The sequence below is a fragment of the Tamandua tetradactyla genome, chromosome 4, assembly GCF_023851605.1.
Source record: "Tamandua tetradactyla isolate mTamTet1 chromosome 4, mTamTet1.pri, whole genome shotgun sequence".
In the NCBI taxonomy this organism is placed as follows: domain Eukaryota; kingdom Metazoa; phylum Chordata; class Mammalia; order Pilosa; family Myrmecophagidae; genus Tamandua; species Tamandua tetradactyla.
Window position 1 is genome coordinate 29,454,181 of NC_135330.1, and position 72,089 is coordinate 29,526,269.

Sequence of the window (72,089 nt, forward strand, 5' to 3'; positions counted from 1 at the left end):
AAATTGAGAGGTCATTCTGAAAGTTGCTCTTATTTAAGTTCAGCCAGATACTGCAAAACTGCAACAGAATGACAAACGCTAACCAACAGTATTCCTGGAAACCCTGAAAGATATCCTGAGTTGTATAAAAATTTTACTTATTATTTTTCAGAGACTTAAAACCTCATGATTGTTCTAATGCCAGATGAGCACTGAAACCCAGAAATGCCAGATTCTCCAAGGACAACCGCCAGTTTCACCCCATATCTGCTTAATGACAGCACCCTTTTCAGCCAGGAAGAAGTTAAAAGAGTTATCACCCAGATAACTCTCAAGATTGAAAGAAAATTATCAAATGAGAGGGAGGAATTATAACTGAGAGTTAGGATTTAAGGGATGATTATGATTACTGAATTATTATGTAGATATCCCTTTATACTTTCTGGTATGTTGAAGTAGACAGAGGGAAATTCCTGAAATCTTTGAAGGGCAATCCAGTTGCCTTGATTGCTGATAATGTTTGCATAGCCTTTATCTTGTGTCCTTGTGATTGTAAAAAGTTTGTGTTTAAACTTCACCTGTACCCATTTATCCAGTTTTTTTTCCATTAGAGTCTTGTGATAAAAAAAAAAGCCGCTAATGTTTATTAATGAAGGGTCTTGGGTCAGTCCTGAATGAATCCCCTTCAAGTCCAGTTATCTTGGTAACTGAAACTGGATCTAACATGTGCGGTAGCTTCGACTTTAACCTATAAATCACCTATACCTTGTTATAATATTAAAATTACACCCATCACTATATTAAGGCCACTATTTTCCTCCACGCATTCTTGTGACTAAGCATGTAATCAGTCTGCACATGCTCAATAATCAAATCAACTTTAATTACATCATCTGGGGCCATTGGGCTCATTATCCTAAAACCTGCCCATTCTTTCATGCTATAAAACTATCAAATTACTGCAGTTCAGGGAGATAGATTTTGGGCCAACAGGTCATCTGATCTTCTGTTCTTGTGCTCAGCAATGAACTCTGAAACCCCAGTGTCTCAGGAATTGGTCATTTGAGTGCACAGGCAAAAGAATTCACTACATCTGTCCAGTAACAATGTAGTGAATGCTGGGATGCTCCGCTCAGACCCCACTTTGGGACAGACACATCCAGCCCCCAGGCTGGAAATACTGTTACCTGTTTCTTTGCTGGGAATTGTCCTGGGCCATAGGGCGCTTCCCCACTCAGATTCTCCCTCCCAAGCTGATTCTCCCTTCCAAGGAGCTGAAGGCCTCGTCTCTTACCTCAATTAGGGAGCTCTCTGAGGGCTATCCCAGTTCCAGAGCTCCCCAAAGGGTCCACTGAAGCCTGAGTTGAAACTGCATTGCAAATCAGTGCCTTCCACGGTTAATCCTGCCTTCCACCCCTCCTTATAGGGCTCCCTCTCAGGAGTTCTGCCCAGTAAATCATCTGCATTCAAATCCCTAGCTCAGAGTCTGTTTCTAGGAAAAACAATCTACAGCAATGAATTATTAGCAAGACAAAAGATGAGGTGAGAGGGTTCCAGACAGACAGACCAGCATGTAAAAAGCCCAGATGAGAGCGAGACCATTGAATTTGAGGACACTGTAGTGGATTAAAATAGTTGGACTACAGAATTTAAGGGTGGGAAAGAGGAAAAGACAAGTGTAGAGGACATGATCAAGTACGTCCTTGTTAAAAATGACCAAAGTTGCAATCAGGAGGGTGGATTGGACCTACTGGAGGAACCAAGGACAATCCTTAATTTTTTTTTTAAGAGTTCCAGCATCATCACCTAGGAGTTAGACCAGTTACAGGGTACTGTCATGGAGTCCTGAAATGTAGCCAGCACATGCTCATCTCACTTCAGCTCCCTGGTGGCCACACGTGAGAATCTGAGAGAACAGGATGCCTGCAGCAGCTGTGAAAAAGCTGACAGAGTCCTTATAAAAAGACCCACCGTATGTCCCGCAGTCCCGTGGCATTACTGAGGGTGACCGGAAGAACAGCGAACCTGGGCAGAGCTGGGGAGTCCATGGAAGAAGGAATGGTGCTCCCTAAGAAGAGCAACTTTGGCCCAGCTCAGAGGGGCTTCCGGAAGGCTGCTTCTCACGAACAATAGACCCTAGGCATGGATTCCCTGTCGCAGGACACGGCGTACATCTCTGCACTCAGTGTGTAAGGAACAGGCAGGCCCGGGCTTTTGTTCAGGAATGGTTTGCAATAGGCTATTCATATGGAAGGAATCAGTACATATTTAGAAAATCATCATATATTATCTATAAATTGGGTAATATATATGAGAGTACTTGGTAAATGGAAAAAGAGCTGTACAGATGAAAAGTATCATGTCTTCTTTTATGGTGTTTATGTAAATGAGCCAGTGGGAATAACTGTGTTCTGGAAACTGTAAGTCTCTGTACAAATGAGAAGCCACATGATTAGGTATTTCACAGAGCACCATAGGCCCAGGGCAGGTGGGTTCTGGCTTCCCTTCTGCAAGGGTTATCTGCTTCCTAGCGAATGAGGACTCTGTGCAGCGTGAGTGGGCTGAAATCTCACCACGCTCCATTCACAGAGCCACAGAATAACAGTATTCAAGCTGAGCCATTTGCAAAGAGTAAATTAAGGCGAATGAAACTCTTGTAACAGATCCTGGGAGGAGGGAAGAGGCCGTGAGGAAGGAGGGGACGGGCAGGAATTGTTTGTTGAGGCCTGTCTTTTGCAGCAATCTGCTGCCTGATGAAAAGTGCACAGGGAATCAAACCAGGCAGAATTGTTTCAGTATTGAAGACCCTTCTGGATGGGATGTTGGATTTATATGCTAACGAGGGGCTTCCAGTCCCAAAACATCTTATCCAAAGACATCCCTGATGGACGTGGTTCTGGACTAGTAGGTGGGGTTTTCAAAGCGGGCTGAGACCCAATAACTAAACATTTACACTTGCTGTGCCCATGATGAGGCTGTTTCTAGGGGAAAGGGTCTTTCAATGGAGTTTCATCTCCTAGGGTGAAAAATCTCCCTTAGGTTGGATGGTTCAATTGACATCTCTAATATTTCACATTATTGTAATTAAAGCTGTCACTTTTTTTTTTTTTTTTCACCTGGGCAGGCTCTGGGAATTGAACCCAGGTCTCTGGCACAGCAGGTCACAATTCTGCCACTGAGCCACCAGTGCACCGCCCCTAGAGCTGTCACTTTGTATTCAACCAGTATTCAATGAGGCCCCGTCTCTTACAGGCCTCATGCTAGGCACTTCATACATTATCTTTTTATAGATTCTGCAAGGTAGGAAGTATTAATATCTCAGTTTTATAAAGGTGGATACTGAGGGTCCAACAAGTTAGCTAAATGTCTACCCAAGCAGAGGAGGCAGGTCAGAAGTAAAAAACAGTTAAGTAGAATCCACCCTTTGTATAGCTGTGGCCACCTTGCATTATAACTGCTGATCTGACTCACTGTGACTCTGGTGCTTACTTTACCCCCTTAAGTTGGAGTTTGAGAACCAGCTCTGCCTGTACAGATGGACTCCTTCATCCTCAGGATCTGCAGTGCACCCCTACACCCTGCCAGGTCCGTCCCCTCCCCAGGGCAACTGAGCTAGCCCCTTCCAAACCAGGCCTGAGGCCCTGCCCCTCCCTAAGGGAAAGATTTAGTCAGGATGTTTTCCCCCAGCCTCAGAGAAGCTGGGTCAGCTCCAACCTGCCCCCTCCAGCCCCTATGGAGCTATCCCACTGCTGCCCCATCGTTCTTCTGAACCGGTTTGCGGCTGCTGCTTGGTATTCATCTGGACCTCTGCTGCTGACAGAAGCAGCTCCCAGCTCCCCTCCAGAACTCTCTCCTGCTGTGTTTATCTCCAGGTTTCCCCAGGTGGGATGAATGACTGTCTGAGAGGCAGCTGAGCGATACCAAATGCAAGCAGGCAGTGGAATAGATCCCGCAAAGTGTGTGTTCTCATCCTCCTGCCCTCCACCTGAGGGTATGACCAGGCCATTTCCAAGTTAGAATGACCAGGTCAGTTCCTCTCCCTTATTATCTCAGTCTAGGAGTCCAGAGATGTCAAAACAGTTGCTGGGTTGAATCTTAGATCCAATAAGGGTGATACCCAAATCTGGACTAGCACCACATCTGTGGGATGTGTGATGTGGTGAACTGACTTTGCCATTAACTGGTTGTGTGACTTCAGGCTAGTTACTTAACTTCTCTGGACCCAGATTTTCCTGTCTGTAAAATTATAATTCCAGCCTAGTGGGATTGTGGAGAAAAGCAAAGAAGAGATACAAAATGACATGCATTCTGTAAATGACAGGTACAATGGTTATCTAAGGGTGAGATAGAGTGAAAGTAGGGAGTGGGAAGAGAATCTTTCTGGTGCTATGCTACCCTGGAAGGGTGAGCTTGCAGGAATACTGAGCTATGGAGCTCTCATTTCTGACTTGCTGATTAAGCCTCATGACTCAAACCACTTTTCAAAAAAGGAGCTGTCTCTACAGTGTCCCTCTGTAATATTGGTCGAGAGAGAGAATGTGCATTCCAAATTTCTCTTTGGAAGTGCTTTGCAAGTCCTTTTGTGGCATTATATTCTAAGCAACCTTCTAAGTACTTCATTTTTTTAGTTTGTTTGGTGTTCACAACAACTCTGTGAGATAGGAAATTTCATTAGCCTCATTTCATTCATTCACACATTTGACATATATTCTAGACAGCTTCTCTGGGCCCAGCTCTGGCCTAGTTGCCAAAGATATGGTAGTGAACTGGACACAGTCCCTGCTCTGGAAAGCTTCAATGGGGGTGCACTTGTCTGAGGTGCAGCAAACAAGCAAACAGGTCATCCCAGTACAGCAGGTGGGTGCTATGCTGGGGAATGTGCAGGTAATGAAGCCAAGTGAAGCTTGGTAAAGGTTCCATTTAAGTTCACTGTTCTGTGCTTGCAAAGACCTTGTCAGTGCTCCATGTATAAGGACAGCCATGAGAGCTGAGCATTGATGCTTTCTTCTCTGCAGTGTGATACTGTACAGGAGCAGGCAAGGCCAGTGTGAGGGAATACAAGTCATGGTGGTTGGAGGTACTATGATGCAAACCATGTGTCTCATGAGCTTCAATGGGTTGCCTTGGAATGCTCATTTCAAGGATTCCAAAAATAAATTCACCTGTGGACCAAATGAATGGTGAGCCTCCCTCTTCTCTGATTTCCTAGATGTGAAATCCTCCACATTGCAGCTGGAGTTATCTTTGAAAAATGGAAGCACAACTAATGATAATTGAGCACTTCTGTGTGCTGGGAATGCTACATGGTTATCTGACACCATCCTTTGATAGAGTCTGCTTGCAGTATCTGAGGCCGTTGACAGCCTTTCCCTCACCTGTCTGTCCAGTTTTATGTTTGGCCCCACCTTTTCCCTTCTGTACCTTGCCATGTGACCCATGCTGCAGTCCTATACAACCTCTACCTCATCCCTGCTTTGTCAGGCCTCCATAATATTCCTCAGTCTCGTATGGTTTCTCCAGGCACCCAGCATGATGATATCTTACCAGTTTTTCAAGACCCAGTTCCTTCTCTCTTTTTCTGCAGCACCTAGTGGATGTCTCCATTAAAATACTTGCCATGATGCCTCACACTTAAATGTATTAAAGGTCTCTGTCCATCATTGGCCCGAATGATAAAGATTCATCTTGTGTCCCCAGCACCTAGCACAGCAATGGTACAAAGTGGGTGCTAAATACATGTGTATGGAATTTATCTATTTATTTCTCTCTTCATTTCATTGGCTAAACAATTGACTATAATCTGATGCTTGTTTTTTTTTAAGAATGTTGTATTTAAGATAAGAACCAAAACCCCATTGTTTTCCCTAGTGCCTTCACCATTGCCTATAGGGTAAGTGGGGCTCTCCATAATCCCCGAGGATTGTCCTCTAGATCATACAGCCCAAACTTCTTATTCTCACCCCCAAACCACGCCTTTTCCTTTTTTCATCTCTTCCCATGCTGCTTTCCCTTGCTTGGAAGGCCCTCCACAGCTACCAGCTCTTACCATCCCTGGAGGACCACGAGCGCCTTAGGACCAAGTGTGGTGCCTAGACCAGCAGCATCAGCATTGCCTGGAGTTTGTTAGAGATACAGACCCTCAAGCCCCATCTCAGACCCACAGAATCAGCATCCATATTTTAGCCAGATCTCCACGTGATTCATACTAACATAAATTTTGAGAAACACTGCCCTAGAGCACAGCTCAGCACCTTTTTCTGTACCAGACCAGATAGTAAATATGTCAAGCTCACAAACCATCCAGTCTCTTTCACAACCAGCTACTCAACTCTGCCTTTGTGGCACAATAGCAGCCCTAGACAATATGAAAACAAAGGGTGTGAGTGTGTCCCAGTAAAACTTTATTTGCAAAAACATGTCCCAAATCTGTGGCCATAGTTTGGCAACCTCTGCGCTAGGGCATACCCTGATAGCCAGCCTCTAAGATGCCCTCCACAAACCCACCCCCTCTAATCCACACCCTTGATTTTGGGCTGGATTTACTGACTCACTTATAATGAAAGGAAGATGGCAGGAAAAATGGGGTGTCACTTCCAAGATGAGGTTATAAAATGACTGTGGCTTCCATTGGGAGCTTCTTCTCTCTTTTGTTCTCTCTCACATTGCTAGCCCTGGCCAGCTGCTATGCTATGGGGCAGCCTATGGCGAGGCCCACATGGTGAGGAGTTGTGGCCTTCCCATGTGAGTGAGTTTGAAGGGGATCCTCCCTCCGTGGAGCCTTGAGATGAGATGACAGCTGAAGGCAACCTCATAAGAGACTGAGCCAACTAGAGTGCCCTAGGCCCTGACTCAAAGAAACTGAGATAATAAATGTTTGTTGTTTGAAGCCACTGCTTTTTCGGTAATTCATTCCTCAGCATTAGATAACTAATATAGTTACATAGTCCAAACTCTCTTGTATCTCTTCCTTCTAACTCCTGCCGTTCTGATGACAATTTTGACAATTATCTTACACTGTTCTCTAATGATGTGAGTTGGCCCAGAAGTACAATACAGAGTTTTTGAAGGGCAGGGACTGTTTCTTATTAAAGTAAGCAGACATTCTTCATAGGGTATTTATTGAATTAACTTAGAAACATTTCTTATTTCCTATTGGAAATCAGGGACTATTACTTTGCTAGGGCAATTATTTCTGTTTTCCACTGCCTTGTTTTCTCTGAACCTGCTTAGGAAGGATAGCCTCTCTCCTTCCACCAGTGAAGTTTTATTTGATAACATAAAAAAAAAGATTTTTTTAAAAAACCGAACACTTGGAAGCTTTTTCAATTACTTGGTAAGGTTGCTTAAGCCGAACTTTGCTATAGAACTCATCCTTTTCTCTCTTTTTTTTTTCGAAATCCTAGATGGGTGAGTAAATGGTCTTTGGATGATAAAGCCTGTTCCCAGGTTATCTTTGAGAAAAATGTAATCCACTGTATTCTTTTGCTTCCAGTTTTTCTCCTGCCTCCTGATTTTGTTGGCTGTTATCTCTTTTTCTTTATTTCACAGTTGCCTGGTCTCCTAAAGAACTTCTCTCCACTCCCCCACCCCACCCCCACCCCCATTTTCAAAAGTTTGTTCATGGCACCACTACCTTCAATGGTTGACTCTGGGAGTGAGAAAATGCTGGACACAGAGGACAGGCTTTTAGAAAGTAGTCTTTCCCAGTCAACTCAATAACTGGACTCGACATTAGACCTAAAGAGCTAAGAAAACACACTTTCTGATGTTGTTTGAAAGCGCTATATTAAACTTTTTCAGACTCATGAAGAAGTGCTTTGTTAAATGTAGAGCTCTCTGGCTCATGGGTGGTCCTTTACTGTATATTGCTATTATCTTCTTTATCTTGTGAATGGAACAGGTATGGTGGAGATAGGCTCTATGCTTTGTCGATTTGTATGTTTGAAAAATTTATGTAGGTTTTCCCTATGACCTCCAGATGGGTCCATGGACCAGATAAGTCCTGAAACCTAGAGGGCCCAGCCTCTCCAGAACATCAGATAGTTCCATCTCCCTACCCCATGTTAGTGACAGACCCTTCCAACGTGAAAAAGTTAGAATGGCCATAGCCCAAATACCCCTAAAGAGAGGGATAGAAAGATCAAAGTAATGGTGGAGTTATACAGAGAAGGTAGGATTTAACAAATGAATATGATTGCTGAATCATTATATTGATATCTCTTTTAGTCTCCAGTATCTTAGAGCAGCTAGAAGTAAAAACCTAAAAATGTGGAATTGTAACCCATGCCAAACTCTGAAATCTGTTCTACAGCTAATTGTGGTGCTATGCTTTGAAATTTACTGCTTTTTTGAATATATGTTGTTTTTCACAGAAAAGAAAAAAAAAGTCAATTGTGATGATAAAAAAATATTTATGCCTTCTAGACTCCTATATTCTGGAGCAGCTAGAAGGAAAAATCAATGAGGATCGTATGGTAGTCCATGACAAACTCTGGGATCAGTCCTGTAACTACTTGTTGAAGAGTGCTTTGAAAACTATTGCTTTTTTATTTCTTTGCTTTGTGTATATGTTATATTATACAATAAAAAGTTTAAAAAAATGTATTTAGGTCTTCCCCTTTAACCTGGTTTCTTAAGTTTCCTGTAAAGTACATTCTCATCTTCTAAACGTGTACTTGATCCTAAGAAGAGTGAAGACTTTTGCATAAAAGTAAAAAATACACATCACTATCCAGATGCGTGAAAGTTTTCCATTACTTTTTTATTGTGACCCATAGCTAGCTCACACCCTCTACCCATGATGGCCATAATTTGTCCGTGGGGACCATCCGCACCATATTTTATTGTTTCAGATCCCTTTCCATGATAGGAGTCATTGCACCAGGCTAGCAGTCATGTAAAGCAAACAATAACTGACTGCATAAACTATCATTGAAACTTAGTTATTTAATCAAATACAAAATTCTGTAACTGTATACTGTCGGAAAACTCTTAATCTTATCTACAAATTACTAATCCAGGAAGCAGTACAAAAGAAGAAATTGGATTACTATCTGAGATTCCACACACAAAACAAAAAAATTTTGTTTATTTCATATCAAATTTATTTTATAAACCCAGATATTGATTTTTTTCTTAAAAGGCCAGATAATAAATTAAATAACATATCTGTGCCTTAGTTTCCCCCTCTGAAATGATAGTGTTAGCACCCTGGAACTGACAGATTGCTTTTCTTTAACGTTTAGTAAGGGATGGTGCTTACCATGCACAATAAAATTATTTCATTTAGAAATTGTACATATATTGAGACAAATTTAAGATTTGTACAGGGTTGAATAGTGCCTTCCCAAACTTAGTATCTACCCAGAACCACAGAAAGTGACCTTATTTGGAAATATTTACATATATAACTAATCGAGTTAAGATGAGATCAGACTGGATTAAGGTGGGCCTTAAATCCAATGATCGGCATCCTTACAAAAAGGCCACCGTGCAGAGACAGACACACCCACAAAGCTGGCCATGTGAAGATGGAGACAGAAAGTGGAGTGATTCAGCCACAAACCAAGGAAGCCAAGGAATGCTGACAACCACAGAAGCTGAAAGAGGCAAGGATCTCTCTTAGAACTTCCAGAGGGAGCATGGCCCTGCTGGCCAGAACTGTGAGAGGATAGCTTTCTGTTGTTTTAAGACACACTTTGTGATAATTTGTTATAGCAGCCCTAAATAATGTAGGGTTACTAAAAGCAAGCGGGTGTCTATTAGACAAAAATACTACCAACACAGAGGTGAATATCTCACTCTTGCCTTGCAAGAACAGATGTAGTATTTTTATTAAAGAGCTCCCTCCCAACTCCAGGTGAGTTTTACTGTGAACATGCTATGGACTGAATAGTGTTCCTTAAGAAGTTATATTCAAGTCCCAAGTCCCGGTCCTACGAATGTGTCCTTATTTGGAAATAGGGTCTTCGAAGATGTTACTAGTTAAGATGAGGTCATGTTGGTGTAGGATGGGCCCTAATCCAGTATGACTCATATTTTTACAAGAAGAGGAAATTGGACACAGACAGAGGAGAGAGCCCCATCTCTGAGGCAGAGAATACCATGGGATGCTGGCAAGCTACAGCCAGCAGCCAGGAGAGAGGGGTGGCACGGACACTTTCCTTCGGACTTCAGAGGCACCGAGACCCTGCCGACACCTTGATTTTGGACGTCTGGCCTCCAGAACTGCGAGACAATAAATGTCTGCTATTTAAGCCACCAGTTTGTGGTGCTTAGCTAGGGCAGCCTTGGGAAACTCAAACATGATGCAACCAGGGCGTCAGCCTGGGGGGTCCTCAGAATTGAGCCTCTCTATCATTCTAGCTTATGTTTCTTTGCCAGCAAGCGTCAGAGCCCCTTGCAATATCACAAAACAGCACTCACTTGCTATCTAAATGGCAAAACATGCACAGCAAATTAATTTAAATAAAGCATGTCAAATATTTGCTTCGGTTTAAATTCATAAAATGCTATTTCATTAAATTGTGGTTTCATTTATATCAGGTGACTGTCGTGCCAAAGCTATTTTTTTTTTATTATTTTAGAAGTTAAACAATGTAGGAAAATACATTTTTAGAATAAAACTGTCATAATAAAGATAATTGAGCCCTGTAATAGTCATTTCATAACAGAATGATGGATTGTGAGGACTAGGGTTTTTTGTTTTATTACAGTTAGAATAAATATTCATAAATGACCTCCATACCCCGGTCCCTATGACATTCCCACAGAAGCTGCCACTTGGCACCTCTGAGAAGGAACATTCCTGGTTCCCACGACAAGCACACCTTATAGTGAGCTCTAGGTAGGGGTCTGAGCAGACTGCCATGAGATGTGATGCCAAGGGGAAGTGGGACGCCTGAGTGAGAACTCGCTTTGTGAAATATGGGGCCACCAGTCATAACTCCTGGGCCTGCTTCTCACACAGCCAAATCTCTGACCATTCCCTTTTCCTTCTCTTTGCCCACCAGTGATGTGACCTGTGACTCTCTTCCCAGAAGGACACTGAGATCCTGATTTTGGGCTTCTCCCCTGGTATTATTTTCTGGTACATGCTGACTTTTCACTAAGCATGATATTATTACATCACTTTTCGAGGCACAATGTTTTTCATTCATTCCTGAAGTCAGTGAACACTTATTGGGTAGTCACTACAATAGATGTTGCAGATATAGGATGAGTGAGATACAATCTTGACCCTGGAAGAACTTGTGGTTTAATAGATAGACACATTCACAAAAATAATTATAATACAAATGGATTTTCAAGTCAGTCTTGGAAAATCTCCTTCTGGAAAAGAACCCTCTTCACACTAGAAAGAAGCACATAGAAGGGCTCTGAACTATCTGGGGAAAGTTTACCTATTTAGAAGCAGAAGAATCCTCTCCAAAAGAGTCAAGATCTCCAAACATGTTGAAAAAGCAGAAAAGGCATAATCTTGAGGATTTTGCTAGAACGAGGATTTTCCTAGAACGAGTATTTCAATGAAATTGATTCTATGCGTGAATTAGAAATAATTTTAAGGTCCAAATCAGATGCCCAAAGTTACAAGGTTTTCTTTTTTATTTTATGGTTATTAGGAAAAAGCGATTTCAAAAATGTAGACATGACATAACAACTCTTAATAGACTCTTTTGGGTGTTGCCAAACTTGCAATGACTTCGATGATTGTCCTCCCACCAACACATCCCCACAAACATGGAAGGATGGGCTCTGTGACCCCAAGACTCTGAACCCAGTAGGAACTTGATTTGGGTCAACAGATCCTTTGTTGTGGGAATTCAGAATTGGGACTAAATGAGGGCTAATCTTTGTGGTGTTGAGACAAAGTACAATTTAGAGTTAATTCAACAGCTGTGTAGAGTCCATCTTCTACTCAGCACATATTTGGAAAAGCAGAGTGAAGATTGCATTGCATAGAGAGAAGATGAAGTGAAAGATAGAGAGAAAGCACTACCGAGTTCCTGAAATGTTTCTAGTTTCCGGGGCCAGTCCCTTCCCAAGACTTGCCCTTTGCCCTTGTGTCCTGGAACACACCCATGGGTCTTTGCAGTACAACCCTTCTTTTAGGCAAGCCGGCTCAAGTTGGTTTCTGTAACTTTCAATACCAGAAGAGTATTGTTTAATACCATATTCCTGGTTTAACCTGCCAGGTGATAATCTGCCTGAGGGATCTAAAGGACCACGACTTAAGCAGTCTTTTCACTTGGCTGCTATCAGAATAGCATGTCTGTTTGCATGTCTGTTTGCTTCTCAAGCCACCTTAGACTTACTGAGTCTAAATCTCCTAAGGCAGGAACCCAGGCATCAACATTTCGTAAGAAGTTCTTGGAATATTATGATGAATTGTCTGGTTTTATAGCTACTGTATTACACAATAGTACTAATAATACTAGATTATACAATTAAACTCCTACTGTGTATCCAGTACTACCACTTATGCTGTATCACTTCCCTTACAACTACACTGTGACATGGATATTATTAATTAGATGGAAAAGTTGATTGTCCCTCTGATGTGCCTTTTCATGTGGGGGTACCTCTATTGACTATAAGTCTGGTCTTGTCTCTATCTCCTTATTCACTTGTGGCCTATTTGGTTGTTGAGCTTGGAAGGTGAAACTCAGCATCTGTAGCCCAACCTCTCTCTCTTTATTCTCCTTGGCTGCTGGCCTGCCTGCAGAAAGCGTGTGTTCTGGATGTACTACTTCTGGCTAAGAATCTTCCTACATAGGCTTGTTTCTGCCACCAGGCAGCTACTGAAGCAACCTCTGGAAGCTGGAAAACTCAAGGTAAAGGATTCTCCACTGGAAACTTCAGAAGGAATGCAACCCTGCAGATCCATTCTAGACTTCTGACCTCTGAATTATAAGATAATTCATTTGTGCTGTTTTAAGCAACTAGATTTACGGTAATTTGTTACAGCAGCAATTGAAACCTAATACACAGGTACTTCCCTTTCAGCAAAATAATCCATAAGACTAGAATATTTCAACCAGAGAATCTACTTGAGAGGTTTATGTATAAAGGATGAGTGGTAAAGACTCAAAATGTTCCTTGATGAAAAATTCTAAAGTTTTAAATGCCAAAATGACCAGATTGAGTGAATAGGACCGACTAATGCCCAAACAGGCTTGATTTTAAGTTAAGTGAGCATGACGAACACACTGTTAAAACTCAAACCTGATTAAATCTCTGATGAAGCACAGCATGATAAATGTCAGGTGACCACAGCTCTGTGAAAACCAAATGTAATATACAAAGTGGGGAAGATTTACTGTGGAGCTGGAAGCCTGATCCCAAGGAAAGGCACGTAAGTCACCACATGGTTTGTCTTAATAGCAGTTTCTGCCACAGGAAAGCATCCTATCCATGCCCCTAAGACCAAGGAGCAGGAGAACGAGGAATTTGTGATGGTATCACCAGCTGTAGGAATCAACTGTTCTGGGCCAAGTGTTCACCAACTGAATTTCAGATTAAAAAAACAAACTTTTCAAAGGCTTCTACCCAGAGTTGGGGAATGAAGTATGACTGCTGAATAGGCATATATTATGCCATTAGGTTCATTCATGTATTCAGTCATGATGTCCTTTATTCCATCACTGAAGGTACGGATTTAATTGTACATCCCAGTTTGAGCATGTCCTTGTTTGCGGTCCACATCCTGGTGGGTGTGGACCCATTCTAAAAAGACCCCTTCAAGATGTTACTTCTGTTAAGGTATGTTCTGAATGAATCAGGTTGGGTTTCAGTCTCGATTATTGGAGTCCTTTATAAGCAGAGTGAAAGTCAGACGGAGAGAGAAGCTACCAAGAATAGCCAGAAACCAAAGTCAAAGGAACCCAGGGAGAAGAAAACCCTGCCATGTGTATTCCCATGTGATGGAGAAGACCAGACCAAGGATCACTGACAGCCAGCCCCAGAATGCCACAGTCTTCTGGGAGAAAGCATTGCCTTGCTGATCCCTCGATTTTGGACCACTCTTAGACTCAAAACTGTGAGCCAGTAATTCCCATTGCTTAAACCAACCCATTGTAAGGTATTTTTATTAGCACATGGGAAACTAAAATAACTGGTTTACTCATTCATCCACGATTTAGTATATGCATCTACCATCATGCTCAGCATTGAAAGAAATACCATGTACTCTTATTCTCAAGGAGTTTTCAGCATAAATGGAGAGAAAAACTTGTGATCCAGCTATTATAGTATTGCGTGCTATGTTTGATAACAGAGTTCTTTTCCCAGGTGCTAAGAAAGCCGGCAGAAGGGCACCTAACCTAGTCTAGGAAAGGAAACAATGAGTTCAGAGAGGGCTCCAGGAAGAGGTGATGTTATAAATGAAAATTAGGTTGGAAAAGGCCCTCAAGTCAGAGAACATAGAACATTGAGAAGTTATGAGCACATAGGTATGGCTGGAATACAGGATACACTCCTGTAGGGAAATAATAAGAGATGAAGTTAGAAAGACAAGCAGGGGCCTATTCATAAAATGTTTTATATGACATGCTAAAGAAAATGAGGACAGTGAACATGATCGAAGAGTTTTAAGCAGGGATATGATGTGGTCACAGCTGGATTTTGGAAGGATCACGTTGATGGCTGTAAAGAAAGTGCCCTGGAGGGGAGAGACGACTGGAGGGGAACAGGAGGCTGGAGACAGGTGGATCAGGAAGGAGGCCAGAGAAGGTGGGAGCCTGAACGGGACTGTGGACAAAGGAGCTCCTTTTAAGGAAAGACCTACCTTGGTGAAAAACTATGATGGAGTCTAAATTGGGACTTCAGAATTTATTCAACTCACCTGAAAAGAGTGTTAAGAAAATATTAGAAAAGTGGCAGATGTGGAAAGCTGTTGTTGGTGGCTGCAATATGTTCTTTTGGCTCCAAAAGAGTCTGTGGACTGAGAATAGATGGGTGTTAGGACTTCGTTTGATATGCAATATTATATTGTTGTCATCTGTTGTGATTATAAGCTTGGTTCCTTGTTTTTTATTCAGAGCCATTTATTCAGAAAATCTCTTATTCAGAATTTTAGTTCATTCCTCATTAATTCAGGAGTGGCTTTCTGCAGCCCAGTGATTGAATTACCTAATAGCACTTGCCTGAAATGATTAACATAAGAGGAAGCCATGGGGTTGTATTTGATATAAATGATTTGTTTCCTGAAGTTGTAATTTTATTAAAGGGGAACCCAGTGAACCACCTTCACAAATGAAGGTGAGGTCCTGGCTTCCATGAGGTACCTGGGAGGTTAATGAACGATTAGCAACTAACAAATGACATAACATGACTCTGGAGAAAAGCAGCATTTCTCAAGTGGTAGATCAGCATCACTGGGAAAGTTAGGGAATAGTTTGAAAGGATTGTGTGGTTCACTTCCTGGCAGGAGCAGAAAAATGCAGGAATGGGGGAGGGAAAGATAAGTGCCTGGCTGAGGGGACCATACTGTGCTGGTGAATTCACTCTTCAAACATGTCCACAATTTGATTATAGAATTATTTCCAAGTGGGTCAAATAAGAATTCTACTTCACTACTCCTCTGTGGGGACTGAGACAGTGCTCTGGATTTCTGTCTCTTTGAAGCAGGTCCAGGCAAGCTGATGCCAGAGGAACTATCTTTCCTTCTGGGCTGACTACTAGAATTTCTCTGCAAGCTGCTGGACTCTTTAAGAGTTCAATTTGGAGGGAGCAAGAAGAATTAGGATGCAGTCTGTCAAGAAATGTTCTATCATTTTGTTGAGCAATTAAAAAATACGCTTTATTGGTAATGCATTGTTCAGTAATTATACCCATTTCCTAGTTAGTTGATTTAAATGTAGATATATGTGCATGCATGCAACTTAGATGTTATTTAAAAATATAAATAGTTTGTACCTCTGAAAACATATATTGTATATTTCCATGATACTGACACTTTTTGATCCCTGAGAATTTTGAAGAACAAAATGGTACATCTGAGGACCAGGAGGGAAAGATCTTCAAACAACAATATGGTGGTACCAAGACTTTATCTCTGTATCCACATCCTATCCTCCCCTTCTCCCAACCATTTCTTCTTCTACCCTCCTTGCATATTGCAATTTCTGTATTGCCTCATTCCTTCTATTCTAGGAGAATTAGGGCCCATTGATCTAGTCTGCCTATTGCCATATTGGCTTCTAGGGGTCCCTTGCTCAGAAGACTGTTTAGATCATTTGTTTGACTTTCCACTGGGGGAAAACTACACTCATATGCCTAGCAGGCAGGTAGAGGATAATTTTCTATTGAGAAGGACAAGCTTTAAGGTACTGCTCATAACCCACTGTTAGGACAGATCTACTCAAAATGTTGGTTTGACCTACATCCATAAAATACACTTTCCCCACCTCTTGCCTAATCTTCTCCTTATGAGGGCAACAAGTTGACACTTAGGAAATGGATCACACACCAGGCTATATGTAAGACTTCCTGAAGGAGTGTTTAAGGTACCATTTCCCAGGCGTTGCCGCTACCCAACAGAATCAGACACTCAATAAGGTAGGACCTGGAATCTGTATTTTAAAATCCTTTCCTGATGGTTTTGATTTAGTTGGTCTAAGAGATGGCATTCAGGTACTAGAGGCAAAGATTACTTGTGTGAGATGCAAGCCTCCACGCACAAATGATGAATCTGCTGGGCAGCCTCTGCTTCCCTCATAGGTTCCGTGTCTTTCCTGTGTCTCCTGTATGCCTGATGTGGGCCTGGGGTCAACTGTCTGCTTGTTTGAAGGTATAAGGGCTACCTTCTGTGCATGTTTCCAGGCTGCTCAGTGCAGAAGCACCAGCTGCAAAGACACCTTGAGGCTGGGGACCTTTGGGCATGCCAGTTCCTAAGGTTCCTTTTCAAAACCCAGCACACCAGACCACCAGAACAAGCTGCCACGTATACTCTTCCCAACCAAACATCTCTGGAGCTGAGCAGAGAGCACTGAAGGATAAAGCTCTGACTTCTCTATTTATAAGGTGTATTAATGGTAGAAGGAAAGAGAGAGAGGAAGAAAGAGAAAGAAAGAACACTTCATACATTCACTTCTACTGGAAACTCATGCATTTCCCAGATGTTTTGCTTTCATATCTGTTCACAAAAGTATGACCTCTGAGCTAGTGCGTTGTCATGTCTAATTTAGGATCAAATTTTAGGCTGTCAGCTGGAATTGTTGCTGTGGCTGTCTGTTCATTCCTGGACATGCTTCATGCATGGCAAATTCCTCCTATAAGCAGCTGCACTATACCAAATAAACCACAGGGTTGTATCCAGCCAGCATTTCAGGCTCCTCAGTGCTGGCACATGGAAATATGCCCATGCTGGTCTTCCCTCAAGCTCATCCCCATTCGTCTGCTGTTACAGTTCTCAATGCCATCATAAGGCTCCTGATTTTCATGCCGGTCATCGCATTTTCCATTAACGTCATTATTTTATTCCATGGTCCTTTAGAATTCTTGCTTTAATGAGAACTTTGGGTGTAGCTATTCATTACTCTCCTGGTCACCAGCTCCAGCTGTCCTGATGAATGCTGTGCATACAACTCTCACGTGTATCCCATAGTCCCTCTCACTTCCATTAAAATGATCATCCTTTTTTCCCTACTCTGTAGTCATCACCTCATTATCACTCTATTACCTTTTAGCATCATCTACATTATAACTCCATTACCTTTCACATCACCACCATTACCTCCCTTATCACCCTGTCTGCATTTCAGTTGCCCTCACCCTCTCCTTTACAGCCACCAGCGTTTCAATTACAGGTCCATTATCTTCATTATTACCTCAGTTACAATCATAATTGTTCCCATAACAATTTCAATGTCTTTATCCACCCCCTCTACAAGGCAAGACCCAGGCCACCTTTGATAAAGCCACAGGAGTCCCTATTACACACTAGATATGCACTCAAGTATCTCCATCAATGTTAGAAGTCCCATCTTTTCCTCCATCAAATCCCCCGTGGTAATGCTAACCACAAAAGATCTGTCGCTTTCCACATCAATTTCGCTGTTTTCATTGGAACTCTTACTTATAACTCACTCTTGCATCCTCATTTTTCTTTCTATAATAGCCAAATAGTAATAATCCCCATCTCATCTGTGCAGCCTGTGCTCAGTTGCCTCTCTGACTCCAAGAATTCCACCTGCCGATTTCTTCTTTGAGGCAGTTCAAGGCCACAATTATATAACTGGTGATGTGCACCTGCATTTTCTGTTATTCCTGTGTGTGTGTGTGTACTTACTGAGCCGTTCACAATTGCCCCCCCCCCCCCGTTTTATCCATTAGATTTCAAAGATACATTGAACTAGCCCTCACTTCCTTTCCAGAGCACTTAACATCAGACAAAATTAGTATTCAGAAAATGTGGTTGATTAAATGACTAAATGCATCACCTCTTGTGCTGGTTTGAAAATATTACGTATTCCAGAAAAGCCATGTTTTAATCCTGATCCAATCTTGTGAGGACACCTATTTCTTTTAATCGTAATCTAATAAAAAGAAACTTTTTATTAGATTATCTCCATTGAGATGTGACATGCCCAATTGTAGGTGTGACCTTTTGATTAGATAGAGATGTGTCTCCACCCAATCCACTCGATTGGGTCTTGATTAGTTTACTGGAGCCCTTTGAAAGAAGAAACATTTTAGAGAGAGAGAAATGGCAGCCAACAGAAACTTCACAGCAGAGCTGATACAGATGCCAGCACATGGAGAACAGAGACACAGATGTTTGGAGATGCTTGGACCCAGCAGATGTCACCATGAGATGTTAAGCAAGCCAGAACCTGGAGAGAGTAAAGGGAAGTCAAGAGATGAAAGCCAGCCCCAGAGACACAAAGTGAGGAACCTCCACAGGATAAGAGGCTGAAAGCAATGGAGCCCAGGAACAAGAGACCAGCAGATGCCAGCCAACTGCCTATACAGCTGACAAGGTGTTCCTGACCCATCTGCCTTTCTTGAGTGAAAGTAACCTCTTGATGGTGCCTTATTTTGGACACTTTCACTTCCTTAGAGCTGTAAACTTGCAACTTATTAAAGTCCCTCTTAAAAAGTCATTCCACTTCTGGAATATTGCATTCCAGAGGCTTCCAAACTAATACACCACTCTTTCTTTAATTTATCCTCATAGTCCATTGCTGTTGCATTGATCACTCTCAAAGCCTCATCCATATACTGTATACAATTTCATTACCTCAAGCTCCTCCTCTTCCTCCTCTTCAAGAAGAGGTACATCTACTTTTCCATTGCTGGACTATTATCTCAATAATTATTGTGGCCTCAATTGCAGTGGTTCCATTACAACTCCGTTCCCTCCCCTGGATGAGGACAGGTAGGTTACTCCACTACTTGCCCTGCTTCCCTTTCAGAACAGCTCTCTGTTCCCAGAGGACTCACAGTGTCTCCTCCATCAAATCTACTGTAACCACTCCCCTAAAAAGCACTCATCACTGCCCAGGTGATAGTTACACGCTAACTTGAATGTTTCAGGTTTCAAGTGACAAAAGGCCGCCAGATTTCCTCGTAAGAGCCTGGTTGTGTGATTTGGGACAAATCATTAAATAGAGTGATTCTGTGGAGTTCTGGACTCAACTGCCTGGGTTCAAATCTAAGTGCTGACTCTTACTACAAAGTTATTCAGCTTTTTCTGCACCTCTGTTTTCTTTGAAAATAACAACAGCACCTACTATTATTAGTTGTTGAAAAGAGTAAATGAGTTAATACATATAAGGTGCTCAAAATAATACTTGGTAGATGGAAACACTCAACAAATAGCAACTCCTCTCAGGGCCCCATTTTCCCCCAACTAGAAGAGAAGGTTGGTCTAGAAAGTTCTCTAAAGTCCTAGAGCATTTGAGGGGCCTGGGATTCTGGTATCAGATTATCAGGGTTCTTATCATTCTAGTTTTTAAATCATTCCCCCGCTTTATTGAACCCTGACTCAGCAGGAAAATGTGCCACTCCCTTGGCTCATGGCCACAACTGTTCTGCAATGGAGGAGATATCAAGGCATTTTCTTTTCTATGCCTAATGAAAAACTCTTTATGGTTTTGCTGCTTTTGACCTTGGACTTAGTGTAATAAACATATATTCAGCCTGCTACCCAGCAAAGCCTCAGAAATGACCCTCCCCAACTAGTCTTATCCTCATCTCTCCTTTTTGCCCTCTGAAACAATGCAGAGGCTCCTTAGGTGACCCCATCTATGTACAATTTTAAAGCTGGAGCTACGCAGTTAGTCAGGACTGCTCTAGGCCAAATTTGATGCCAGCTTGATTCCACCATGGGTTTCTACTTCCCTCTCTTCCTTTCTCTCTTCTGGCTCCAGTTCTTAGCCTTCTTTCTGCTTTTTAGCTCTCCAGACCATCCATCACTGCACTGGGAACCCCTTATCCTGTTTTCCTAGCAAGGCCCCAGGTTCCACAATTATTTTTCCCTCTTCTCCCTATATCAATTCTCCTTTTCTTTATACCTTTCTCCTCCATGTCCTTTCATCAGAAAATGACTTCATAAAAAAATTTTTATTTGGTGTGGATAACCAGGTTTCCCTGGGGGCAACTACCTTTCAGAAAGAAAATGTGGGGGAGGCAACTCCTTTGCAAATGGTACAGTTTGAGGCAAAACAGCAGAAACAGTTTTGTGTGGGGGCCTGTTGTTGTTGTTTTCCTTTTCTTTTCTTTTCCTTTCTCTGAATTTGGGTGGGAGTGAGAATGGAGGTAGGAGAGTAATTTTCTGGGCAGAGAGATTCCACAGTGCCAATCAAAATGATTTTGTTGGCAATATCCTACTCTATAAAAAACTCTTTTGAAATTCATCTAATAAATTATCACACATTTACTATTCTCTCCATTTTACATAGAGACTACAGGAATCTCCCAGCAATGAAGCCATCTCATGTATTGTGAAGCTTCTGTGAGTTCTCTACACCCAAACACTAGTAATATGAGAATTCACTTGTCAAAGATCTGAAGTGTGTGAGGTTTTCAGCGTAAACAGCATTCCTCTAAAGCAAACATAAGAAAAGGTTGCTTCACTTTGTGATTACAAAGCAGCAACAAAAAAATGATTGGCTTCAGTCCAGTTCTACAGGGACTATGGGGACCAGAGAAATATTTTCTTCCTTTAAATTCTTGGTCCTTGGCCAAGACAATCCAGTGGTACAAGCCACAGGTATGCCGTGGAGGCTTAAGGTAGCTGTGATAGCCACTCAACCATCACCCATTTTTGCAACTTTTCCTTTTCCTGTTCTCTTTTCTATCTTCCTTTCCTTTTAGTGTTACTTTTTTCCATAATATGAGATTCCATGCTAACTTTGCCTTCCCAGTTTTGCACCAACTCAATTTCAAGGCTCAGCTCCATGCCCATGACTCTCCTATGAAGTCTTTTTTGGCCACCCCCATGGGTCTGAACCTGTAATGCTTGCTCTGTTTCAGTTTCCAGTAGTTGACTAACAATCAATATCAGGGTTTAGTATTTAGTACTTGATTATATCGTCATGTATCAGGATTTTGTTTGTTTTAAGCATTTGGAGTTCCCCTCTCAGCTAAATCTTAAGCTCCTTTAGGACAGGGACCACGATCTGTACTTCTTTCGTGAAGCTTCTGGCAAATACCTTTTTATCTGACACACAAAAATTAGTAAAGAATTGCTAATTGCCCTTTCTACTTCTTTCTCTTCTTTTTCCTTCATCTGCCTTGCCTTTTATCCAACCCACACCACTTCCTCCTATCTTCTCCCCTGCATATATGCCTCAGGCTAGTGGCACTCAAAACCACTGATTAAACTTGCTGGTTTCTGACTCCTGATTTCCTAGGAGCTATGGATTGTGTTTAAAAGTGAGAGTCCAACGGCTGACTGACAGGCCACTGCGAATCCCTTCTTTTGGTATAAGAGAGAGAGGCCAACCTCAGGGATATAAAAATATGCCACAATAAAAGCTGTTATGGATCCAATCAGATCCACACACAAAGAACTCTGTCACAAAACTATAAACACTGGTTAACTCCTTACAATGGCTCTGTTAACTATACTGTAACTACTTTCATTTGGGGAGAAAACTGGACAACATAAATTTGTTCTGATGGCATACCAAAGGGTAACTTTACATAAGCATTTCCAGTATAAAGATGGGTCCTGCTTATGATCAATTCTCATTTGTATGTTGGAAAGCAATTTCAGTAAGTACTTAGCTTAATCAATTTGCATCTGCACACTGACCTTCGGGACTCTGCACGCCGTCCCATCATGCAGTGTTCTCCACAATTCACTGTCTCTTCAGACAGCATATTTCTCAATATTTGTACACGGCTTTCATAGTCAATCAGTGCAATCATCTGTTCCCTCCTTTCAACAGCTTCCCTTGCCTGGGGAGGTAAGAATGAGAGCAGCCCCTCTGCCATTTGTATGTGTTAAGGAATATTTGTTTACTATTGCCCTGAAATCTGGAGAACTAAGTAGAGAGAAGGGCATTCTGGAATAATAGAAATAATGGGAAAACAATTTTTAAAAAAATTATCAGCATGTTTACACAATTATGTAAATGTTGAGCGCTTATACAGGACTGACTCCTCAATTACTCATAGTTTGAAGCTCTTGAAAATTCAATTCAATGAAATAACCTTTTCTTCAGCTACTATTATTATTATGAGCAAGGTATTACAATTTGAGGAAGAGGAGACAATACAATTTGATGAGGAAAATTAGAGACATACTCAAGTGACTGTAATGCATGTTGAGTAAGTAGAGCAAGGAAAGTACAATATATGCACCAAGGCTTTAGAGCAAAAGAAAAAAAGATAACATCGGCTGGGGTGGATACAAAACAGGATGCAGGACAAGTGTAGGACACAGGACGTTTTGTTAGCATCCCCTCTTCTCCATCCCCAATGTCACTACTTTGGTTCAGACCCTAATGCCTCTTATCTGGTCTATTAGAGTAGCCTCTATTTGATCTCCCCCTTCTAATTTCTTCTTTCCCTGTGAGCTCTCTAAAAGTCAATCTCCTGTCCCTCCCTTGCTTTAAAACCCAGATTGTTTCCTACTGTCTAAAAAAGAAAGTTGAAGTTTCTTAGGACTGAACACTTCGAGACTAAATATCTGTCATCCTTCAACCACAATAGTGCTTGCCTCACTGTCTCAGCGGTGCCATGAATATGTCATGGTGCTCAGGTCTCAGTGGTCTTGACCACACTGTTCCTTCTAACTGGTCTGGTTTCCTTTTTTTCTCCTTTTAGCTTTCCCCTTCCTGGGTTCCCATGTGTCTGGGTCACTCCGATGGCACTTTCCTTGCCAGGACCCTATAAGATAGGGTTGATGAGTCCCATCCTGCATGCTTCTGTCCTTCATCTTTCCATCTTTCCATCACAATACTCATCACTTGTCTTCCCTGTGGTCAGGATCCAGGCAGGCCATGGCCCACACTATGTGCTCAATGCTTGTTTATAGAGCTAAACTGAATTTGTTGAATGGGCAAGCAAGATGAGCCATTTTCCATGGGAATAAGGGGTGAATAAATGGTGAGAAATGAATGTAGAATATTATTCCACAGAGTTCAGGAAAAGAGGAGATAGAGGGTCATGAGTCTCCAAGGAAAAACTATTTTCATGGAGACTCAAGATATTTGTTATGCAGAAGAGAAAGAACTTACAAAAAGTGAGCAGAAATCGAAGTAAGGAAAGGGACAATGGCTGGAGAAGGCCCTGGAGGAGGTGAGAAAGGATGGCACCAAGAATTCAATAGAAGAGTTAATCTTGGCAAGGAGGAACATTTTCTCTACAGATGGACAAGACAAAGGAAGTTAAGGAGGATGACCATGCAGAGGCATTCTGCAAGGAGAAGGGCAAAACGAAGCAAAGCTCTTTTCTTAGTAAAGGAAGATGTGAGCCTGCATGTAAACTGTTAGTTAACATGTTCAATACTGTTACATTTTTCACATGGAAACCACAAGATGTTGAGAGAAAACACAAATACTTGGAAAGTATTTTAAAAGACAATGGCCTCTCAGATAATGTGCTCTATATAAAAGTTTGAGACAATCCAATGGAATGCAGAGATTTCCTAAACTGGGCTAAGTACCAATGCTATGCAGAGCTTCCTCTGATATCTCTTTCCTTTCCTTCCATGCAGGATAGCCATTTGAGCAGAGGTTGAGCTCAACTTTTGTGAAGACTGATCAGAGATTTAGGAGAAAGTCAAACACTATGCTTCTGGAGCTGGACTTTGCTGATCTCCCAACATGCTACTTTTATGAGGCAGCCAAAGCAGCCATTTACATCAAATGAAGTTTCTGCTCTAGTTTATATGGATAGTTATAGATTAAATGGATAAAAAGTATTTCCTTTCTGAAAGTCCCTCAAGGATCCTAAAGGGTGGCATGAATTTGGGGCTCTTAAGAGCCAGAACAAGACAAATGGTTTGACCCCATGGTTACGCCCAGGCCCCAGGTTCTCCCCTCCCTCCCTGGTGCCTTGCGGTCATTAGATACAGTTCAAGAAAAAAAATGGTAGATGGGCCTTTCCCACCCTAATGCAATCACAGGGCTTAAACTCAGGGTTTAGCTTCTTCTGAAAGGCTGTGAGAGTGACTGCATTTGGTGAACGTTCCAAAAGGATGCCCAAATTCAAGGGCACCTCATTAGTGACCACCTGGATCAGAAGGGCAGACCATGTTTTTTAAAGTTTCAAGATTTGATTTTTAGGACACTCAAGTGTCTGGTTTAGTTGAGAAAAGAAGGGAAGAAAAGACAATTTAGTTTTTGTTTGTTTGTTTGTTTTTAGGAATAAACCTACCCTAACCCAAAGTTCACCTTTGGGCCTTCCCCTGCAACCCCCTTTCTCTGTTCTGTTCTTAACTTTCCCTAAAACTTGCAGAAGGAGATTGAGGTGGAAGGCAGACATACCTGTACGGCTTGTAAGTGTGTTTCCCTTTCCAGACACTGAACCCACCTGTAAGAGTTTCAGAGGATGCTGAACGCATTCATCGAGGTGAAACAGTCATATTTCTGACCATTTTGCATTATTCACGGTGAAGTCAGTTATTAACAACCTTAATATTAAACTCAATGATTAATAGTAGTAGTTGCTCAACAAAGCTTTGGTGCCTGGAACTGAAACTTATCAGGGGTTTGTGGGCACTGAGAAGTTTTCTCATAGATTATCATCACTGAAAGACCTAAATGTTCTGGGTCTTCTCTCCCCAACTGACCTATATTTGAAAAATGCATGTTCATGCAGACACATCTATGCACAGAATAATAAACGTTTAGAGACAAAAGAGACCTTACAGGCACCCCAAAACCCAGTTTTGGGCTGCAGAAAAACATGGGAGAATGGAGTGTTTCAAACCTTTTGCAGTCCAGAGCAGCCGAGAAGCTGGAGCTCAGCTCCCCAAATATCGCATTTATCTCAATTTGGCAAGAAGCTGAAAGCCTATCTGGGACCATTTAAATTCTAATGCTATTAAGGATTCATCTAATCAGCTTTAAAAATAAGCTGCATTCAAATGCATAGGGAATGAAAGTAAGGTAGAGGTAGGCAGAATAAAGCAGCTCAGACCAATCTGGCGAAGGCATCTCACTTTGACTTGTCAAAGAGGCAGGGGGTTACCCGATTGCCTTTCTATTTAGTAAATTCTGCAACCCCACCATGCTAGTGGAAAGTGATTTGCAAGTATAGGGAAGAGAGGGCTAATCTGGACAAACACTGTTCTCCTAGGGGGTCACTCATATGCATGTGACAAGGCCTGGCAGGGAGAGATGGATTGGCCTTTGTGCCCTGAGGTGGCTTTGAGATTTAATCACCAGAGCAGCTGGTGCTTCTGGGAACCACCTCTGAACACTGCACTCTAGAGACATCTGAGAAGTTCCATCCTCAGGACTCACAGCCCCTGCCTGGACCCACTTAATGATCGTTAGTTGGCTTTAATTTAGGGTTCACAGATTTGGCTTTAGTGTTACTTTCCCTGGGCTCAGAAACTCTGTCCGTCCTAGACAGCTTGCTTTTCATGAGCGTTCTCTGATTTAGAGTAGAGGGTTCTAGGTCCTGGAGCAAGGCTAGCTCCAGGTGTGACAGTGGTCTTGTCCTCCTTGCTGTTTCTGCTCCCACTGCCTGCCTCCTGCACACTGCTTTCCTGTCCCCCACCAGGGCGACTTATCCAGGCTGGCAGAGTCCTGCGCTCCCTCTTTCATCCTTCTGACCCCTCCATCAAAGGCCTCAGATAGGAGGGCTGGATAAATACAAATGGGTGCCCTTGTCAAGCTGTCATTTCACATTTAAACCAAAATTCTTTCTTTATTCAACATCTATGTAAGGAAGGGTGAGAGCATCCCAGATCTCATAGTCCAATTGAGCCCACCTTTTTCAGAAGTCAATTTAGGGACCAACTATTTTTATTTGAGCCAGACCCTTGTGTAAGATTATCCCCCACTGCAAGTAGTTTTATCAAATATTCTTTCATCTACCTGAGAACTTTGAGCAGAGCTGGTAAGTTAAAATTTCTCCATCTTAAATACCTCTGGTGATGCTTTTCTGATCCTTATGGAGAGGGTCCCCTCACTGTTGCCCAGTTGGTCCACCCTGCCCAGTTTGCTTGGTTTCTGAAAACTTGATCTTACCTGGCTGTGAGCCTGGAAGCACCAAATCAACCAGTTCACTTCTTCTTTTTTTTTTTAATAACCAATGGGTTTTATTTTCCTAGAACTGAAATCTTCTACAATGGCAACCATCTATGGTTCTCAGAGCCAAACTTCCAAAGCTACATAAAGTCAGCAATGTTTCATCAGAGTCCATGGGAGAGAGGTAAAGGTGAAAGGGACAAGAGACTGAAGAGAGGCATAGACAGGCCATGAGGAAGAGGCTGAAAAAATGTGGAATGCTTCACAAATTTGCATGTCATCCTTGCACAACGGCCATGCCAATCGTCTCTGTACCACTCCAATGTTTTAGCATATGTGCTGCTGAAGCGAGCACAACCAATTCACTCTCAAGTGTGAATGATTGATAACCAACTTAATGCAATGATGTTCCTTTTGAGCTAGCATGCTTAAAGTTGTTTAAATGGCCCCAGGTACTTTGTAGCCGCCAACTGTCTTCAGCGAGGCTGATGGTAGTTGAGGGTCTCTTGGGCTGACTGAAATGTGAGGCTTCAGAATGGGCTTGTCTTGTGTCTGTAAAGCACCATGATAGGGTCCTGAAGTACAAATATTTGAGTCTAAGGAAGGAAATGAGGTTTTCCTGAACAAACCTTAGCAATTGTGTAAATATAGAGTGATGTCTGATGGGTATATTACCATTGTTTTGTACAATAAAAAGGGTCACACCTATTTGAAATATCCCCAATTCAGTGTATCAAGTTTGGGCACAATGACAAGTTAGTAAGGGAGTAACATATTCACTGCACCTGTCAATTCTGTGACTCCCAGACGCCTTTCCCTGTGGATCATTTTTTAGAGGTTATTACCTCAACTTGAAAATTCTTTAGAAATATATGTGTGGTATGAAAAAAGAATTAAGAAAGGTTTTAAATTAAAAGGAATAAAATGACAGGTTTTTCCTCCAGTCATATAAATAGTTATGGATAGAGATAAAGAGATGAATATTTTTTCATATTTCTTTATTAGGGGTTTTGAAACTCCAGAAATTTTAGAATCAGGCTGGTGAATAATTCAGCACTGATTCATGCTGGCCCAGCGCAGACGCGGGTGGGCTGGGAATGGCGTCCAGCCATTGGAGGGACGGAGCACAGTAACACATTTTTATTACCCACCACATTGTGAAATGCATTTCAGAAACATTTTATGAGCAGCCAAAGCCTTGGGACCCAGTTCATCCACTTTTTTCAAAGGCTGCATGAAGCTTAGAAGGAACAAATGCTGATGATCACCTCATTTCAGGGAGCCTGTCCCCCAGGCTGTTGTTTCAGTGACAAAGTGTCTCAAATCCCTGGGAATAGGCAGTCACTAGTGAGTGCCTCAAACTGGGCATTGGAATGAAGGATGATAAAAGGGTCACAAGAAATGGTACCTTTAGTGACGGTGTCCTCGCGCTTCTCTCTCTTCCTGCACGTCCTTTAATCCTAAACCTGAGAAACGCCTGCCCTCTGTGCAGCTAGGATAGCCTGGCCACCTGAGATGGGAACAAGAGACGGAAGAAACATGTTTATAGTTTCAAAACGGGCAATCTTGGCTTCCCTTTCCCATCCCAACCGCCGCACCTCTCTAAATGAATTTGGGGGTGCACCATATGGTTTCTAAAGCAAGGAAAAGCTTCGTTCATTACATTTTTTTTTGCCTCTCCAGAGGGTTTTAGTTATTTTATTAATTTCCCTTCCTTCAGTCCCATGGTTGTGAAATAAAGTACCAAATATTTAAGGTAAAAATTTTGCAGAATGACTTTAAAACTGGAAAGGGATTCTATGTAGCAAATTGATTCCAAGATTTTCAACGCTGGCCATGGTAGCATGCTCAGGTAATGCAATTATGACAAATGCTTGATACTGCCTCCAGGAAGCTGCCCATCCGCCAAACCGGAACCCCTCCTAGGTCCGTATTGTCCACAGCACCCTGTAGTCCTTGTTCATAAACCTCGCCACAGGTGAGCCTGTTTACTTGTGCCATTCCCATTCTGGGCTCTCAGTTACTCAAGGGCAGTCTTTACCCAGCTCATGGCTTTAGCACTTGCCCCAAGCACAGTGTCAGCACAGAAAATTCAATAAATATCCATCAAATAAGTGGATGTACAGCAAAGACTAACGTTCTCGGGTTGGAACCACCACCAACAGAAGCAGTGTCACCTATTGCAAGTGGAGGGCTTCTACGTGAGAATTGAACCAATCCTGCACCCCACCCCCCACCCCCATGCACAATTTTGAAGCAGGACAATTACACCTTCAAGGACTTGCTTCCCACAAACTCTTCAGAGCCTTAACCAAAGGGGACATTGAGCCTCAGGGATCTCATTTATGGGTGTCTAAAAAGTATGTATTTGTGCAAATTAGGTGTTGCCTGAGGGAGGAAGGAGCAAGCATTTGGCTAAAGTATAGGTCTGCTAATCTAAACTGTTCCCCAATAAATTACCCTTCCCTGAAGGACCCCTTGGAATCTCGGAATTGCAGATTATTTGGTTGAAACCCCAGATGATTATTCCAGTAGTCTTTGGCAGTGGCTGCCTAGAGAGTGAGGTTGTGAAGGATTCTGAGGTTGCATCATTGGGCAGGAGGGGTTGTCATCGTGGTTTTACAGTGGCAAAGTTGGGAAAGTGTTGGAGGTCATATAAATGCCAGATGCTTCCCACCTCCAATTCTACCCTGGCTTCTCACTCCGTGGAGAAATTATGGGTGGTTTGGACAGTGTAATTTGTCAGTGGCTGTCTAAAATTTGCACCCTCTTTTGCTGGCAGATAACTCTGATATTAGAAACATCTCTCCTTACACAGAATTAACACTTCTTCTTTTTACTGCCACCCACCGACCCTTTCTTTTCTCACTTTCTGTGAGGTGGTGATCCCACTCTTGGTAAGTCAAACCAATCTTTTTTGAGCTACCTAAGTAACCAATCATCAAAAGTATTGACACTCCTTTCTCCCATGTTTTTCTGCAGCCTAAAACTGGTTTTGGGGTGTCTGTAAGGTTTCTTTTATCTCTAAAGGTCTATTCCCTTCAGTTTCATTTATTAAACATTAATCAAGTGCCTTCAATGTGCTATTTTACTGTTATCTATTTCTCCAAGTAGATAACAGACCTGTCATTCATTCATCCAACCAATATACATTTGTTATTCTTGAAATTAAAAAAGCAATACTTGCTTTTAGTAATAAATGAATCAATAGGAAGATGTACACTGAAAATCATTCCCACTCCCCGCTCAGTCCCTTGAGGTAATGGTCTAATAGACTTGTATGTATCCTTCCACCCTGTCATCAGCCAAGTTCCTGGGAAACAGATTGAGCTGGGATGTGTACCCTGGAGGCAAAAATTCAGGTCTTTTCCAGTTGGGTACAACCTCGGTGGAAGAGTGCAAGCTGCAGTGGGGGCCAGAGGAGAGGTTGAACTGCAACGCAGTAATGAAGTAAGTCCCAGCTGATCCCACAGGGGTTCTAAAGCTGTCTTGCATTCAGAAGGGAGCCAAGCCTTTAGACTGTATGTGGATCAGTCTCTGGACATGAGCTGCCCCCAGGGAGAGGGCAGGGACAACTTTGGGGAAACAAGCTCTTTTTGAGTGCAATGCTGGGAGAGGGACCCTGCAGCAGAGGGAGTGAAGGTCACAGTTGGGTGATGACCTCCCTTTTGTTCATTTAAACCTAATTATGCCTTGGTCACAGATGCATAGGATATTTTTCCTTTTTGCATGTGCATGCACTGAGAATCGAACCCAGGTCTGTGGCATGGCAGGTGAGAACTCTGCCACTGAGCCCCTGTCGCACCATCCTAGGATATTTTTATTTATGTTTTTTAGCTGAAATATTCTGCAACTTACTTTGACTTAAAATATGAACAGCATCATTTTATATATACACAGACACATTCTTTTACATGAAGAAGCTTGACTCATAAGGCTTTCTAGTGCAGTCATTTTTTTTTTCTCTCTTCCTTGCCCTTTTCTACTTGCTCTCCTTCCCCTCACCACCCACATTACCCTTAGTCTCCATGTTGACAGCATGGGGTGTATCCTTACACCTTCGTTCTCACTCAACCACATATATAACATGTGACAAATGCATGGATGCACTTATTTAATTTTTTGGTCACTATCAGTAAACATCTCTGAGGACCCTTCTGAGTGCCAAGGCTCATGCCAGGCACTGGCCCAATGGAGAACAGGACACAGCCTCTACCCTTGAAGGCACTGGCCCAATGGAGAACAGGACACAGCCTCTACCCTTGAAGGGTGCCCTTTGAGGGAGACAGATGCAGGGACTGGCAGGTCTAACACAGGAGGGAGGCTCCCTTACAGACGCACACACCTAGCGCATGCACCTAGCACAGTTAGAGAGCTGGAACTAGAACATGGGGCTCCTATATACAAATCTATATTCAAACTTTTCTTTTTACCTTGCTGCTTTTTTTTTTTAAAACAGGTTTCGAACTGTGGGCTGAACAATGGCCAAATTGAACTTGAACAAGTCTATGCCAACCTCCCTGAAGTCATGACTATGCCTGCCTTGCAAAAATGAAGCTCATAATGAACCTAATACACTGGTTCTTGTGATGTAACATGCATTACCCCACTAATAGATCCATTTAATTTGATTAACAAACCATACAGCCCTGAAGATACCACACAAAGGCCTTATCTTAAGGTGGATTTCCATATAAGGTGAAGGATGATTATGCAGAATTTGAAGCTGGTGTGTCACAAGCTAGGCAAGTGTTCCTGTGGTTACAAGTCCCAGAGGCAAAACCATTAGCAGAGATAAATATCAGGTGCCGCGCTTGTGCTCTCAAATCCTTTTAGTTACACACTTTTAGAGGGAACTGAAAGAGAGACATGAGCAAGAACAGAGAGCACAGTGACCTGGATCTCTGGCAACTTCAACAAACCGATGTGTTCTTCGTGTCCATTTTCTTAACCCCCTCATGTACCTGCACTTCCCCTCTTCAGGTGCCCAACATTTCCGCCACATCCATCTCCTAGGGTCAAATTATAGCATTCTATTTTTGCAAATAAAAAGTTTTCCTATGAAGTAAGTCCAGAAATGTGCATTATTCTCCCTTTCCTCATTAAATGCTGACCCTTCTTGCAGTGAAGGTTAGTTCAGAAACCTGAGAACCTTGGCATGGGCTTCGTAGCCTGGGTTCCTGCTCCTGACGCTGCTCAGGTCTGGGCAGTCCAGAGAGTTCAGCCCAAGGGGCCTTACTGGTCTCAGTCATAAGGTTTTGTGAGGCCCCATAGTTCCTCCCCCTTTGCGCAAGTCAGTCATGGCCAGAAGAAAAAGGCACCCACCAGGCCAGGTGAGACCCAGCAAGAGAAAACTGCAGACGTTTCAAATTTCACAGAGACCACTCATTATGATACTCCTCTTAAAACTTGAATGATCTTGGTCTGTGTGCTGCCCATTGCTGGAGATGTCCCAGCAGCAGCCACGTGATCTTAAGGATGCTGGTCAGCTCAAGACAAAACCACCTCATACCCAACACCCAATTCTGAAATACCCAATAGCATGGTCATGCCATTTTTTCCTCAGCTCTCGTAGCTGTTGTGACCTGAGCAATGGGTCAGATTGGGAATGACCAATAAATTGTACCCAGTCATCTGAATGAGAAAATGAGAAAATTTAGGCAACTATGGTGATCACACGCATTTTCACTTCTAAGCTCACAAGTTCTCCTATCAGGAGGGAGCTTGATGGCTGTCATTTGGGGTTCCCACTTTCAGGCACACAAATGTGAGCCTTTCTTTGAAAGTTTCTCTAACCTGTTGATACAGGCAAGAACATCAGGTATGGAAAGTTCATGAATGCTGGGTTGGTTAGCTACTGCTGCATAACAAATTGCCCTGAAACATCAAGGCTTAAAAAGTAAATGTTTATTATTTCATGTTTTCTGTGGGCCTGAAATTCCAAAGTGGCCTCCTGAGTAATTCTGACTCAAGGTCTCTCATGAGGTTTCAGTCACGATGTTTACCAAGGCCGTAGTTATCTGAAGATTTGCTGGTGCTGGATGAGCTACTTCCAAGATAGCTCATTTTTGTGGTGCTAATTATTGGCAGGAGGCCTCAGTTTCTCCTCACATGGGCCTCTCCAGGGCTGCTTGAGTGTCCTTCCAACATGGTGACTGGCTTCCCCTAGGGCGAGCAACCCCAAACAGAGGAAGATAGAGACCATAATGTCTTTTATGATCTAACTTAGGGCATTGCTACAATTAGGGCGGTGGATGGCTGATAAGCAAAAAGCGAATTCCAAGACATGGTTAGCCTGCAAGGAGAAAGATATTTCTGTGAAGAACAGCACATGGGGCCAAATGACCCCATCTGAGTGAGTCATCTAAGATCAAACATCAACAATGGAGGAAGAAAGGGAGGATAGTAAAATAGTTTCAATAAAAATTACAACAGAACAAAACCTTATAAAAGTGAACTCTTCCCCCAGTGCCTGGCCCCTCTTACTTCTTGCTTCTATTCCCTTGTGAGAGTGCCCATATGCCCTTCTTGCATGTGTACTAAATAAGCTTTCTACCTGCTAGCTCAATTTGTGATGTGCCCTTGAACTCTTTCTTGTGCCATGGCCAAGAACTTACGAATTCAATGCTGGCAATGTAACCTTGCCATCACTTCTGCAATAAGCTATTGGTTACACGATATTTATTCATTTAATGTGGTGGAGACTACATAAGGGTATGAATCCTAAACAACAAGGATCAATTTGAGTCATATTGAAGTTAGCTGCACAAATACCTTTTTGGCTTTATCAATAATGTTAAAGATTTATAAGAAGTTATTTTTGTTTCTTGCATCTCCCTGCAACAAGAAATGGAAGAGCATGGAATTTGGTTCATATCACAGCTCGTACCAGCCACGTGCTTTTGGAAAAGATATTTACTTAATCCCTCTAAGGACTTGTTTTTTAATCTGTAAAATGTGGATGATATTTCCTTACAGGATTGTCATGAACAATAGCTTAGAAAATATATGTAAAAGGCTTAGCTTATTGTATGGCAGAAGGTAGGAATGCAAACTTTGTTCTGTTTTCCTTTCTCCTTATCCTTTCCTCTCAGGGTCAGCATGCAATAACTAAATGATATAGTTAAGAACCCTTACTCACATTTGGCCTTTCTCTCTGCTTCTTCTCCTTCCATCCATGGTTTCTAAACCAAGAGAAAGATTCAAGCTTGACAATTTAGGTTTCTTTTTCCCTGAGGAAGATCTTTCTAGAGCTTAATAAATGCAGGATATGTGAGAGGCACTGCAGTTCTTTCATGTCTTAATTACCAAATAATTAAGTGGCGATGCTGGTGTCTGAAATATCTGACAGAGAGGTCCAAAGATTGTCTTTTATTATTATTACTAATGGAAAATACTGACAGGGTATCTTAAAATTTCCCAGACTCTCAGGTTTAATTGTACGACTCAGTGGAGAATCAAAATGAACCGGCTGCACCTTGCACTTTGTTTTATTAAAAATATTTTTAAATTTGATGGTGTGTTGCACTCAGGAGCTTTGCTGGCCTATTATCTTGGGCTATGATCTTTAACTAGGCTTACAGGAAGCAGGGCTGGGCCACCTCAGGGTAGCAGGGTCCCTCCAGGAAAGCACTTAGTCACATTTTGATGGCTGTGTGGACAGCATTTCATTAACACTCTCTCATCCCCTCAGGGAAGGTCTTGCTTTGGAGGTCAGAAGAGGACACTGCTATAAGGCCTGAGCTGAAGAAGGGAAGGAAGGTGGTTTTTAATGTTGCTATGGTGATGTCAGCCTCAGTGTCTTGGAAGTTCCATCTAAGAGGTGGAACAAGACTCTAGCTTGGTGGCACACAGAAAAGATGGCATATCAGGAGCCAGGTCGCCACTGCTTAGGAGGCTCATAAGGTAGAATTCTCTGGGGGATCTTTGAGAAAGGAAATTGGGGTGTGGCCTCCTTTTTATTCTGAGCTCACACATGGTGGATTCTCCACAGATGTTGTTTGTCAGTGACTAAACAAACCATTCGAAGCCTTCATTCTTCTACAGTTAACTTTGGACAGTTAAACATCTGCTAAACCACCTCCTCATCCCAGAGTGAGCTGCACAGTGTAGCCACAGGGGATCATGCTGAGCAGATAAGGGTTTATTTCTGTCTATATGTGTGTATTTGTATGGGCTGTGTAGTATCTCCTAGCCTTAGTGCTGCCACATCATCATTATTTCCAAATAGATTATTTGGATGAGTCCTCATTCTCTGCCTCCATGTGTCAGGAATCTGATCTGAATATCTGGCAAGTTTTGAATAGAGTCAGTTTGTATCCCTCATTAAGTAGGCAATTTCCATTATTCACAATTCACGATTCAGACTTCAGGTAATTCATCAGCTCTAACAAGAGATTTGGGATCAGCGGGACAGCTCCCATTAGTGGGACTAGAAGATTCCTGGTTGTCCTCTTGTCTGAGGAGATATCTTTGCCCTGTCTCTTGGTGACATTACCCTGCCTTTGAGGGGCTGCCCTGTAAAGGTGAGGGGCTCTTTTCCTGTGATGGGGCTTCAGGTCGTTTCTGAATTGGTGATGCTTTGAGTAGATTCTTTGCTGAGGTCCCAGATCAGCAAGCCTGTGCCTCAACATCCCTCTGAGTGAAGCTGCAATCTAATAGCCCTAGGTGGAGCAGAGTCAATGCATGGAAAACAGATTAACAATGCACTCCCCATCTTAAAAGTCAAACGACTATGCCAAGTCTTAACCGTGATTCTCTCTGGGTGATGCTTTTTTTTTTTCCACTTTCTTTTTCTTTTTCCATTTTATCTCTATTTCTTAATTTGTTGTTTTAGGAATGAGAAAATAAATGTTATTACTTTTTTTTTTAATGCAGAAGATATGGCTATGACTTTGTTATTAAGCCTGATAGCTTGGTTTGTAGCCTGGGATCCATGGAGAGCCCATGAACTCAGATGGGAAAAAAAAATCTTACATTTTTTTTTCACGGACCTCTAACAAAAATTTAGCAATTCCTTTAATTTTGAATGTAGGTGACAAACCACAGTCGGATTAGCAGTAGCTGTAATTTTGTCACGAATAGAAATCACAGATATTTTTATATCTCATTACAGTGGTAGATATGTTGAAATATTGTTTAAATTTATTACCACTTCAAAATCACGGTAGTTATTTGAACTGCCAACAGGTCTTTTTATTTACTGTGTTAATAAAGAAGCACATATATTACTATACCACAAATTCATTGTTTTTGTATTTTGATAACCGTATTTCAATGAAAATACAGTTTCCTCTGCTATTCTTACACTTTATTTTATATATTTATACCATTATGCTGAGAATGAATTTATATGCTTCAGTGAGACTGCCAAAGAGATTCATGGCATAAAAAAGGTTCAGAAGCCCCTGCTTAGGAGGGAATAAAGGATCTACTACGACTAATGTCTACTAGGGTTCTAGTAGGACATGGTGTCTATTGACCCTGGCCGCGGTCCAGGCCCTGGGTGTTCTGTGCACTGTCCTGGTTAATCTTCACTAAGAAACTTTGAGGAAAGCATCATCACTATGCCCATTTTATAAGAAAGGGAACTGAGACACAAAGAGGTTAAATAATGTGGTCAAGGTCATTCAGCCGCTAAATGGCAGAGCTGGGATAAGAGCTCAGGCAATCAGGACCCTACAGCCTCCTTTTCCTCCCCTTAGCTACACAGATGAGTCAATATTTACTCTAACTCTTCATGTGTTTGTGTGTGTGTGAGCGAAGCTTTCACTGCAGCTTAGAAGTTCAATGGGGGGTGTCTGAGCTCCCCAGTTAGAGGGCAAATGCCTCCAGGGCAGAGTCTAGCCAGTTTTATTTTTTTATTCCTCCAAAGTTTCCTAGGTACTCAAATTAGGGAATTATATTCTAAGCCCTAGGGTGATTAACAAACATAGAATTTCAGCTGTTGAAGGCACCCACCCTCCATCACCTCCTAGGCTCTTTTTAGGAGTCATCATGTGTCTTTGGTCAATATGGTGCTCTAGTCTGGAGGATCTCCCTCCCTGGTGGGACATTCTCTCTGGCCTCCTCTTTTCCCTTGCCTTTGCTCCACTTTCCATCCCCACTTCTTTGTCTACAGCTTCCCTGCATCTGAAGGGAGCCGAAGCCTGACAGAGACAAATGCTTCATTACCAGGAGACCTTGGGTGCATGATCATTAAGCGATCACCAAATCTGGAACACCTTATTAGAAGGGCACTCTTTGGAGAGCACTTAACTGGGGCTTAATTGCACTTGCTAGACATCAATCACCAGGGTAACTTCCTGTCTTAAGACATGTGCTTGCCCAGTGAGCAAAGTAAAAAATGAGGTCAAAAAGGGAAAGAAACAGCTTCAGACCTAAGGTGAGTCTTGGTCCTCTTTATACCTGATATAGAACCCTGCCTGGCCCAGGCACAGACAGAAGGGGATATTTCTTCTCTCCTTTGAATTGCTTTTTCAGGAAGGCAATTGGCTAACCCAAGTACTTGGCTGGCAAAGGAGTGATTTTCAGGACCAGAAGCTTAGTACAAAAGGGGAGAAGAAATATTCCCCTTTTTGACCTCATTATTTACTTCTACAATTCATGGGGGTTCAGTTACTAGAGTGATAAAAGACCAACTTCACAAGAATTTGATGAAGGACTCTTTTCTATATGTAGATGGGTTATGGGACATATCCTCTTATCCCCCTATCACTAAATATGAGCATGGAGGGCACAGGACTTGGGCCTTCTGAGCTGAAGGCAAAGAGTGGACCCAAGTCATTTTGCCTTGTCAAAGATCTGGCCAGGTGTATCTGTGGCCCAGGCTATTGCTGGGGTCCAGGAGCCAGGCTTGGAGCAGGTAAGGCATCACCCAGACAAATGGAAAGTGTATTCAACCAAGAATCAAGTGTAAATCCAATAGGGACACTTATACCATTTTTTCACATGTGATTGGAGTAGGATATCTAGGAAATATGTACCCATGGCAAAAAATGGGAGGCAAAGCCAGAGACCAAGAGCTCTGAAGCCTAGGAATTTGGCTATAAGACTGGCACAATGCCAAAGAGGCTCACTGGGTCATGACTCACTGGGTCATGACCAGGGCTAGGGTGAGCAAACTTACTCTGATGGACTACTGGCCTTATTGGAAGAGGGAAGGGGGGCAATCTCTTGGGCTAAAATGACTTGAGCAGAGAGTTTCAGGTCTAACAGGACCTGTAGAGCAAATTAAAACTTGTATTCAAGTCAGGAGAGAGCCTCCTAGGAAAGAAAGGTTGAGAACATTTCCCCCTGTAGTCCCTTTCCAAATATGGATGTAGAATTTTAATCCAATCATGTCAATTTTGTTTACTATGAAGCAGACCCTGGAAAACAAAGTTTTTTTTTTTTTTTAGCTGGCATCTGGGTCTTAAAAACTTAAAACTCTAACACCTTCATTTCTTGGGGTCTTGAGAAAGGAAAGGAGAGGAATGGAGAGGACAGGAAAGGAAAGGAAGCTGGTCACTTATCTGCCAGATTGAAAAATCACTGGAGATAAAACAGATGAGTAGGAAATGGTTCCAATTCTGGAGAAAGAAGCTCACAGACCATGGGGAAGACACAATCATGCATGTATAGACACTTCCACACAGCTTACATGTGGAGGTTTAACGAAAGTGTGAATCAAGCAAGGCTGAAACACGAGCATGGCATCTGAGGAGGCTCACAGAGTGGGTTGGAATGAAGCTGGAAGTGCCAATGTTCAGAAATGGGAATGAGGACTCAGAGAGAACCTGACAGCTCCTGGATCTTTTCTTGGGGATCCATTTATTCAGAGTGAAGTTGAAAGGAAGCACAGATGCTCTCAGTTTTGCATCATTTGGAGTTCTAAAGAAACCTCATATTTCCTTCTGGAAATGTGCCAGAAGCAAGAATGCCCATCTCCTTTCCTAGCAGATTGCTTATGCAGTGTGATTGGGAGCTTCTTCACAAAAACCTCCAAGCCCCTGCTTCTGAAACTCACATTTCTATCATTACTTCATACCTTTGTGTTACCCTGTGCCTTTCCCAGAGATAATGGCACTTTAAACCAAAGCGTTAAATCACTCACACTGTTGCATGAAGTAGTCTCGTCAATTATTGTTTTGGGACACCAAGAGAGAAGAGGGAGATAAGGATGGCCAGAGTGAACATCATAAGGATAGAGTAGGCGTGATCAAGCCACTAAAAACAGAGAAAAAGACCAATTATATCTATCTCACGTTCTCTGTGTTTTGCCAGCAAGGGCAGCAGAGGAGATACCAGCTGGCAAATCAGGTCTGGGATGGAGAGTTGAGAGGGACTTGGCACTGTGTTTGGTTTTTGTTTTATGCTTTTGTAGTCAGAGACCAGATTATCATCATGGCAATTCCTTTATCATCAAGCCCCTCTAATCACACTGACAGATGCCACCCTGATCACAGGAGTGCCACACGACCCCGGCCCCCGTGCTTTCAGAGGCTGTGTTCCCCTTCCTTGCCAGCCCATGGAAGACTCTCAGGCAGACTTCATCCTTCCCTGGAGCTGTGTGTAGGGATTGTCTTCCCAAGGCAGCACCAGCCACCTCCTCAGACCAGGTGAATCTGAACGGTAACTTTCTAGAATCGTTTTGCTCCAGGGTTTGACTCAAATCTTTGAATGGCAGTGTTGGGCTCCCAGGAGAGCCAGACATATCAGAACCTGGGGGTGTAAGGTTTTCAAGTCTGTTTTTTGTCCTTTGTCAGGATTGCTGTAGGAATTACACAAAGCAGCACCCAATTGACTCAAGAGATCTACTGGCCAAGGAAAGAGCCCAGTTCTTCAACCTGTCTGCATAGACAGGCAGTCCAGTCATCCTATGGATAACCCTGAACTGTGGTTGGAGGGTTAGGTGTCTTTGGGGGGCAAACATGTGCCACAGCCCAGCCCCAAAAGAACAAATCCAAATGGTTGTCTTCACCTTTCCTCCTTTATTCACCTTCTCCTGTCTCTACCTCACTCTGCCAGGCATTCACTTCAAATCCACCCACCAGTCCCTATACCCATAGCTACATACTTCTTCAGGCCCCTATCATCTCTTGCCTGGTTCACCAACATCTCCTCCTTGCTTTGCTTCCTGACTCCATTCTCAGCCCCCTTCCAATCCATTTTCCATGCAGCTCCCTGCTTAAGCAGTTCTACTCAGGTTAATTCCCTTCTTAAACCTCTCAAGTCTGAATGTCACAGACATACAGTAGGTCCTTCTTGATCTGACTCCACTTACTTTTCTTACCTCCCCTCTCTCCCCTCTCCCTCCCCTGCCTCCTCTCTTTATTCATACAACACTTAACTGTTTCCAATTCCTGCATTCTCTCTCCTTGAGCCTTTGTGTCTCATCTTCTACTGCCTGGTTAGTACTTAATCTCCAGAATTCACCTCCTCCAAGATGGCTTCCAGACACTTTTGGGATGAGTTAGATGCCGTCCCCTCTACTTTGCCTCCCGGATAGCCGTGCACTCTCCTAATAACCTTTTAACCTTTTCCATGCTGTTTTGCAAATTGTTCATTTATGCATCGGTGTATCCTCAGCACCCAGCTTAGTGCTTGGCTGGCCCAAGAGACTCAGTAAGCATCAAAGCTAAAGCATGAAAGTTCAGGGCTCCCCACTGCAGCTCCCCACCCCTACAGCTTAGAGAACTAATTTCACTCCAGTAAAGGAAAATGCCCACATTAAATATGGCTGTAGGCTGCTAGAAACTGTGTGCATAGGGAAAACAAACAAGTGATTAAGTAATGGCAGGCAAGGATTTCACTGAGTCCTATTCAAATAAAATAACAGGAAAAGTGCCTTTCAGTCCTGATTAACCGCAGCTGAGAATTAAAGATCATTTGTAACAAATCATTACAGTCAACTGATTAAAAATGAATGAGTTTGTACAGAGAACCATTACTGAATCTGGGGCTAAGAAAAAGACAGTTAAAGCCCATTAACACGAGACACCCAACCTGTGTGTGTGCTCCTGCAGGAGACCAACTCTCTGTTTACACCAAGGGGGCACCAAACATGGAAAATGAGTGTCAGTTTGAGTTCGAGTTCTGCTTGAGGTCCACATCTGATTTCTGGTGCTTTGAAAGTGATAAAATCTCTCTGACCTTCTGCATTTGCCACTAAAAAAAAAAAAAGGTTAACAACATGACTCATGTCAGGTTGAACTGTATGAAATTGCCAATATGTGCCCGTATGTGACCCAGCAATATGGCAATTTCATATGGTACAGCTTAACATTTACCACACAAGGCCTTTGTGGAGGTCAAAATGAGATAATGGTTGTGAACAGGAAGATACTGCACAAATGCAAGCTGTACCTACCAGTACCTTAGGAAAACTGTGACAACGGGGGGCAATGAATGGGTATCTGAGGACAAGTCCCAGGAATCATAGAACACTCTTGTTTGCATTTATTAATGTTAGGTTGAAGAGAAGGAAAAGAAGGAGAACAAAAGAAGTAAAAGAATTCTCCTGACACAACCCAGGCCCTCCCTCTAACCCTGCCTCTCTATGTAAGGACACATTTGGGCCCACCCCAGCTGACATTTTATAAGTAAGTATGAACTTTATTTCACTGTAAATAACTAGTGTGGTCAGAATGGGGAGCTGCAGGGGGGCTGCATGGTGTGTTGGATGCACTTAGCCCATATCTGGCTCCTGTGGCCAGTTCCCCTATCTGATCTTTCACCTGCCCCTGCTGTGAGGAGATTTCTTATTCTGAGTTACTGGCATGAAATGAGTCCTCAATAAATACTCAGTTGAATAAATGAGTGAATGAATGAATGAGTTTTCAAACCCTGCTCAGCACTGCTATCTGATCGAGCCCTGAACAGAGGATGAAAGCACTTCTATTCCCACAGCCCCCAAGCCATGGAATTAACATAATCACTCCACATCTCCTGATTTAATGCAAATATTGAAAAGCGATTTCTTCATAATTACAAATGCTTCTGATGAGACAGCTTATTCTCACCAAAACAATTTCTACATGGCATTCCTCCTAATAGCCCTTACTAAGCAATCACAACCAACTTCCTTCCTTCTTTCCTTCCTTCCTTTCTTCTTTCTTTTCTTTCTATTTCTTTTCCTCTTTCTTTCCTTCTTTCACCTATCTACATATGTATCTGTCTTCTATCTATCTACCTACCTACCTATCTAGATATATTACTTTAAAAACTCCTTTTTTTCCAACTGCATTAGTTAAAGACTTTATTCAGAATTAACTTAATCCACTAAATTCTCCCCAATGCTTCTGCCCTCATGCAGGATAAAATGTACCTTCTCTTCACCCTTGCTAGCTCATTTTTCTAAAAAACTAATGGAGTCCTAATTTGAGTCCTGCCCATTTGAGAATGTGGCTTTTGCCTGGAACTGGGACAAATGATCAGAGCTGGCTTCATGAGTGTGCAAACTGTGCAGTCACACAGGGCCCATGCTCAGAAGGGCCTATGCTTGGTTTTATGCTCTGCTGCTGCCCTCTTGAAATTCTTAATGCTTTTTTTTTAACAAGGGGCCCCTCATTTTCATTTTGCATTGGGCTATACAAAGAATGCAACTGATCTTAGCAGAGATGGAGAGGAAAAGGAAACAGTGACAAAAACCCAGAGGAAGAAAGAATGATAGTATAATCTAGGTTTGAGAGCTCTAGGCTCCATAGCTGGCCAATGGGGTCATTTAGGGAAGCTGGAGAGCAGAGAATGTAACCACAAAAGAGTGTTTTTAGTTGGAGACACAGGTTAAGAGACAGTGTGTCCTAAAGCCAATAAGCAGCCAGGGAATAAAACCGACAACTGGAAAAATCTGACCATTGTGCTAATGTGACACAAATTGGATTATGTCATATGTTCATTTATTCATTCCTTTAACAAACATTTGCCAAGTATCTAGTGTGCATGTACTATGTTAGTTCTTGAGAAATGTCAAAGATGACAATGACTCAGTTCCCTGTGCTGAGGAACTCATACTCTATATAAGAAGAGAAAGATGTGAATGGTAACATAATGTGGTTAATGTTATAAGAAAGGTTGGTGTGACCTATAGTGAAGTGGGGCATGGGAATGAGCAGGTAGGGGAAAGTTCTATGTAAAGGTTCTAAGACTAGATCTTGACCAGTAAGAGTTCACCAAGCAAAGAAAACGAGAAGAGCATTTAGACAGAAGGAGTAGTGTGAGTAAAATACATGGGAATGAGAAACTTCATGGGGCATTTGATACTAATGAAAAGTCCAATGCAGTTCTAGCAGAGGGGCTGCTAGGGAGTAAACAGCAGGTGACCATGATGAAAAGACCAGCAGGATCCTAGTTGTAAAGAGCTTTGAAAGCCATATAATGGAGCCTGCATTTTACTTCACATCAATGGCGGAGCCTTTGAAGTTTCTTAAGCGGAAAAGAGGCTAGATCAGATTTTGGAGTTGAGGTAGAGAGAGGGTGGTGATATTTTTTGTTGCAACATCGATATTTATTCAAATGAAAAATGACAGAAGTAGAGAGGCAAGTAAGAAGATAACTAATTATTATAATTCAGCCAAGAGATGGTTAAAGCCCAAATTCAGGTAAGTGCAGATGGAATAAAGAATGGGGAAGAGATTAGAGCTTTATTTTAAAGATAGAATGGAGCACTTGACTCATTAGATGGGAGGGGAAGAAGGAATTAAGCATTTCCAGGTTTCTGATTCAGGCATTGGAGTTGATGCCATCATCATTACCCACGATAGAGAAAGATGATAAGAAAACTAGTAGGAACTTGAACATGTTAAGTTCAGGGGACCCACTAAATATTTCTAGTAATAGTCTATATTAGTGGTTTTTAAGTCATAAAAACATAGGTACTAATTGAAGCCAAGGGCATGGACAGGATTACCCATTGAACATACGTAAAGTGAGAATCATGGTGAAGTATGACTATGATCCAGTGAAAGGGGTTAGGAAGAAGGTAGAAGAAGAACCATTTAGAAGATTGTACTATCGTTCTCCATTATTTGCTGTCTTTCCTGTTAGATCATCATTTTATCCCTGCTCATTGCAAGTGGGAGGAGTGTACTTCTTCGATTCCTTGAGGTTGAGCAAGGACATGTGACTTGCTTCGGCCAATGGAACGTGAATAAAGGTGATGCACACCACATCCAAGCAGAAGCTTGTAGAGTCTTTGCATGATTCTGCCTTAAACTTTTTGCTCTGCCATGAAAGCATCTGCTCCTCGATCCTGTATCCCCCAAATGAAGAAGATAGGTGGAGTAGAGTTATATCCAGCCTTCAGCTAATATGCAATGTGAGTATGAAGAAAACCTTTATTGTTGCAAACCACCAAGATTTGGGGTTATTAGTTTAGCGTAACATACAGACAGCTGACAGTTACAACCAGAAATGAGTAGCCTCTCAGAAGAAAAGGAAGCATTTTAAGAAAAAAGTGATGGGCCAATAGAGGTACTGGCATTTTTACTGAGAACAGCTTTAGTGGCATGATGGGAGCTGAGGCCAGATTGCTATGGATTGAGGTATGAATAGGAGGTGAAGAGGTAGAAATGATAAGCGTAGATTAGCCATTTAATGAAGAGAAGGAAAGAGAGAGAGAAACATAGGTCAAGGTGGAAACAGAGTAGGAGGAAAGTTTTATTCAGGGTAGGGGAGAGATGAAACTATAGACTGAAGGAGATTTTATGGGAATGGAGAGATTGAAGATGTAGATACTTTCAGGATATATACCTGAAAATATTTGTATCTTGTGATTTTTGTGAAATATTAAAAATAATACCATGATAGCAAACACTTACATAGTGTTCCCTTATTGCCAGGCACTTCTTTAATTGCCTTGTTTGTATTAACTTATTTGATCTTCAGAACAACTCTGGAGATGGGTATTGTCATTACCATTTCAATTTTATAGATGAAGAAACCAAGGCATAGAGAGTTTGATAACTTTTCAAGTTTACACCCCTAAATAAGTGGCACGACCCAGGATTTAAACCTAGGCAGCCCAGTTCCAGGGGGTAGATCCTTCACCACTCTGTTGTATTGCCTCTCACAGAAGTCCAGAAAGATTCTGAGCTTGTAAACACTGCCTGAAAAGATGATGTGCCAGAGATGGGTCATATGCATCATGAAGGAGGGATGTGCAGAAAAGCATAAAGGGAATGCCTAAGGAAAAGAAGGCTCTGGTTTCTTGGAGAGTGGAATTGTAAAGTCATCAGCACTGACTAAGGGAAGCTTCCATTTGGGATACCAGGCTGTCTTATACCGTTTCCCCTCAGCCTCTGCCAGCCTGACTGGGATTGGGGGGGTGAGAAAAGATGAAAAGGAGGTGAAGGAGAGGGGAACAACCAGAGAGAGAAAATGGAGGGCAGAAGACTCAAAGGAGAGGAGAAGGGGAAGAAACTAAGATCACTTTTGTGGTATGTTCATTACATGCCAAGCACTGTGCTAAGGCCGGGGACTCAGATGGAAAGATCTAGCCCTTTCTCAATAGTGCTCCCCAGGATAATGTGAAAGATGGGCCTAAAGAAGTGACTTTGACACTGGGATGAGGTTAAATGCAGTCTGTGCAAAAGGCTAAGGAAAAGTGGACCACAGAGGGACAGAATCTGCCAATTTAGAGTCCATCAAGCCAGCAGCAGAATTGCCAGCATTTTAAGGATGCCCTCTCCTCTTATCGTCTTTTTTGTGAAGATCAGGGCATGGTTAATGGAGTATGGAACTCCTCTCCTACCTGGACTAAAGTCAGAGGGGCCATAAGGGTGGAGTTCCTTTTCAGAGCTCAAAGTTGGAAAAATCTAAAGTGATACTATACATCTAAGAAACTAAGCCCGGTGAGTTTTTTAGGAGGCACTTCAAACTGTGAGTGGCCTTTCATCACTATTGAGTCTGTGGAGTCTGTGGAATGCATTTTATGGTTTGTCAGTTTGCCCCATGTCTCCACAGTCTATGAAGGATGTTCTGAACTGGAGGAGATGCCTCTGGACTCTGAAGACTTCCCTCCACGTTGTGCGTAAAGATATGCAGGCACAAGGAGGGAAGTGAAGAGCATTTCCCAAGTCTGTAGTGTGTTGAGTAGAGTCAGCATTGGGAGAGCAGGCAAGCGGACAGCAGTTTATTTTAAGTCATTCAGAGTCTATAAAACTTGTTGCAGAGCTAGGTGAAATGAGCAATTAGACGTGCTCTGCAAAGGACTTGTCACAATCTCCCTTCCTTCCTTTGCACCTTACTTTCTCTTCTTAGTTCATCCCTTGACTCTCTTTTTGAGGGCCCTGTCTCCCAGTAGGCTTTCCTGCCTTCTACAAACATGCTCAGCAGAGTCCTGGCCCAGAAGTACTACATACAGACCATTCAAGCATTTCTGATGCCAGCATTTCCTTCTCCTGTCCCCTTCCCATCAGAATTACACAACCAACCTGAATCCCATTTCAGTCATGAGTCCTTGAATTAATTTTGTTTGGGTGTGTAGTCACCCTCTTTGGGGGAGCCCACAACTCTGTCTACCTCTTACCCACAACCTTTGAGCATAGGCTTTACTTGCTCCAAATTAACCATCACCCCACTCTGCTGATTCCTGTGTACCTTGAGGGAAAAAAAAGGTGAGGGAGGAGTTAATGGTAAAAAAAAACTTCAGAGAAAGTAAAATTGGAACTGATACTTAAAGGATGGGTGATATGCATTCTGACTTATAGACAAGAGGAGAAGAGTGGTCTACGCAGAAGGAATAGCATGTGCAAAGACACCGACTTGTGACAGTGCATAGGAAATTCAAGAAAAGGTTCGACAAGTTTGAAGCATAGGTGTCTGGAGCACAGCAGCTGCAAGTGATACTGTTGAAGTCATGTTGTAAAGAGTGTGAGACATCATGTTAAAAAAAATTGACCTTGGGCTTGACTCTGTGGACCATGGAAGCCTACCACGCATTTTAGATAAAGCTCTGATGATTATATTTGGGTTTTAGAAAGTAAAAGTGGCTGCATGAAAGGTAGTTTGGGGTAAGTGAAGACACAAGGCAGAGAACCCTGGGAGGAAGTTATTGAATTAATTACCATCCAAACAAGACCTACCACATCATGGTGGACCAAATGGGTCATGAAGCAGCATGGCCAAGAGGGCCCTTTCATGGGCTTCTGTGAACTTTCTACAGGGAGGACTCTTGTATCATCCCCAGTTATTGTTGCGGAACCCCATGTCTCCATGTCTCCTTTTCACAAGGAAATTAATAAAGTAGATTTTCTGAGCAGGAAACCCAGAGACCTTTACTAGGAATGAAGGCTAAATAGTATATAGGATAAGATAGGTCCTGCTGTCACACCACCTAGTAGCCATAAGAAAAGGCTCCTCTATGAATTTCTTCCAAACTTTGAACACATTTTATCAGTTTACTGATACCCAGGTGGCCATTATGGGAAATGTACCAGCATCAGAAAGGTAGTAAAATCAGACCATTTCCCTTTGCCAATCTTTCTTCTTATTCCAGCCTCCATTCCTTCTGTTTTCTCTTCCTTTCATTCTAAGACCAAATTGCTTGTGACCCTTTCCTCCCTTTGGAGCCCCTTCTTTTGCTAATTACCTGCCAGTTGTTCTCCCACTGGTTTTATTCTAAGCTCAAGTTTTTTAAAAAGTGAGATGGACAGGAAGCCTCTCCTTTGAGGGAGTGTCTGACAGTGAAGGTTAGGAAACATGAGGCTAATGAACTAAGGAATATTGGTTACATCTCACTTGATTACACTCAGAAGATGTAAAACCATCTTTTAGTCATGACTGGCCATTTATCTGCTGAAGTGCTCAGAGCAGCACTCGCTTTCACATTTATCTCCCACCTTCAGGTTCCAGTCAAGGTTTCTAAAAATTAGTGATTCATCACTGACTACAACTATGACCACTGGGATCTGCCAGGCTGAGAAAAATCACCGTGTCCCTGCGCCAAGGTGTTGTCTCCTGTCGGTAATATCTTCATGCAGCTGGGTGGTGCTGGGACACAGCATCCGTGTATGTGCCGGGAGCAGCTCGCCCCATCGTGGTGTCCACAGTGTGGAACCCCAGCTCTCCAGACTGAATCCTTGTGACGCTGGGAGGGAGCATGGGAGCTCCCTCAGACTCTGCTTTGGTTCTTAAGCACATAAGGCTCACTCATTTGGGGGAGAGAGGAAGCCTCGTTTTTCTTGGGCTGTAACAACAGGAAGCCCCACTCACATGTGAAGAGTTGGGAGTCAAATTTGTTTAAGAACACTGGGATGAACAACTGCAATGCCCTATAACATTAATAATGCAGTAATGAGGGCATGAGAGACTCCTAACTACACATGGCGGATTAAGGAAACATATTTATTTTTGCTCCCTCCTGAAAATCTCACCGGTAGACCGAATTCTAAGGTGGCCCCTGGCATACATGTTTTGTGTAATTCCTGCAACTGTGAATATGATTGATTTTACTCGGGTGAGTAGGTTAGGTTACATAGCACCATTGGCCTTAAGATGGGAAGAAAAATCAGGCGGGCCTGTCCTCATCACACAAGCCCTTTAAGCGCAGGGTTTTTTCTCCAGCCGGTTGCAGAAAAGAGAAATCAGAGGGATTTGATGCAAAGGCGGCTTTCCATTGCTGAGGTGGATGGGCTACAGTTAGGAGGACTGAAATGAATTGTAAAGAAATGAATTTGTCAACCACCTGAAGTAAGTTGGAAGGGGATTTTTTTTTCCCTGATCAAGCCTCTAGATGAAGATGCAGCTGGCTAACACTTTTATTTCAACCTATAAGAACCTGAGCCAGGGATCCAGCCAAAATGTACTAGACTCCTGACCCACGAAAAGCGTGAGATAATGAATTTGTGTTGTTGTGAACTGCTTCATTTGTGGCAATTTGTTATGCAGCAGCAGAAAACTAGTGCATTTATGACAAGGAATAAAGGTTTAAACCCATATAGGAGAGCTATTATAGCAGATGAGAGGTGGCAATAAAATTTTGGAAGATAGGAAGCAGATGAACATAGATCACCGATTTAGAAAAGCAGAGAAAGTAACTGCAGTCTGATTTGGAACTCAGAAAAGTCTCAGGAACTGGAGACACCAGGTGCTCCTAAAGCCTGGGATGCAGACGGAACTGCAAGCAGGAAGATCAGGTGAAATTCTGCATAGGGAGCAGCTAGCCCTCCTAGATTCCCTCTCCTCGCCCACTCAACCACATAACTTTCTTACCCTCACCTCTGCAGAAGGCAAGAAGTTTGCTCTCTGGAGACTCTGAATCAGAGTTGTCTAGATTCAAGGACAACAGGCACAGCTGATAGCAGAGAGAAGGGAAAGTAATGAAAACAGGATCTGTACATGAAATTTCATATGTAAACCATGAGACTCTTCCACGCCCTCCCATCCTTTTGCCTGTCAGTTAAGCATATCCCACCCTCACTTCTTGGGAAGGAGACTGGAAGACTTTTTCTAGAGAAATTAAATATCTTCCAATGAAGTAACTAGAACTGCATCTGGCAACTAGACTAATCACCCTATATTTACAAGTCTACTCTGTACCCCATACTCATAACATGTGGGCACATGTGTACACACACATACGCAGCACCTAATTATCTTTTTAGTGCCTTATTCATGTTTAAGATATGAATAGACAGAAAAGGATTCACAGATACTCAAGGAAAGACTCTAGTTTAGAAAAGATCAAAGCACAGATATTGAGTCAGATGAAGCAAAAGTCCTGAGAACAGAATACAACAACAGAAAACAATATTTCATCCATGAAACAACAGAATTGGATTCTATTTACAAAGGGACATTCAGAGACCAAGAAAAATCTCTTAGGCATTAAAGATTAAAATAACAGGAAAAGTTTAAGAATCAACAGAATGTGCAGAAGAAAAAAATTGAGGCGATCTCCCAGAAAGTAGTATACAGATAGAAAACAGGAAAGAAAAGATAAGAAAATTAGGTAATCAATCCCTGGAAGCGTAACTTCCAAATAACAGGAGTGGGAGAAAGAGAGACCAGAGAAAAAGAATGAGTTAAAATTATTAAAGAAATAATGTAAGAAAAATTTCTTCTGTTGAAGTACATGGATTTCCAGATTGAAAGGGCTCACTGAGTCTCCAGCACAATAAATAAAAATAAGAACCATATCAAGGCACAGCATCAAGAAATTTCACAAGATGAGGGACAAAGAGATCTTAAAAACTCTTTTAAAAGCTTCCAGAGAAGATTGCAGGTCACATACAAATGATGAGAGCTCAGAATGGCATCAGATTTGCAAAAGGAGCCGTAGATTCTAAACGGCAATGGAGCAGTTTCTTCAAAATTCTGAGTGAAGATAATTTCCAACCTAGAGTTTTATACCCAGACGAACTACCAATCAAGTGTGAGGGAAAAAGAATTGGCTTTTCCTGATATCTAATGTCTCAAACAATTGAACTCTGATGCACCACTTCTCAAGAAGCTAGTGGAAGATGTATGCCATGACAGAAGGGAGTAAGCGAAAAAAAGAGGGGGGCATTGGACCCAGAAAACAGAGGGTCTTTCAAGGAGACAAGAAAAGGGATTTCCTAAGGATGCAGGTAAAGGAAGTTCCGGGGGACTGGTTTGCTTGAGGCCTAGAGAACAACCAATCAGACAGGGTGGGAGACTGAAGTTCTGGGAAAACATCTCCCAGGAAAACACAGAGATGGCACACTGTTGGATGTGCCTGGCTGTTTCTGTTTGTTTGTTTGTTTTATGGATCTTTCAGTTTGCTAAGAATTGTCATTAGAGACAAAGAAAAATAAGCAGATGAAAACTTGAACTTCAGGGACACTCAAAATGTTAAACAAGAGAAGAAATATAATTATATACTACACAGTTTTGTTATAATTAATGTTTATAAAGGCAAACTAATGTAAATACTAAATATTGGATTAAGCAATGATTGTGATATAGCATTTTGGGAGGATGTGTGTCACGTATAAGTGTTCTTGTGTGTTTGTGAACATATGTAGGTGATAGGTGGATTGGGCAACGATAAGAGAACTAAATCATAACCTTCTACAGGAATAAAATAATATATAATTTTGAAATTTTGAAACAAAACTCAAGAAATAGTAATATAAACATAGTTGCTAAATTTACTTGGGTAAATACTAAAATAAATGAATACAAGTGGTTGCTACTAAGAAACAGCCCTTAGGGGTGTGGATGGATGGACCAGGAAATTGCTTCTTTTGTGTTGGGAGCTTTATAGTATCATTTGACATTTTAAACTCTGTATCAGCAATCAGGAGTCATAGAAAACTATCTTTAATTTACATTGTACCTTGATTATAAGAGTATTCCCTTTCTATCCTATGTTTGAGGTGAAAGGTAGAAGTGGGTTGTTTCTGATAACTTTTGCCGGGCTTGAGAACTAAGATTTTGTATGTGAGCATATCCTCCCTGGTTATCTCCACTGACCTTGGATGGATTCCTGGTCTGGACCCATCTGTGAAGTGTTGAGGCACAGCTATAATCAACCTTCCATAGGTCAGGTGTCTTTTAATTGTTTCAATTTAGAAAGTCCTTGCATCTACCCATGACCTCATTCAATCCGCATAGCAGCACGTGAGGTAGGCAGTGTAGAAAATATTATACAGACAAGGAAACTGGGATTTAGAGAGGTTGGACAGCTTATCCCTGATGCCACAGCTGGGACTCCAGTCTGGGCTTGCTGACTCCAAACCTACAACTGCTCTATTGACCTCAGTGGGCCAGGTGTCTAAGGCAAGGGGTGACATGGTATAACTTTGGAATAAATCATTTCTCTCTCCCCTATCCTTTGCCTGTTTGGGAACTCTTAATTTGAGGACATTAAGTCATTTGGTTCTTTATCTGCTCTGTCTTTCCACCATGCCAGTTCTTAGCTTTTCCCTTCTCACTCCTGAATCCCTCCCTTTCTGAGTGCTTGCATCCCATCTCTGCCCCTTTCTTAATTCCTCTTAACTTCATTCTAGGCTTCAAGAAGGGAAGCATTTGAAATGCTACAGCTGCTGAGATAAATCACCATTATGGTGGCATCTTTGTGTTTTAGAAGTAGCCACCCTGGTCTGACAACACCTTTTGAATGTGAATTGAACCCGAGAGACCTCTCTGTCAAGGCCACGTGGCACCCAGCCCATCACATGCTACCTGCCCAGCCCTCTGCTCCACATATACAGACTCCCAAAGATGGGCTTCTTGTGGTCTTTGAAATTTGCGGGTTTTTTTTAATTCAAGCACAATCTCAGTTTGAGATTAAAAGAACTGGTGAAACAATCCATCATGGGAAAAGTGCCAGGGGTGGAAGGAAATCCCTACGTTCAAAATAGTTGAGTCTGCATCTACACTCAATGCTTCAATGAGGTGGTGACCACATTTGCTCCACCAACACTTTCCTGCTCTCAGGTTCCTTGGAGGGCTCTTGATCCCATTGTGTGTTTAAGGTAGACAGGATCACAGCATCCAGTGTTATGCCTGCAGGCATATTTCCAACATCTGAGAACACTTTCCTCCCAGATATTTCATCTTCCCTTCCAGCCGTTTTACCACAGGGGCCCTAAACACACTTCACAACTCTATCCACCGCATCATCTTAGCCTCTTTTGCAAGTCTTTTAATATCCATTGGAAAATAATGCTGTCTTTGATTTTGAGGCAAATCCTTAACACTTCTTCCCTTGTCTCTAATTAGCAATATTTCTGCTGTAATTAAGACAAGAGCAGCTCCTCAGTCCTGCTACATTTCCAATTCAGAGAAAAAGAAAAAGACAACAATAATATGAAGTGAGTCTAAGAGTAAGTCTGTTAGCTGACTTGTCTGTATTTTAAATTTCAACATGCACACACATACACACACACACATATGCACACAGAACCCATTTCTGAGAGAAACAGAACCCAAAATGCACTCATGGAAACACTGCTGTCCTGTGGGCAGAACAAATGCATCGTCGTAAACCCGGGGCACCCCACAAGATGAACGATCTCAGTGAGTCGAGTACCACTGAAGACAGCCAGGGAGATGCTGCCTCCCTCCTCTCACTGCATGGCTGGGGGTGGGCATCTCTCCTCTCCAGTCAAATACCCAGGGACTCAGCATTTTCAAAATTCTCCAAAGTCCTATTGCATGCGTTCACCCTGCATTTGATTTTGCTCCTTGCCTACTAGTTAAGGAGGGGAGTCCATGTGCATTGCCAGACAAAATCTAATGCTGTAGGCTGAGCCAAGAGAACCAGCAGTGCTCTAAATACCATTTTAGAGATGGACTCTGTCTCTAAACTTTGTGTGTATATGTGTGTGCAGTGTGCTCACACAAGCATGTGATTCTCTGTACTCCTAAAGGTTTAACACAAAGGTGTTCTATGTGTCAAAAAAAAAAAGATATCCTCTGTATTGGTGATGTTTGAAAAATCAAGGCATATATTGAGGTTGATGCGCATCAGATCAGGCAAAGAGCTCTTGCTTGTAAATGTGTGTGCGTGTTTCAGCGTACTGGCAGGGAGCATAGGGTTTTACTGGAAATTGTAATTATTTCAGGCAATCTGGTAACTTCTACTCCTGTAGGTATCTACCTTGTGCCTCCTCAAGAAGAGTTGTGTTTGCTAAGAGCCTGGGTCCTGTGCTCCTTGGTGTGCAATGGTTAAGGCTTCAGGCACGGCCCATGGGAGCTGCTTGTCCACCCCGAGCCCATTCACTTTTGGGAAGCTGAGCTGGTGAACAAGAGGCTTCTTTTGACATTGGCGCTTTTCTTTTCTTTTTTCATTGTAAAATCCAGGATTCTCCCATTCCCATGACTGTCAAATCATAAAACCATAGGGGGTTAGAATTGGTTGAGCCTTAAAGATTATCTTATTAACTTTCTTAATGTTAAGGAGAAGATACTCAGAGAGGATGATTATCCCAAAGTCAGCAGCTAAGAAGGGCAAGAGCTAGAACCCAAGCCTCCTGAGTTTCCAACCAGTGGTCCTTCCTCTTCCTTATATTGATTTAATTATTTTTAAATTAAACAATTATTTATTAAATTCCTAATATGCACAACAGCACCCCAAGGGAGCCACAGAGAAGAAGGCCAGAGTGGCTAGCCAATGAGGCAACCCACAGAGAGACCGTTACACAGTGCCTGGCCATGAAGAGGTATTCCACAGGTCCCAGCTTCCTTTCCCTTCTCCCTCTCCCTTCCCTTATGGATACATTTGGAAGGGGAAAGAATGTCAGCTATTTGAACTAGTCAAGTTCCTCTAAGTGTCAGAAGGGATGCAGATGGATAACCCTGTCACCCCTCCAAAGGCACATTTTCTAGTTCATTGATAAAATCCCCAAGCCAGGTCCACATCTGGAAGGACTCCCCTAGTATTCAAATAAAGCCACTGGCACCCCCTGCTGCCCTTCTGTGCCAGGCTGTTGGATGAAGGCATGGTGTGCACACACTGGTCTGAATCATAGGTGCTTGTGTGCCAACTCACTGACACTGATGGGAGCAGAAAAAGCCATCTCCTCAAGTGCTGGCAGGAGATGGAGACACAAGGTTCAAATACCAACCGTAGTGAGAAAAAGATAAACCCTGAGATTGTGTGACTCTAAGGATCATCACAACCACCATGCTGCCCGCTTTACACACATCTGTTACACACTCATCTGAAGTTTCTCGAGGCCCTATTCAAATCAAAGTTTATAGACACAGACTCCTGCACTCTGCTCCATCACTGGACATTTACAATAGAGTAGTGATGTAGAAAGATCTGCTAGTATAGGTATTTAATTGGAGGCCACCCAGAGCTGTACCTAAAGTTTCTGGGAACCTTTGCCAATATATATCCGTAAAGAAGATGCACATCCTTGCTGGCATGTAATAAAACACTGGGCCATTTGGAAGTGGTTCCCTGGCCACTGAGACTGTTCGCCTATGGCTTTAGCTTTGGCCCCTTGCCCTTTGATTCTTTTCCGCCTCCTCATCAGAGGGCCAGTAACCTATGGCAGCATGCTAAACCCACCTAGATCAGTATGCAGGCAGCCCGAGCCACACATGGCACAAAAATACATACTTCACATAGAGAATGAAGGTTAACCGAGTGGATAAGGACTGGTATGCGACCTGGTACAGTACCAAGCGTGATCTTACACATATCTTTTCTCTCTTTCTAAATCCCTGTAAATAAACTCACTTCGACAAAAACGGTCTCTCTGCACTCTTGTGAAAACCTTTTCTGGCAAGATTTCTATGCATATCCTGTTCTCGCACCGGGCAGGCCTGCATTAGATGTGATGGCTGCTCAGTCTGCCTGGGTGGCCCCATTACCACTCATATTCTCTCAACTCTGGTTGCTCCCCAGTTCTCTTCCACTTGCTCCTTCTCTGTTTCAGTTTGGCATTGCTTGTGTTTACACAGCCGTGTCTGGCTCCTCTGTTAGCCCCTCCCAAAGTACATATGGAGGCATTTGCACTTGTTTCTCCTCTATAGAGTTCCCTTCCTGAGGCAGAGAGACTCTAGAATAGCCTCCAGTTACCCTCACCTCCTGGTAGTTACACCCTGTGTCATACCCTCTCCCTGAGTGTGGACAGGGCCTTGACTTCCTTCTAACCAACAGAGTATGGTAACATTGAAGGGATGTTACTCCTGTGAGAGTATCACATAAGACCGTAACGTCCTTCTTACTGACACTCTTCCCTGCTGGAAGTGGCCATGCTGAGGAGGCTGATGTGGTAAAGAACCGAAGACAGCTTCCAGGCAACAGTCAGCTAGGAACTGAGGGCAACCTGCAACACACGGCCAAGAAGCAAGGAAGGCCATCAGTCCAACAGGCTGCAAGGAACTGAATTCTGACAATAACCACATGACACTGGAAGCAGATACCTTCCCAGTCGAGCACTGAGAGGATACTGTAGCTCTGGCTAACATTTTTTGATTGCAGCTTTTAGATGAAACTCTGAGCAAGAGGACCCAGCTAAGCTGTACACAGACTCCTGACCCATAGAGACCGTGAGATTATAAATGCATGTTGTTTTAAACCTCTAAGTTTGTGATAACATTGCTCACAACAACAGATAACTTCACTTTTAGAAGCACTCAACCATGAGTCTTTAGTATCTGAGACAAAGACTCCTCAATGCAACAATGAGTGAGTAGCTTTATGGGGAACATCTATAGTCTTCCAATGATGCAGAACTCTCTTCTCCTTGGACAGTTCACCATCCAGCCACAACTTGAACATTGACAGCACTGGGGATTCTGTGCCTTATAAGATAACCATTCATACATGGACAGCTGTCCCTTAATTTTTATATTTATTTTATGTTTATGGAGAACTTGCGACATGCTGTTCACTACGCTTTAAGTTGTATACTTCACTTAAATTATTCCTCACACTAATTCCATTAGGGAGGTACTATTATTTTCTGCTTTATAAATATGTGGAAACTAAAGTTCAGAGAAGTTAAGCATCTTTCCCAGGACTAGAAAACAGCAACAGTCTTTAAACCAACTTTATGTAACTCTAAACCACCATGATGGGCTGCTCCAAACTTGTTTAGAAAGTGCTTCCTTATCTTAAACCAAACCCAACTTTCCTTCTTCTATGATCCACTCACTGATCCCTTAAGAGCTTTACAGAGTAAAAAGTGAATTAAAAGATAATTTTAATGTTAAAAATAGTCATCATCCAGTGGTGCGACAGAGGCTCAGTGGCAGAGTTCTCGCCTACCATGCTAGAGACCCGGGTTCGTTTCCTGGTGTCTGCCCACTGCAAAAAAAGAATTCATCATCCAATCCCCCTTTTTTACTTTCTTACGAGGTTTTTGATGCTTTCTCCTTAAAAATATTTTTTATGGATATTTTAAACATAGAAAATAATAAAGATTGACAAAACATGGACCCATACACCTAACACCAGCTTAAGAAAGGAACCATTGGCCACAGACGTAAAGGCCCTGTGTTTCCATCACTTATTGCCTTGCTCTCTCTCTCTCTAGCACAGAGTAACCACTACCCTGGGTTTGGTATTTCTCACTCCAGGCATTTATTTGTTCTTTTACATCATCCATGTGGATTACTGAATGGTAAGTACTATTATTGTGCGTGCTTTTAAGTGTAAATAAATATCTGTCCAATACACATTTCTCTTCATCTTCCTTTTCCTATTCTAATTATGTTTGCGAGATTTGTGAATACACCACATTTTCTTTAGCTTGACTCCTATTGATGGAAATTTAGATTCTTCCTGTTCCTTAGCCATCGCAGTCAATGTTGCTGGGAACATTCACATACAAGCCTTCTTGTACACAGGTGCAATAACTTTCCTGGGTAATATATCTAGGAGTATCTTTAGCTCTGCCAGCTATTGCAGGTTACTATCATAACAAATGCATTGTGTTTGCTCTCCCTGGAGAAGCTCTGGCTTGTCAGGGATATTCCTTCAAGACAATGTGATGGCTGCCTCCTTTATCAGTGCTCTGAAATGAGAGGCAATGTTTCATCAGCCTCATGTACTATAATCAGTTATTGACATTTTTGTCAGACGATAACCCCTAAGTATTTTTTCACATGAATTACTCTTAAGCCAGGGATCCTTCCCTCCCCCCACCCCATCTGCATTTGCCCAGCTGATTCTTTTTAAACCTAAATTCAGGGCTTTACTTTTATCCCTATTAAATTTCATCTTGTTAGTTTTAGCCATTCCTGTAGCTGTAGAGATATGTTGAATCCTAGTTCTGTTATTCCACCCATAAATTTGAAAAGCATGCCTTCTGCGTCTTCATCCAAGGCCTTGATAAAATGGAGGAGGACAGAGTCAAAGGGGAAACCCTTCAGGGTGCTACAAGATGCTCCCACAATGTTCATGTAATCTACTGCCTGGGCATGGCTGGCCAACTGACCATGATGCTAGCTAACAGTATTATGTAGCCTTCAATTTTCTATTCAATCCATAAGAATTTCAAGACAAACTTTGTCAACGTCTTTCTATGCCTTCAATATTCAGCTACTTTATGTATCTGGCAATCTGGTAAAAAAAAAATGAAATGAGATGCCACTTAATATGTCTTGTTCTCAGTGAATCCATGCTAGCTTCTAGTGATCGCTACTTCCTTTCTAAGATCTCACAGATGATCACAACAGTAATTCATCTTAGAATTTCTGTGGTGATCACTACCACATTCACCATGCTGAACAATCTGGAATCCACTAGGAACATCCAGATTTTTCTCGTGTTTAGTTTTCTGATCTCTTTCCTTTAATCATTTCTACATTGTCGTTTAATGAACATTTATAAAAGTGTCTTCGAAATCCTGGCATGAAATTTGTCAGGCTTGGAATTTTTAAAGAGTCCAGGTGATCACTTTTTGTTTGTCCTATCTGCATTTCAAAATTATTTTTACAACATTGATTCTCTTTTGTTGAAAGAGCTTGCCTTTTGGTAAGAAACAGAGTAGTTGATTGGTTTTCCTCTCTCTTTCCATCTTTATTTAACGTTGCGCCAAGTTCCCCGAGCAGTGAGTCTGCCCTTCCTTGTCTTTCTCCTTTGAACATTGCCTCTAAGCACGTGTTTGCTGTCCCTGGCATTTTTCTGAAGCCTCTCCTCTTTCTAAGTTTTAGCCTCCCTGGCACTATTCGTACAGACTTGTGATATTTGTCCTCGGTTACACATTTCTCCTACCATCTTTTGTACATGTATATAAGTTAATCAAAGGGCTTGCTAGGTGGCCTTGCTGTTTTTTTCAGGATACTCCTCATATCCCCCTCCCTCCTCAGAAACAATGTTACTGCTTGTCCCTTTCTAAAGGAGATGAAGCCGACCAAATTCCAGAAATCTCGTTCCCTTCCAGCCTCACCTCCTGTGGTTGGATAGAAGTGAAGGATATCAGAGAATCAGAAGGAAATAGTAGTTTCATAGAGGAAACGAGCTTTCCCACTTCTTTGAACTCCTTGGGTTTTCTTTTTCTTTCTTTCTTTCTTTTTTTTTTTTTTTTTTTGAGTGGTGAGAGGTGCATGGGCTGGGAATCGAACCGGGGTCTCCCGCATGACAGATGAACATTCTACCACTGAACCACCTGTGCCCCCTGAATGGTTTTATAGTACTAGAAGTACTCCCTGGTTTCCATAGTCTTCAGCTTCAGGGCCAGTCTGCACCTGTTTTTCAGAGGAAACCATAGAAGCCATCAGGCTCTGCTGCCTTCAGACCTCAAAGAGTTGTTGGAATCTGGATTCTAAAATGTTAAGAGTACATCTAAGGAAATAAGCTACTTGAAACTGAGTTTTTCGTTTCCCTTACATATTGGAACTAAAACTTTTCTATAATGGCTTGGTATGTATACTAGCTCAATATAGAGTCCTGTACTGTAAAGACCTTTGGTCCGAGAGTTGTTTCTTCTGTTAATCAGTGGCCATGGTCCAGTGGCAAGAATATTAGCATAGACGGGCTAAGCTGGGGCCCACTCCCAGCGCATCACCAGCTCGTTAACCTTCCTGAACCACAACTTCCAGTCCTGAAATACATGAAAAAGCATACAACTTTCTGCCATCATCAGTGGAAGGGCAATAAGAGAGCTAATGACACAATAAATTGTAAGTCTCCTTGGAAAAAAAGTAAAGCTACATTATTCTGTGACGTATAGTGTAGCAAGCAAGCTCCGCGCTGCTAGCAAGCAGGCCCCTTCCCCCATAGCAGCTCTTTCCCAACCCCTCCTGGTTCTGCCCACCAGCAAGCAGCCAATCACCTCTCACCAACAAGTAGCCAATCAACTCTCACCAGCGAGCAGCCTATCATCTCCCTCCAGCATGGCCAGTTACCAAATTAGGAAGAGCAAGCCCCGCTCTGTCTATAAATACCTTGTATCAGGCCCTGGTCAGGGCTCAGACTTTCAGAGGCTAAGGGGCTGAGCGCTATGGCCATAGACTGATAAAACCTACCTCCTGGAACTGTGGAGCTTTGATCCCAGTTTGTTCTGTTTTCAGGTAACGTTCCTGGAGGGTCTTGCAGAGCCTTATTTTTGGGTTTTACACTACAGTAGAATGGTAATTTTATCTAGTAGACACTTGCTTTGGGCTAGTTGCTTACTTCCCACAAGGCAGTATTGTCATATATATATTTTTTCATTCTCCAAATAACTTTTCTGGTCCATTTCCCACCAATACTGAGGAAAACTGATGGAAACTTTATAAATTCAGTGTCTCCTATATTCTCCTCCTGTCTGCTGCCTTCAGCATCATTAAGAAATGCCCTGTTCAGACACATTTATATGCCCAAGTCCCTTCATACAACCAATGATCCTTAAGTGCTAAACACATTTGTCCTGGACCTGGAGCGTGTCCTGGGGAGTGAGGCTTGGATAATTTAAGTGCCTCTTGAAACAGAAAGCAACTGAAATCCAATAGAGATAAATGTAAAATATTGAACTAGGGATCTGAACCATCAGTGGGGCAGGATTCTAAATGGAAAGGTTATGGCTGAATGACTAAGCAGGGGAGAACACACAACACACCCAAGGTATTCTTGCAGAAATACAAGTCCTTGGTGGACCCTACAGAAAACAAGGGATAGAACGCTGCAGAGTAGCAGAGCCAAAGGAGAGCTGTTTGGACTCAGTGGAAGCTGCTGCAGGGAAGCCTCTCACCTGGTGCCGTCTATCTGACAAGGGATAGGGGAATGGCTGGCAGTGTAAAGTTTTTAACTGTTGTTGTAGAGAGTCAAATTTCCTTTTTTTCTGCCAGACACAAAACAGCAAGGTAAAATACCTACTGATAACCTAAACATTGGCTGTGTCTACCAGAAAAAGGAAATAGCCACTCAGGTTGGTTAATTCAATCAAACGACTGGTCAAACTCCATGAAAAGATCGATAGAATCAGTTGTTTGACCAACTGTACAGGCCAAATCATGGAGTGTGATTGATTCCATTGCCCTGTATGGAGTCAGACAAACAAAGCAAAGTATTGGAGCACAAAAGACTCTTCTGGGTGGCAGCAAATTTGCCTTGCAAAAGATCCCATGGCATTGGCATGAACCTCAGATACATCAGACGTGCCTTTCCCTTTTCCCTCCTTTGAAGTGTATTCCCAGAATTAACAAAAGAAAGTGACTTGCCCTCTCTTAGATCACACCTGGAAAAGACAAAGGAACTGGGAAAAGCCAGTAAAAAGGAAAATGGACAAACATAAAAGGGGATTAAACAAGTTTTCAAACTGGGTAAAAACTTTCTTGGGACACAAAAATCACTTGCAATGTGTTCTGGCCGATGTCCATTGACAGTTAGCAAACAAACAATCCCCCTGTGTAAGTACTTCAGTCTTTACCTAATGGCTTATCTATTTAACTGTCTTTTAAAGAGACTCTTACTCTATCAAGAGGGTATTAAAGACACACCAGTTATTAGCTTTAAGAATAAACATGCAAAAGAAGCATGATTTTTTCCCTTTGCTAGCCTCCTGAAAGCCCCCTTAGAGAACCCCCAGTCCCTGAGAAAGAGAACATCTATCCATTAAATGGGGGCAGTTTTTCAAAGCCCTCTGCAGTGCTAACATATATACTAAGCTCTTTTGACTCTAGGTCCAAATTCATCGCTTGGTTTTGGCAGGCAACAACATGGAGGCTTCTGCTGGGAAAATGCATTGCTATTTGAGTGTATGAAAAAGAAGAGATGTGAATGCTCTCCTGCCTAGTCAAAGGAAGGGAGTCTGTTATTTTCCAATCAACTATGAGCCAGTGGGCCCTTGCTGGCATTTTTGCTGGGCCATAGGTTTTCTCTTACATTCTTGTGTTCAAGCAAAATGCTTTCTCTAAGGCTCATGTCTCTCTCTTCCAGAGTTCACAAAATACACCAAAAGAACAGGGCTTGTTTCCTGTCTCCTGTTACTCCAGAGCATGATCTCCACAGAATCTTCCTATTTTAGACTAGAGTCACAGTACGCTTTCCTAACTAGGGAACCAGTTGTTGGTTTATTCAAAGATTAGCCAAAGCATTTCTACTACCCTTTAAAGTGCTCTTAAGGAGACCTGTAAATATCAATGAGCCAAGTAGCAGAAATCCAACTCTAACCTCTGAGCACTTGACGAAGCTTATGAAACTTGAAATGTACCAATGTCTTGTCATCAGAGACCTTTTGTCCTCTCTACATGTCGACTGCCCTGTCTCTCTGTTCACAGCTCACCTCACGGTTGCAGCAGCCAGGTGGGCAGCAGGGAGGCTGGTGCCTGGATTCCACCCAGGCACCTCATTAGCATTCAGCTGTGATACTTTCTCAAGGGCCTTCCATGGTTTGCGGGATGGGAGCAAAACTTCACTGTCAAGAGCTATAGAAAATCTCATGAGTAGTGGTTCTTTATTAATCCACTCAATCAGTAAATTACATAATTAATGTATCAAATGGTACCCAGAGGCCCAGAATATTTAAAAATAATTTGGTATTGCTTGCATATCTTAATGCTGATTTTTGATACTCCCAGAGACAGCTCCAGAATTTCCAGATAAGAGGGGCTTAAGAGTGCAACTTGATTTGAAGAACGGTTTAGGGGACCTGTCTCAAAGTTGCATTTGCATAGAAAGAACATAACTGAGAGCTTAAGCTTCTGTGGGGTGGTTTTGGGAGGGGAGAATGGAGGTTAGGAGCCGTTCCCCACACTCTTCCACATTAACTGATTTCTGAATCCTCCTGCATTCTTGCTGCTCACAATCAGACCCTGTGAAGCCAGGTGGCTTTGATGAAGTATCCATCTCTAGTTTTCTCTCCCCTCTGCCCATCTCTTCTTCAGTCCTTGTTTCCTGTCTCTAGCCTCTCTCTATATATCTGCATCTTTGGCCTTTTCCTCATCACTAACTTTGTTTCAGTCTCGATCCTTATCTCAATCTGCCAATGACTGACTGGAAGGCAGGACTGCCAAGGGACAACCATAAAACTGGAATTTTGATGCATCATCCAAGGGGAGAAGATGAGATCACGCTTCTATTTGAGAGCATTTGTTTTAGATGGTTCAGCTGATAATGAATCATGGATCTTAAAAGAATCATGAAAGTCTTCTTTTCTTTTCCTTTTTACAAACAGGAACAAACAGATGACTCTACCAAGCCACCATGTTGTTTCTGAAGATGTTGTTTCTTCCTGGAATTATTGCCTTTTTAGTCTTACCCTCCCCGCTCCCCCATTGCCACAGTGATATTGCTGAGCGGAAATGGTGAGTCTAACAAACCAGGTCAGACAAACCAGCAGAGGATAAAACAATAGGTTGACCTTTATAAATATACAGCATTAGATTTGAAAGGGCTTGAACTTGGAAACCAGCAGCTGAGGGTAAAAAGCATCGATTAATAATGTCATCCACAGGGAACAATTAACTCTATGTAAGAAAGTCATTTTTCACTGATATCTGACCCTGGAAAATTTCTTCCTAGTAACTACTCAGGGTGCAGGGAAATAACTCTCAAACAATGTTAGTAACAATATTGCTGGAGTAATTTGGCAAGTTGCATCAAAACCCTTAAAAATATTGGTACGTTTTTGAACCAGGTTTCTCTTCTGGGATTTTACCCTCAGAAGGTAATTAGGGAATTGTGCAAAGTTTATGTATAAGGGCATTCATCAAAACACTCTTAGATATCGAAAAAGTGGAAAATGATCTGAGTGTCTAGTAATAAAAATCTGGTTATATACATTATGATATAATATACACTGGAATACTATGAAGACACTAAAAATAAGTTGTGTTTGTTGACATTAAAAAATGTTTACAAGACATTGTTGAGTGGCTAAAGAAAGTTACAAAATCACCTTTTCCACACTATTCTATTTTTTAAGATCGATACATTTACTGAAACTCTGACAAAGGTTATCTCTATTGATAGAATTATGGTTTATTTTATTTTATTTTCTAGTTTATCTGTATTCTGAAATTTTTCTAGAATAAATTAATTATACAGCAGAATGTTACTTTGGGATAAAAAGAGACAAAATAGATGTCCTAAGGGGAGAACCCCAGCCAGGGTTTTAACTGCAAGGCCCACCCATTGTATCTCTTTTGTCCAGGCCTGACTGTGGGGAGCAGCTCACTGACCACTTAAAGGTCTGACCATAGAGAAATCTGAAGGGCCTGCAGCCTCCCAGAAGGGGTTAAAAAGTTCCTGCTTATAAAGACTGAAAGAAAAGACCTTACAGGCAATCCATAGAGTTACTCACTCATTCACTAAATAGTTAGAAAGAGTCTGTACAGTACATGACACTGAATGCAGTGCTGGTGGCGGTGAGAAACAATGGGGGTAAATTAGACCCAGACCTGGGCCTCAGAAAGCTTGCACTCTAATAGGGGACATAGAATCTTGAAAAGGCCTTGAAAAGAAAAGTAAAGAACATCAGACCATGGTTAGTTACTGTTTTGTTTCACAATCTAGTCCTAGTACTTTTATATCAGATCCAAATTACTCAGTCTCAAGCAGAGCAGAAGGAAAACAAAGGAGAATACATTAGGTTGGGAACATATTCCTGGATAATCAAGAGTTCATTATGAACTCTCAGTACATCAAAATCCAATTAATTCATTAGCTCGGCACTTGCATTTTCTCCCTCTCCACCCTAGCTGCCAGCTTTTTACTTTATGATGTGGTTGATTAGCAAACCCCAAAATGGGATGAGTAGGAGAAATAAAAATGAGATAAAATCCAAGTGAGTCGATTTTGCTACTTGTTAATGAGGACGGACTTGGGCTGGTTGTGGAGACAGAGAGTTGCCTGTCTGTCTCCACCCTGGTTTGAGTAGTTTGTTGAGAGGTCCCTGGCTAACCATGCCTGGCACAGAGTAGGGCCCTCTCTGGCAGCCATTGCAAAAACATTGAATGAGGGACTCTGCTCATAGACCTGAAAGTCACAGGCCCCTGAACTGGGTGTGTCCTTGTACTCTACTGTCTAGATTTCCTGAGAGTTTCAGTATGGAAGAGAATTCAACCTGAAGGACTTTCTCTGTTGCCTGGCCCCCAATCCCCACTTTTCATCAGAAATTTGACAAAGACCGTCCCTGCAAGGTCTCTGAATAATAACAAGACTCTGAGCAAATGCCCTGATATAAGGCCAGGCAGTGATTGAATGAGGCATACTCATGTTCTGATTCCTCAAATTCAATCTGTATTGCACCTACAGTCTATTCCATCCCTCTGTAATCTTTCATACTCTTGAATATCATGAATCTACTTTTTTCTGTCCACAAGGTAAAAATAATTTTGGTCTTTAACCTGTTATTTTTACAAAGTATTAGGGAACAGAAATAAAAAAGAAGGCATCATTCATCACATCATCAAATTATGTTTCTAGGTGCTACACCTACCAAAATGTGATGCATCTTATCTGCTGTCAGCCACCAATGGTCTTTTCTTTTCCATCAAACTGTTTCTTAAGTTTTCATTGTCTGTCCTGTTTCCTTCAATCAAAGTTGCTTTTTTTTAAGACCCTTAAGACATCTATAGTTTTAAAGCTGTCATTACTCTTCCTGTTCAAGCAATGGCATGACAAATTAAATGCCTCAGGTCTCCCTAAAATCATTTTGTATATGTAATTATGTCTAATTATGTTTAGAACAATAATTGAATTCAAATTCCCCAATGGTTTCTGCTAAAAGGAAAGAAGAGTTCGGAAATGTGTGGACTGGAAAAGGGTGTGTGTGTGCTAGATTAGACATTTCCACTGGATAATCCATCCAATGAACCACTGAGCATTAACTGCACTGCTGGTTGATGGACTGGTATCTCTACAGTGAAGATTCAACTGTGCCCTGAAACAGCCCATAGAACTCTTCTCTCAGGAGGCCAGAGAGGATGGATGCCCCCACCCTGGAGCTGACCTCATGGTACTCTTACATGGGGACTTGTACCATTCCTCGAGCATTACAGGTCACATGCTCTTTGGAAAGCGCCTCAGAACCACAGCAAGGAGGAAGCAATGGTTTAAGCATCCATGCTTTATGAAAAATATCTCTGCTGTGATACTGAAATCATATCAAGAACTCTTCCAAAATGCATAGTCTAGTGAAAAGAGCACAGGAGTGGGGAGCAGGGCCCTGAGATCTCAGCCTGCCTTTGCCAGGGAATACCTGTGTGCCTTGAAGGAACCTCTGCCCCTCCCTGGGACTCACTTGCCTCCGCTGTAGAGTAGTGATAGAATCAGGGAGCTTATCAGTCCTTCCTAGCTGATCCTTGTAGGAATCTTTGATGCTTTCATCTGAATGATATGGGATGGACGTTCTTGTTTCTTCCCCCAGTGGGTTAACTTAAGAAAAGATTGTTCAGGAACAGTTCATGATTAAAGTGCAGTTTGGGTATTTCCTTATTTCAATTTTCCTGGTTGTTTACATACATATGCTTACATACATATGTTTACCACAACATAAACCTGCCAAAAAAACCTTTCAAGGTTCTTGTGTGAACTTGCTGAAATTCGCACAAGAACCAACTGATGTGTCTTCCTGAGACCATGCCTCAGCAAAGTCTCACCCAAGTCTAGAGGTGGACAGCACCTCCCCAATGACTGTTCCTTTTTACATACTATTATTGCCCTCACTTAGTAAATATTTATTTAACCATCTGAAGTATGATGATGAATCACTGCTGTTCTCTCTTTGAACAAACAAGCCTGACCTTTGGGTTTCTTGTCCTTGTTAATAGCTAGTTTCTACCTATTTCATGTAGTTATTTAAACAGCTTTGGTGGGCATTGCTTGGCAATCAATTCGTCCTTTTAATAGCTCCCTCCTTTCCTGCAGAGAGGATTCTTTTGCAGTACAAAAGATGCTTTGGTTGAAAGAAAGGGTCTCCATTGTTCTCCATCCATCAGCCTTGTTTACATTCTCTATCTCTGCCTCTTTGTCATATTTAACATACTCTCCTTTCCCATTGGCCTCTCTGCTTTAATTTCACTATCTGAATATCTGGTACTTGCTATCTGGTTTATCCAGTCCTCTCTTCTACCCAGCCCTGGATCAACTGCTGGAGCCCCTGCAAATTGCTTCATTTCTCTTTACAGTTTCATGTGAAGGCATAAGGCAGAGAAGACCAGCGTATGGGGGCTCAGGTTTGCAGGAACGGTCTTCTTTGGGACTTGTAGGGAACCAGAAAGGGCTTCCCAGTAGATGAAGTGAAGGCAGAGCAATTTCCCACTCCGCTGTGCAGGCCTTGTTGAGAAGACAGAGCTTGCTTTCATTTTGATTCTAGAACTAAGTAAAAGCTCCTTTTGAAGGTTCCCCCTCTTTTACCCTGTTAACTTAATTTTTAAAAAAACAAGAGGTTTTTCTTTCCCACACTCAATAATTTTCTTCTACTTTCCTCTTGGCCAGGGACTCCAGTGTTGGCTGCCCAGGCAGGAGAGGAAGCATGGGGAGAACCAAAAAGGGGATGAGAGAAGCCACAGCAAGCCATGGGTCATAGCTCTTCGAACTCAGCAAAACATTACTCAAAGAACCCAGAAGAAATTTGCAGCTTATTTTCACAGACACCCAATTTGTCTTCTAATTCTAGGCAAAACACATTAAGTGTTAGGGATGTAAGGGATGGCAGGAAAGATTGCACGATTATCCTCCAAATGGCCCTCCTTCCTCGGTCTGACCCCTCTGGCTTAGCAGCTGATGGCTATTCCATGTATGTGCATGCTCATGGTATCCCAAATTCTGTCCATGAAAGATCTAAAGGTTCAATTCACAAATATTTACTTAAGTCAACTATTGTGGCTGGCCAAAGCTGGATACTCAGGGTAGAACTGGATCTCTGCTTTCAGTATAATTGCAGGGACAGCACAGAGACCAGTGAAAGAAAACCAATGTAAAGCCTTGTATCACTCTGTGTTGAAATTTGTGGGTTTTGCAGGTTTGTTATGACTGGTCCTCGTAGAATTGTCAGCAATCGATAAAATGTTTGCTAGTGATATCAGTATGTCATCAAAAGTAATAACACACCATGATTGAGTTCCATTTATTCACTCATTCAGCGAGTACTTGTTAAGCACTTACTCTGATGACATTTTGCATCTGTAAAGAACTTTACAGTTTGCAAACCACTTTCACGGACACTGACTCCTTAGGCAGGCAGGTTCATGAGGCTCAGCAAGCTTAAGTGGCTTTCCCAGAGGCTCCTGGGTTATTAATTCTGGGATCCAAGGCAGTAGTTTCTTCTCATCATCCTTGTAATCTCTGCCAGTCCATCCTTTAGACTTAGCCATAAACAGTGAATCTAAGTTTCGAGTCCACACAGCTCGCCCATGGCCTGAGTGCCCACCATGATGATCTGCAGCCTCCCCACCCCTGCTTCACATAAGTTAAGTGTAAAAAGGATCTCCTTCAAGGACTGAAAATAGGAATCTCAGGAATTCCATTTCTGGGTTTCGTATAGATCTGCAAACATACACACTCCGCTGGCCCTGAAACTCTGCTTCTTTCATCTCTGACCCTTTTATGTAGGGAAGAACAAATTGCTGATTTGTGATCTTTGTGACTGTCTCCTGAGGCCCAGGATGAACTTTTCAAACTCACCTCAATTTCAGACTGAGGGCTAGGGTTGTTTGCACAACTTCCTCCATCCTCCCCACACATCAAACTCAGATTAAAATGATGATTGAGAGCAATTGGACTGGACAGGAGAAAGAGGGAGTGGATTGAAGCATCCCATGAGGAAAGAATGAGGGAACTGCTTTCATTACTACTTAAAGAAGGCGTGTGTGTGTATGTGTGTGTGTGTGCGCGCGCACGCGCGTGCATGTGCAGCGTAGACAAACTGACACTGAATGGAATTTTATGACTTTATTCTATGCTGTGGCTGAGTATACTCCAAAGAACTGGGCTATCACAATTGAACTACTTGAAGAACTTCTTCTTTCCTGCCACCCTACTAGAGTCTTGAGAAGTACCAAGGTTGAGTTTATCTTTTCTTCTCTCCATCCTTCCGCTTCTCCACATCTCCTTTCCTTCCTTCCTTCCTTTCATTTTTTCCCTTTTATCTTTTGTCCCCCCTTCTACTCTCCCTCACTCTCTTTTCTCTCTGTCCTTCTGAACTCTAAATTCCTCCTTCTCACAGATCTATTCCTCACTGTACAAATGACTCCTTTATAAAATGTCATCAAAATTAATTGCATTCTAGATTATTTTGTAAAAATTCCACCCCTTCTGCAAACACATCAAAAATTTTCTTTTACCCCTTTCTCCCTCTTCACATGATACCAGAATTTTTACAAGGCTTTTCCAATGGGGAGGCAACTTATGTTCTATTGCTCTTACCCTGTGGGGTCCAAGATGGTGGCAGTAGTTGAATTACATCCCCCACAAAGATATGTTGATGTTCTAACCTTTGGTACCTGTGAATGTGACTTGATTTGGAAATAGGGTCTTTGCAGATGTCGTCAACTTAAAATGAAGTCATAGTGGATAAGAGTGGGCCTTAAATCAATATGGCTGGTGTCTAAATAAGAAGAGACACACAGGCACACAGAAAGGAGAATGTCATGTGAAGATGGAATCAGAGATTGGAGTAATGTGTTTATAAGGCAGGGATGCCAAGGATTGCTGGTGAGCACCAGAAGCTAGGAGAGAAGCATGGAACAAAGGCTCCATCAGAGCTTCCAGAAGGAACCAACTCTGAGAGGCCCTTGATTTTTGACTCCTAGACTCCAGAATTATAAGAGAATATATATATATATTTTTAGCCACCAAATTTGAGGTATTTCATTACAGCAGCTCTAGGAAAATACCATAGGTGGTTTTGACATTCTTTGAGGCATGTGTTGATGTCTCATCCTCAATTGTGCCATTTTCTGTCCTCTAGATACCTGTCCATTTAGAATTTTAGCACTGTATTTGCTTTCTTCTCTTTATCTAAATCCAACCATCATTATGGGCGACTCTAGTGACTATATGTGTAGCCATGAACACATCAACCTCAATGTGTCTTTGCCTTCTCTTCTAAAACCTTTATTCACAACCCATTCTGGAGACCTATGATCTTGGATGAACTGAGGAAACTATCATTACCTGGGACTGTTCCATCTTAACAATTTTAACTTTGCCATATCGCTTTCTGACCACAACCTCCCTTCCTCGTTCTTTTTGTCTCTTCTTCTCATTGCACCTCTTCTTCAACCTCAGTTAAAATGTAATCTTGAAGCTAACCTTTACTGAAAGTTCATTATTTGCTCTATATACTGCCTGTGCATATATTATCTCATTTATTCTCATGGCAAACTTATAAGAGTGGGTATTATTGATGTCTCCATTTTACAGATGAGGGAGCTAAGTCTTATAAAAGTCAAGAAATTTCCTCAAGGTCACACAGCTAGCAGTTATATTGAGAAGTTGGCAAACTACCCCCAGAGCTGGAACTGTTAACCCCCATACTACAACTCTCAGTTTTGCTTGCTCTGTTCACTCACTCAAGACTTCACTTCCTTTCCTATCTCCCCTAAACACACAATGCATTACTTCACTCTTTTTTTCTTTTTTTTTTTGCCAGATGCTCAAAAATTTCACTCTCTTGTCCTTTAGTGCTCTTGAATGACTAATCCCCAGCCTTGAATCAATCTAACCATCTGCATTTTCCTCTCATGGTGTTTGGCTTGATGAGACCCTAGTTTGCACTTTGGATGAAGTCTAATGTCAACAGCACTTTATTTGTGTGCCTTCAGGGACCAAGCTCCAAAGGGGGCATCAAGGAGAAGATAGACTATCAAAGACAACCTTGGTGCAACAATCTGTGTTCAAGGTACAGCAGTGTGGCTGCTTATAGTCCCCATAGGACCATACATGCCTTCCACTGAACAAGGCCAATTTCCCTCACAGAAAGAACTGTCAATAAAAACAAACAAACATTAAGAGAATGAAAAGAGGAACCACAGACTGGGGGGAAATAGTTGCAAAACATATCTCTGAAAAAGGATTTGTATCCAAAATATGTGAAGAACTCTTAAAACTCAAAAAGCATAAAACAAAAAATTCAATTAAAATATGGGCAAAGAAGCTAAACAGACGTTTCACCAAAAAAGCTATATGGATAACAACTAAGTATATGAAAAGATGTTCAACACATACAACATTAAGGAATTGCAGATTAAAACCATGTGATATCATTACACACCTAGGAGAATGGCTAAAATCCAAAATGCTACAACACCAAATGCTGGAGAAGATGTGGATCAACAGGACGTCTCATTATTGCTAGTGGGAATGAAAAGTAGTACAGGCACTTTGGAGGGCAGTTTGGCAGTTCCTTACAAAGCTAAATAAAGGCTTACCATATGATCCAGCAATTGTACTCTTAGGTAATTGCCCAAATGAGTTGAAAACTTATGTCCCTGCAGAAACGTACACATGAATGTTTTTAGCAGCTCTGTTCATAATTGCCCAAAATTGGAAGCAACAAAGATGCCCTCCCATAGGCGAATGGATAAAGAAACTGTGGTACATTCATATAATGGGATTTTATTCAGCAATGAAAAGAAATGCACTATCATGCCACAAAAAGAAATAGAGGAAACTTAACTGCATAGTGCTAAGAGACAGAAGCCACTATTGTATGATTTCAAGTATATGACATTCTGGAAAACATAAACTTCTGAAATAGTAAAAAAATAGTAAAAAAAATAGTAAAACTTTTGAAATGGTAAAAAGACCAGTGGTTACCATGCATTTGGGGGGATAGGTCGGCGGAGGATGAATAAGTGCAGCACGGGGCATTTTTAGGACAATGAAGATATTTTGTACCATTGTGCAATGGTGGATACACAACATTATACATTTGTCAAGAACCCATAGAACTGTACAATAAAAAGAGTCAACCCTATGGTAGACTATGGACTTTGGTTGCTACCAGTGTATCAATATTAATTCATCAGTTGTATAAATCTACAACACCAACATGAGACGTCAATAATGGGGGCAACTGTGTGGGGTGGGGGAAGGAATTATGAGAAGTCTTGATATTTTCTGTACAATGTTTCTGTAAACCTGAAACTGCTTTAAAAATAAAGACTATTGTTAAACAAACAAACAAGCCATAACAACAACAAAAAACATACAAGCAAATACCCCAGCATGACATGCGAACTTGGTAGGAAGGCCTAACTATGCCTGTGTCCTCCTGTGGAAAGGGCCTTCATCCCCCAGCAGTTTCTGCTGTATCAGCACCATCCACAACCAGATGGGACAGGGACAAGGTCACACGGTAAGGTCATTGCTCTCCAGCGTAGTGACGCCCTGAGCTTACCTCAGAATCAACAAAATGACATCAGCCTGAGCCTCCTGCTTGTTCAAAATGAAGAGCAGCCACTGTCACTTCATGCATTCATTCATTCACTCCACAAATAATACTCGAGCCCCCTGAGCTGGGCACTGAGAATATCACAAACAATGAGACTTTATTACTATATTAACTATCTGAAAATTGAATATGTAACCAGTAATGGTTCAGGTACTTCAGTGGACCCAAGGAAAGGAAATGGGCACAGAGTGTGCCTCTTGAGATCTTCCTGGTCCTAGGAATACTC

General features: G+C 42.1%; 1 long non-coding RNA gene and 1 other non-coding gene across 2 annotated transcripts; one reads left to right on the forward strand and one right to left on the reverse strand.

Moving 5' to 3' along the window:
- Positions 1 to 26,879: 26,879 nt before the first annotated feature.
- LOC143681896 (U6 spliceosomal RNA) lies at positions 26,880 to 26,988 on the reverse strand. Its single transcript, XR_013174945.1, has one exon. It is a non-coding gene; the product is annotated as a U6 spliceosomal RNA (small nuclear RNA).
- Positions 26,989 to 34,436: 7,448 nt separating this feature from the next.
- On the forward strand, positions 34,437 to 43,775 carry LOC143678862 (uncharacterized). Its single transcript, XR_013173452.1, has 4 exons — positions 34,437 to 34,538; positions 39,062 to 39,232; positions 41,086 to 41,215; positions 43,659 to 43,775. It is a non-coding gene; the product is annotated as an uncharacterized LOC143678862 (long non-coding RNA).
- The last annotated feature ends 28,314 nt before the right edge of the window (positions 43,776 to 72,089 follow it).